At 45.2% G+C, this 72,089-nt stretch overlaps 1 protein-coding gene across 3 annotated transcripts; it reads right to left on the bottom strand.

Moving 5' to 3' along the window:
- Window positions 1–30,788: 30,788 nt before the first annotated feature.
- On the bottom strand, window positions 30,789–62,085 carry LITAF (lipopolysaccharide induced TNF factor). 3 transcript variants are annotated; one of them, XM_040439346.1, is made up of 5 exons: window positions 61,992–62,085; window positions 35,879–36,020; window positions 35,750–35,836; window positions 32,653–32,809; window positions 30,789–31,700 (listed from the first exon to the last, which is right to left on the bottom strand). In XM_040439346.1, exons 2-5 carry the CDS (start codon window positions 36,012–36,014, stop codon window positions 31,592–31,594), a joined length of 489 nt encoding a protein of 162 aa, XP_040295280.1. In that variant the 5' UTR covers window positions 36,015–36,020; window positions 61,992–62,085; the 3' UTR covers window positions 30,789–31,591. The 3 variants fall into 3 exon arrangements, with proteins under 3 accessions (XP_040295280.1, XP_040295278.1, XP_040295279.1); XM_040439344.1 differs by having other exon boundaries at window positions 35,750–36,020; XM_040439345.1 differs by lacking the exon at window positions 61,992–62,085 and adding an exon at window positions 54,092–54,096 and having other exon boundaries at window positions 35,750–36,018.
- Window positions 62,086–72,089: the final 10,004 nt, after the last annotated feature.

Below are 72,089 nucleotides of genomic sequence, written 5' to 3'. Positions count from 1 at the left end.
TTTTTTTCACAGGCACAGGAAAAAAGTAAACTATTTTTACAGACTGTCCTGAAATTTGTGGACGTTTCGCAACACTGGTAAGGAAACTGTATTAAGCAGAACATCTGTCCTCTCCTGCATAACATAAACCGGACGGATCCGTTATGCAGGCCATAGACTTCTATTATGACGGAATGAATAACGGAATGCCTCTAAAGGCATTCCGTTATGCATTCCGTCATGGAATTGCGTTATGGTCCGTGGTAACAAAATCCATAACGCAATTCACATTATACCACAACCGGAACCGAAAACAAATTTCAAAATATGAAATTAGCTCATCCCTAATTATAATATTGAAAAAATAATAATCCTGAGTGTTACTGTATATACAGTATAATGAACGGTGTATGTGGACGGTGGATGCAGTTAGGCCTCTTTCACACGGGCGTTGCGGGAAAATGTGCGGGTGCGTTGCGGGAACACCCGCGATTTTTTCTGCGCGAGTGCAAAACATTGAAATGCGTTTTGCACTCGTGTGAGAAAAATCACGCATGTTTGGTACCCAAACCCGAACTTCTTCACAGAAGTTCGGGTTTGGGTTAGGTGTTCTGTAGATTTTATTATTTTCCCTTATAACATGGTTATAAGGGAAAATAATAGCATTCTGAATACAGAATGCTTAGTAGGTGATCAATTGAGGGTTAAAAAAAAATAAAAAAACTAACTCACCTTCTCCTCTTGATCGCGTAGTTCCCGGTCTCTTCTTTACTTCTTTAATGATGAGCTGTGGGCTAAAGGACCTTTGGTGACGTCAGATCACATGCTCCAATCACATGGTCCATCACCGTGGTGATGGACGATGTGATTGGAGCATGTGATCTGACGTCACCACAGGTCCTAGCCGATAGTTCATCTTTTGAGAAGTAAAGAAGAGCCCGGGAACTACGCGATCAAGAGGAGAAGGTGAGTTAATTTTTTTATTTTTTTTAACCCTCAATTGATCACCTACTAAGCATTCTGTATTCAGAATGCTATTATTTTCCCTTATAACCATGTTATAAGGGAAAATAATACAGTGAATAGACTGTCACCTAGCAACCATGCGTGAAAATCGCACCGCATCCGCACTTGCTAGCGGATGCTTGCGATTTTCACGCAACCCCATTCACTTCTATGGGGCCTGCGTTGCGTGAAAAACGCAGAATATAGAGCATGCTGCGATTTTCAAGCAACGCACAAGTGATGCGTGAAAATCACCGCTCATGTGAACAGCCCCATAGAAATGAATGGGTCGGTATTCAGTGCGGGTGCAATGCGTTCACCTCACGCATCGCATCCGCGTGGAATACTCGCCCGTGTGAAAGGGGCCTTAAGGGTACATTCAGAACTGCGGTTGAGGCTCCGTTTGTGGCCTCCGTCACAGATTTGATCAAAAACAGCAGTTGAGAAAAGTTCTGCGTGCTGGACTTTTTTCTCTGCTAAAAAGGGTATTCTCCCATTTGGAAACCGAACAGGTCCCATTAGAGTCTGCATTTCTGTCAGTCATGTGCTGGATCTGGCACTTCCATTATTTTCATCATTCTGCTCCTATAATGGAGCAGAACAACGGAAATAAAGAACGCTGATGTGAAGGAGGCCTTAGTGCATCCACATTCCTGCTGGATGAGCTCAGCATATCCTGATGATAATAACGTCTCTCTTCTCTTCATTGATTCCCAGATGTTCAGGATGAAGGATGAACACGATCTGCAACATGGAGACTGATCAATGTATTTTTTCTGCATAATGGCATTTGGTTGTGTCACCATTCATGGCCCCTAGTGGTCTCACTTCCACCTAATTTGCAGTCCACTGCCTGTTGTCAGGCGAGATCTGCCCCAGTCACAAAAACACAGAAGACATCTGTCTGAGAGGAAGTGGGGGCATGTCAGAGCTAGCTGCGATTGTGAGCCTGATAAAAGAACTGCTTCTACACATCTTTTGAATATTATAATATAATTATTATATTTTATTTTATATTTTGACCCCTGAAATTCCCCTTTTTCTTTTCTTAACATAGTGTACCCATTTTTAACGGCCGTTAGAAGGGTGCACTCATGTCTAGATGGCCGTCTGACCGTGAAAATTGACAAAATTAGGATATGTCTAATTTTTTGACAGCTGCCCCATAGACTGCAATGGTTTTAAAAATAACAGTGTGACAGCCATTAAAAAAAATAAAATAAAAAGTTTGTCACGCGGCTATTACACCACTCAAACTAGACTAAGTGGCCTATAGTGTAAGTGATGCAGACTCCGATTATGTAATTTCTATCTTCATACTCACTGTGCTCCCACCAACCTGCAGTAATATGCATTGAGAGGACTCCTCCATTATGTGCGCGAGCTCAGGAGTCCTCTCAGTGCATTTTACTGCAGGTTTGTGGGAGCACAGTGTCAGAATGCAAGTGAGTATGAAGATATTAATTACATAATCTGACTCATCATCACTTACACTATACACCTCTTACTCTACTTTGAGGGGTGTTTTGGAGATGACCGATTCCCATTAATCACTGTCTTGTGAAATAGCCCAAGAGGTGGCCCGTGGATCCATGCGACCTTTGTGCTGCCATTACCCATTTTCATATCAGAAAATGGAAACCAAGTTTCTTTCCAAGTATCTGCTTTGAGAAATGCTGTAGTAAGAATTAAAAAACTACATTGGGGGGTGGAGCCTGGCCGTAGTGTGTGATGGCCGCTTCTCTGTGATCTCCGGCATACTTCTGATCCCCCCTCTCCACAGCGACTGATGCAGCGGCACAGCAGCATCGCAATTGATCCCACCACCCTTTCCTGACTAGGGGGCCATGATTAAAAGGAAAGGAAGAATCGGGGGACCAAAGAAACTCACGGATTTCATCCCCTTGTTTCAGCTGGAGCCTGTACAAGATGGCGCCCGCCGCTCAGTAACACGAGGTACACCAAGTGCACCACACAGCCCTGATCCTCCCGACAGCCCGATATCGGCAGAAACTCTTCACCCCCTGCTTCCGTGGCGGGTTTGAGTGAGTTACATGAATGGGCTATTACAGAGGGCCCCACATTCTCTCCTTCCCCTCATGGCCCGGATCATAAGAAGGCTGTAACATCTCACGGCCGCCATGATCCTAGTTTCGAAGCAGAAGTACAAGAGTTAAGCTCCTTATCATGGTCTGATGAGCTAGTTACTAATTCTTCATTAAAAGGTATGCTCCTATCATTGCACAAGTCTATCAAGGGAGATGTAAAGATAGCAGTGACACTGATCAGACAGCCATTGAGCAACTGGGAGGCCGCACAGCTGTCACTCCTGTGACAGATCTTAGAAGGTCTGAAAGATTATCTGCACATTAGTGATCTGACAGCCTCTTTTGGTTTCACTTTGTCTGTGTGTTGCTGGTATGTCCACACCTCCTGTTTAGGTGTGGATCATGTGACCTTTACCCATCCCTATTTAGACTGACTTTACCCATCACTCCTTGCTCTGGATAGCTTCATTTGGTTTTGGAACAGCTGGAGTGTGGTTCGTGTTGAAGTCCTGTTGATCCATCATCCTCAGAAGTTAAGTGTCCAGCTTGTTGTGTTTTGTATTCCCCCTCCCCCTGGTTGTTTACTAGGCCTCAGCGAGACGTTAGTTCCTTCACCAGGGAAGGAACGGGTTGTCTCTGCCCTGTCATTACCTTTAGGGCATCCGAGGGTCACCAGGGTTTTATAGGTTCCTGTGTTTGGGCATCTCTACCATCGAGAGGTGCCCATACGGATAGGAGTTAGGGCCAGGAGCAGGGTTTTATAGGTGGTGACCCTTTTCCTTCCCTAGCGGTGAGACCCTTCCTTCTTGTTGTCTTTTGGTGTTCTCCCCTATTACATCCGTGACATTATCCAGAGCCAATACCGCCATTTTTGTTCTGATCTTTGCAGCTATGGATACTATGTCTGCACTGGTCGAACAGCTGCAGAATCTGACTTTGGAGGTAGCAGATCTCTGCGCGACGGTCTTGCAGATTCAGAGTCCACAGGCTGCTGGTTCCGGTGGTGGGTCCCAGGCCTGCCCTGAACCGAAGGTGGCTCTCCCGGACAGGTTTTCCTGGGGTTGTGACAATTTCATCCGGTTCAGGGAGTCATGTAAATTATACTTTAGGCTGCGTCCATACTCTTCTGGGGATGAGTGTGAACGTGTGGGTATGATTATTTCATTGCTTAAAGAGGACGCCCAATCTTGAACTTTTTCTCTGCCGACCGGATCACCGTCCCTCCGGTCGATAGATGAATTTTTTAGAGCTTTGGGTCTTATCTACGATGACCCGGATCGGATCTTTCAGGCCAAGACCAAGTTATGGGGTTTGCGGCAGGGAGAAAGTTCCGCGGATACCTATTGCTCTGAATTTAGAAGATGGGCTACAGATCCAGAGTGGACCGATCCTGCTCTCCGTAGCCAATTCTGTCAGGGTCTCTCTGAGAGACTGCAGGATGCATTGGCTTTTCATGAAAATCCTGAGTCATTGGAAGCAGCTATGTCCCTTGCTGTACGTCTTGATAGACGCCTGAGGGAGAGATCTAGGGGTCCTCAACCTTCAGGAAGTACTGTTCAATAAGGGTACTGCTTCCTTTGACACTTATGGTGAAGAGACACTGGTGGTTGCGCCTTGCGAGGAGCCTATGCAGTTAGTAGGAGCTACTCCTGGAACTTCTGGCAAAAGTTTTGGTCATGTGAAAGGAGTCTGCTTTTGTTGTGGCAAGAATGGACATTTTGTGAATATTTGTCCGTACTTGCAGCATCAAGGTGTAAACAAAAAGGAAAAAACTTGTAATCCCCAAATTACTATTGGTGGTGTGGGTGGGGAGCAAGAAAACCTACTTTTGTTATTTACTGGTAGTACCCGTTTTCTCCTGTCTGCCGAGGTGGCGCTAGAGTCCAAAACTGTGAAAATCAAAGCATTTATCGACAGTGGGGCAGGAGTTAACTTGATTGATGGACAGTTTGTACGTATTCACGGGTTGACTACTAATGCATTAGAGAAAAGTATTTCTGTCTTTGCAATTGACTCAGCACCTCTCACCCAAAAATGCCTGTCGCAGGTAGTGAATGACATTCATTTAAGAGTGGGTGATTTGCATCAGGAATCTATCTCCTGTTATGTGTTGGAGGGTCTGCCTGCTCCGTTGGTGTTGGGTTTACCATGGTTAAGCAAACATAACCCTAACATCGACTGGCAAGCGAGACAGATTCTCTATTGGAGTGATTTTTGCATGGACAACTGTCTTAATGCATCGTTCTCTATGGTTACCACTAAAACTGTACCCTCGTTCATTTCTGAATTTTCTGATGTGTTCTCTGAGATTGGTAATCAGGAGTTGCCTCCGCACCGGGAGTATGACTGTCCCGTCAAACTTATTCCCGGAGCTAAATTGACCAAATCTCGGTTGTATAATCTTTCGGAACCCGAAAGAAAGGCCATGCGAGAGTATATTACCGAGAGTTTGGCAAAGGGACATATTAGACCATCCAAGTCCCCAGTGGCTGCTGAATTTTTCTTTGTAAAGAAAAAGGATGGTACCCTGAGACCATGCCTGGACTTCCGTGCGCTCAATCGTATTACCGTCTGTGATCCTTACCCCCTTTGATTCCGGATTTGTTTAGTCAGATTGTCGGTGCCAAGGTGTTCTCTAAGTTGGATCTGAGGGGGGCATATAATCTGGTAAGGATCAAGGAGGGGGATGAGTGGAAGACCGCATTTAATACCCCTGAGGGTCATTTTGAAAACCTGGTCATGCCCTTTAGGTTAACCAATGCTTCTGCGGTTTTTCAACACTTTGTCAATGACATCTTTCATCATCTGGTGGGGAGGTTTGTCGTTGTATACCTTGATGACATACTAATTTATTCGCCTAATATGGAGACTTATCAGGATCATGTGAGACAGGTGTTACAGATCCTAAGAGAGAATAAGTTGTATGCTAAGATGGAAAAGTGTGTATTTGCTGTACAGGAAGTGCAATTTCTGGGGTACCTGCTCTCATCCTCAGGTTTTCGTATGGATCCCAAGAAGGTCCGTGCCATGTTGGACTGGGATCGACCCGAAAATCTGAAAGCGCTTATGCGGTTTTTAGGGTTAACTAACTACTACCGTAATTTTATCTTGAACTATTCATCGGTGGTTAAACCTTTAACAGACATGACTAGGAAGGGTCAGAATAAATCCCAGCAGGCGTATCGATTTTTTTCTTCAATGCTTTATTGATCCATACACAGATTGATCCATACACAGGACGCGTTTCGGCCCGTCCAGCCTTCCTCAACTGCATCACGAGCCGAAACGCGTCCTGTGTATGGATCAATAAAGCATTGAAGAAAAAATCGATACGCCTGCTGGGATTTATTCTGATTTTATAGTGGGAGAGATCCCTTCCCGTGCAAGCGAATTTACAAGGTGGTGAGCTGTCTTTCTTCTATATCAAATGACTAGGAAGGGTGCTGATATTTCTATCTGGTCTGATGCGGCATTACAGGCCTTTTCTGCTATGAAAGAATGTTTTGCTTCGGCCCCTATTCTGGTGCAACCGGACATGTCGCCATTTATTGTTGAGGTTGACGCGTCCGAGATAGGGGTAGGAGCAATCTTGTCGCAGGGTCCTTTACCCAGTAAATGGCGCCCATGTGCATTTTTCTCTAAAAAACTCTCTACTGCTGAAAGGAATTATGATGTGGGGAATAGGGAATTGCTGGCCATTAAGTTGGCGTTCAAGAAATGGCGGCATTGGTTGGAAGGAGCAATTCATCCTATTACGGTAATTACGAATCACAAGAATCTGGCCTACCTGGAGTGGGCTAAGCCACTGAACCCAATGCAGGCCAGATTGTCATTGTTTTTCACCAGATTTAACTTCATCGTCACTTACCGCCCTGGGGTTAAGAACGTCAAGGCGGATGCTTTGTCGCGTAGCTTTCCTGGGGGGGTGAGTCTAATGACCCTAGTCCCATTTTATCTGAAGGGGGAGTCATATCCGCTCTTTATCCTGATCTCGAGGCCAAGGTGTTGGAGGCACAGGAGGATGCTCCGGACTCTTGTCCTCCGGGGAAATTGTTTGTTCCCTCCGAATTGCGTCACAAGGTGTTCGAGGAATATCACTGTACGGTGCTTGCTGGGCACCCTGGGAGCAGATCGACTGTCGATCTCATCTCTAGCAGATTCTGGTGGCCGGGGTTGAGTAAGTGTGTTGAGGACTATGTGTCAGCCTGTGGTACCTGTGCACGTGCTAAGGTGACACATACTCGGCCTTCTGGATCTCTGCTTCCATTGCCCATCCCGTCCAGACCTTGGACCCATTTGTCCATGGATTTTAAAAACGTGATTCTGGTGGTAGCTGATCGTTTTAGTAAAATGGCACACTTTATTGCATTACCTAGTCTACCTAATGCTAAAACTCTTGCACAGGTGTGTGTCGACAACATCGTGAAACTACATGGCATTCCCTCTGATGTGGTGTCCTATAGAGGGACTCAGCTTTTTTCCAGATTCTGGAAAGCGTTCTGTACTCGTCTGGGTGTACAATTGTCCTTCTCTTTGGCTTTTCATCCTCAGTCGAACGGACAGACGGAGCGCACTAATCAGAATCTGGAGACTTACTTAAGATGTTTTGTTTCAGAGTATCAGGAAGAATGGTCTTCATTTTTGTCGTTAGCTGAGTTTGCTATAAATAACCGTAGACAGGAATCCACTGATAAGTCGCCATTTTTTAGGGCATATGGGTTCCATCCACAGTTTGGTACATTTTCTGGTGCTCAAAATTCCAGAATTCCTGAGAAGGAACGATTTTCCTCTTCTTTGTCTTCTATTTGGCGGAAAATCCAAAATAACCTGAAAAAGATGGGCAACAGGTATAAGCGTGCTGCTGACAGGAGACGTATGAGTGTTCCGGACCTGAGAGTGGGTGATTCTGTGTGGTTGTCTACAAGAAATATTAAACTTAAGGTACCTTCTTGGAAATTGGGCCCAAGATTTATTGGTCCATATAAGATCACTGCCATTGTTAACCCTGTAGCCTTCCGTCTTGAACTTCCTCAGGCATTGAAAATCCATAACATATTTCATAAATCGTTGTTAAAGAAATGTGTCAAACCTGTTGAGCCGTCCTCCTTACCTCCCGCTCCTGTCATGGTGGACGGCAATTTAGAATTTCAGATCAGCAGGATTGTGGACTCCCGAGTTCTCCGGAGATCCCTCCAGTATCTCGTACATTGGAGAGGGTACAGGCCAGAGGAGAGAATGTTGGTTCCAGCGACTGATGTTAATGCTAGTCGTCTGGTGAGAGCATTCCACAGAGCTCATCCTGATAAGGTTGGTCCTAGGTGCCGGGAGGTCACCCGTAGAAGGGTGGGTACTGTCACTCCTGTGACAGGTCTTAGAAGGTCTGAAAGATTATCTGCACATTAGTGATCTGACAACCTCTTTTAGTTTCACTTTGTCTGTGTGTTGCTGGTATGTCCACACCTCCTGTTCAGGTGTGGATCATGTGACCTTTACCCATCCCTATTTAGTCTGACTTTACCCATCACTCCTTGCTCTGGATAGCTTCATTTGGTATTGGAAGAGCTGGAGTGTGGTTTGTGTTGAAGTCCTGTTCATCCATCATCCTCAGAAGTTGTGTTTTGTATTCCCCCCCCCCCCCCCTGGTTGTTTACTAGGCCTCAGCGAGACGCTCGTTCCTTCACCAGGGAAGGAACGGGTTTTCTCTGCCCTGTCATTACCTTTAGGGCATCCGAGGGTTACCAGGGTTTTATAGGTTCCTGTGTATGGGCATCTCTACCATCAAGAGGTGCCCATACGGATAGGAGTTAGGGCCAGGAGCAGGGTTTTATAGGTGGTGACCCTTTTCCTTCCCTAGCGGTGAGGCCTAGTGTCTTTACCCTTCCTTCTTGTTGTCTTTTGGTGTTCTCCCCTATTACATCCGTGACAACAGCGCACATTGAAACAAAAATGGTGGAATATGCTTGTGGGCATAATGACTTAGTGAATTCACACATTGCTTTAGAAGAGGTGCAGTCACTGCGTACCAAAGTTACAGACCGGGAGGACAGGTCAAGACAGAATAATATTAAATTCCGGGGGATTCCACAGGATGTGACCACTATGGATCTGGTCTTTTATCTGCAGGATCTTTGCAAGTCATTGGTACCTTCCCTGTCTGACCAGGACATAGTGAATGACCGCGCTCACAAACTGCCAAATCTGAAGTTGATCCTAGAGTCTGTGCCACGGCATGTTTTGGCCAGGATTCATTAACATATGAATGAACAGGTTATGGACGCTGCCCGGAAGATTCGTCCACTACCCGCTCCTTATGATTCTGTCTCTTCATACATTAAGTTATCTGCGGCCATGCTACAGCTCAGTTTTTGGGTATCGCCAAGGCTCTTTGTAATCACAGGCTTCCCCACTAAATTATGTCATGATTACTCTACGCATGTACTTGCATTGTCTGAGGCGGGAATAAATTGGCTTCTTTTAATCACAACATGTCCTTACCAGAGGATTCTACCGTAACTTATAACCACTCATCCGTTTCTTTGTCCCAAGCACCGAACTAGGTTCCTGTGGATATAGCTTCTGGATGGGGCTCCTGGAGATCCCTAGTGGATTATTGCTGCTTGGTCCTGATTCTTGAGCTCACTATTCTGTCTGGGGGATCAGGGAAATGTTCTTCACTATAGTATTCATTTGAGTATTTGTTTTGGTTCTGTTTTTTGTTGTTTTTTCAGTTTTTGTTCGTAACCTAGCCTTCCTTAGGTCACTATAGTCTAGATTAGAGATGCTTAACCTGGAGCCCTCCAGCTGTTGCAAAAGTACAACTCCCACCATGCCCTAATAGCTGTAGGCTGTTCAGGTATGCTGGGAGTTGTATTTTTGCAACCGCTGGAGGGCTACAGGTTGAGCATCCTTGGTCTAGATCTGCAGGGAGGATGACTGGCATGCTTCTTTTCCATGTATACTGTGAAATGGTTGAGGATGGCGTGAAGGCACAGATAATATGTTACTATTACTATGGCTCTTAATTTGATTTTTTTAAATGTTAAAGGTTTGAATAGCCCCTTTAAACGGAGTATGATGTGGCGGGAAGCATTGCAGCATAAATGTGATGTATTTTTTGCCCAGGAAACACACTTTACTGCACTAAAATGCCAACTTGTTGTGGCATTCCCTCATGTTTATGTAGAATGTGCCACCCAGAAGGAAAAAAAAAAAGGGTGCTTATTGCAGTACACGACACTGTAGATTTTAAGCTGTGCTCGGTTGTATCCAACCCAGGAGGACGGTACCTTCTATTAAGATGCCTCATAGAGAATGTGGTCTATTTCCTTAATGTTTACTTCCCTCATAGAAGGCACCTTGCTTGTCTAAAGAAAGCTCTATATCAAAAAAATCCTAAAGGGCCTAAAAGAGAAGTGGATATCCCAATAATTCTTCTTAATACCGTACTTGGCCCACAAGGAATTCCACAGGTGCCTACAAAGGCTATATATAAATTTGTGATAAAAGATGAACATTTTACAAAAAAAGCTCATTTGCTAAATTGGGAAAGGGATCTCAAACTCTCTTTTCCTCTGGCTAAATGGCAGATTGCGATTAAAACTACGCATAAAGCCACAAGGAGCTCTAACCTGATAGAAGGGTACTTAAAACTTTTAACACGTTGGTACTTCACTCCAGTCAAGCTAGCCAGATTCTATCCTAACATGGAAAATACCTGTTGGAGGTGCCAGGGGAGGCCTGGTAATTTGATTCACATATTCTGGGATTGTGATAGACTCAGTCCCTTCTGGGTAGAAATTAATAATTTAATAGGAAATGTCCTAGGACTAAATGTGATATTATCCCCAGCTTTGGCACTTCTATCATTAGATATCGACACAATCCATCCCAAATTTAGACCCTTAATGTGTCATATTTTACTAACGGCCAAATTATTGATTGCTAAGCATTGGAAATCATCTGAGAGCCCTTCCATGAAGGAACTAACAGGACGAATCTCCACAAATGTCATATTTGAACATTTATGGGCCCAAAGAACGAACAGATTAAAATTTTTCTATACTTCATGGTCTCCTTGGCTGGCTAAATTTCCTATGCCTCAGTAATCAATTTCCTTTACTAGCCTCTTGACAATTTTACTGGTGTAGCTTGACTTGGCTTAACTTACGTAGGAAATTAAAGGTCTTTAGATGTTTTTCTTCATCACCATCTTCTCATTTTCTTTTTTTTTTTTTTTTCCCTTTTCCTCCCCCCATGACTTACCTTATTGGTAACTTACTGAACTAATGTTTTGATTCCCTTAGTGTTGTTACCTGAAGTTCTATGTTGGCAGCACCCGTGCGGGTGCCATAGGACTTACTACGTTAATGAAATTTTTTTGTCAATCTACCAAAGGGGTGGCTGCGTCCACCAAATTTCAAGCTTATATGTTTTGAGAACTTTAAGTGGCTGCGTCCACAATATGTTTACTGTCATTTACCATTCATTTTTGACAATAAAAATTCCTTGAGAAAAAAAAAAAAAAAAAAATCCATATGGCACCTTGATTTTGGGGTGGGGGATGGGGACTTCAATACGATTCTGGGCTGGATACCACTAGCACAGCTAGTCTGCATTAAATGCTCCCTCTGTATCGGAACCCTGTATATTGTGGAATTCTTATAAGGCATTCATGAGAGGCCTCTTTTTAAAATATGGGGCATAGAACAGAAAGGCAGACGGGCCAAGATTGATGATTTGATGCAGCAGATTAGACTAGTGGATACACAGAATAAAGCTTCCCCTTCTGTACATAGAACGCAGCCACTAAGGGAGCTCATGCATAATTTGCAAAACATTGAGAGACAGCAGGGTCTCTGTTAGCGCCCAAGCATAAGGGACTCCGAGCCAAGTCCCAGATTGCGTTTATCAGAGATACTGATACTGGCCGAAATACTCCACAACCTACATCAGAGCAGATTAGAGGGTTCATAGAGGCCCTTCCCTTCCAGCTGTGTTGCCGGAACAACTGGTCAAAATATCTGTGGAGTTTACGATATCACAAGTGTTACAGGATGTCAAAACCCCGAAGCCTCATAAATGGCCTGGGCCAGGTGGGTTCTCTAATGCTTATTTTAAGACATTCCCACGACTATTTTCTTCTCATTTGGTTGCTGTGTTCAACTTAGCTGCACAGAAGGGGAGCTTTCCAGAAGAGATGTGGGCTACCATTATTGCTTTGCCTAAGGATCCAACAGTTCCTGAAAACTTTCACCCGATATCCCTTCTAAATAGTGATATAAAATTATATACCAAGATTTTAGCCACTAGGCTGGTAAACGTTCTCCCCTCTATCTAATATATAAATCTGAGTGTATGTGTGTGTGTATGTCCGCTAAAGGAATCCGCACTGTCGCATTTACAATCACGAAATTTGGCACACAGGTACATCAGGTGTCCGGGAAGGTTTTAGAGCCTGGAACGGTACGTTCCTGAGATATTCCCAAAAAATGCATTAGCCAATTAGCCAATAGAAGCTCGCAGGTCCTCCAGTCTCCACATAAAAAGTTTTGCTCCAGGTTTCCATAACAACATTTATCTTCACTGCTGTAGGAGAGCTTTAAAGGAAATCTGTCACCATGAAAATCGCTATTGAAGTAAAGCCATGGCCTAATAGCACTCAGTACCTTATTTCCAGATGTGCCTTTGTTCCAGTGTTAAGGGAAATATTAATTATTGATATTTTAGATAATCTCAATAATTAATATTCATAAATAGGCGTGAGTCGTCTAGTCATGACTCCGCCTATTTATGCCTAAAATAAGAACTAATTAAGTTAGTTAATTGACTAACTACCTCTGATTGCTATAGACTCCACTGAACTAAGCTACGTGTGACTTACTACTATACTACGGCGGCGACTACTAAAAGCACTATACGCTGTATTATGAACAATAAAGAATATTTATTACACAATACAATTATACAAGTCTAATAATACGCTACACACCGCAGTATAGTAACAGTACTACAATAAACACAATACAAACCTAACTACACTACACAATTCCCATTCCACCCCACACACACTATCTATACATTACACTTACATACATTCATACGTATATATCAGCAACCCAACCGCCTGGCTACTCACTATCCCTACGGGGTACAAGGTATTAACGCAATAGTGACACTGCAAGGGTTAATACTTGCAGGCCAGGGATATAGACAGGGATGTAGCCGAGGGTTACAGGTTAGTGTAATACAGGGGTTAATCTGCTGCTGGGTACTGCAGCAGGGGTTCTGGAAAGCAGCAGTGAAGGAGTTACTGCTGTAATACAGGGTTCATAAAGCCCAGCAAGGGAATGCTGGGGCTGCACACAGGGAGCATGGGACTGGGGGCAGGGGTAACCCAGGAAAGGGTTAACAATGTTTGTAGGCAGGGGTAAGGAAGGGTTAACACAGCCCAGCAAGGGAATGCTGGGTCTGCACACAGGGAATGCAGGAGAACTGGGGTGCAGGGAATTGCAGGGGCTAAGGCTCTGCAGGGCAGGACTGGGGTATAGGGACTCTGCAGGACAGGGCTCTGCTAGGCAGGATCAGTCCAGAAAGGGGTTAACTGCAGGGAAAGGGTTAACCCAATGCAGGCCAGGGGTGAATAGGGGTAAATCAGGGCAGGGGTATTAGGGGTACTGCAATGCTGGAGGGAAAGGGTTACTCAGCCATCTCCAGGGGCAGGTGGGGCTCTGCCTCTCTTCATGGGCTCTCTTCCTTCAGGGAGCTGTTCGGTCCATCTTCCTTCATGGAGCTGCTCCCATGTGTCTCTGTTTGAGGCCGTCCCAAGAGAGAGAGCCTTTGTCCTGGCTTGGGCTAATATAAGCCCAAAAGCAGCCCACCCTTCAACAGGAGGGTGATCATATCATCTTGGGCGTGTGACGGAATGCTTGAACTGCCAGTTGGCCCTCTGAGGCTAGCTCAGGATCTGTACAGACAAAGGAATCAAAGGAATTCCTGCCCAAGGTGTAAATGAGAGCATCCCCCCAGATACATTATGACTTCACACACGCCCACGTCATAACAGAACTAGGCTGATAATATATATATATTCAAATATCACCCTTCCCTCTACATCCAGCAATAGCTGTTTTTATCCTCTTAAAATCCAGTTTATTTGGTATGCAAATGAGACAGCAAGGTTCCCAGTTGGGCGTCACTCTTGCAGGAAGGCGCCCAGACACGCCCCCTGCTACAATGTGTCCACCCTCAAAAGACAACTTAAAAACCTGCCCCCAGGTCCCACTAAGCCACGCCCCTGATCTGGTTCAGCAACGCCCCCTCCCACCCCTGAGCCGACTGGGATTGGCAAAATGAAGGTAAAAATCACTTCTGTCAGCTGCAGGGGTGGGAAGGAGGGTGACTCTCCCTGCAGCTCACACTCAGACAGCACAGTGCTGCTGTCTTAGAGTGAGCTGTTCAAAAGGACACATCCCCAATCCGGTTAGACCACCCCCTCAGCTGACTGAGATTGAAAAAATGAAGTTAAAAATCAACTTTTAAGTCCCGCTAAGCCACGCCCCGATCTGGTTAGACCACGCCCCCTCTGCTCCTCAGCCGACAGGGATTAAAAAAATGAAGGTAAAAATCAACTTCTGCCAGCTGCAGGGGTGGGAGGGAGGGAGGGTGACTCTCCCTGCAGCTCACACTCAGACAGCACAGTGCTGCTGTCTTAGAGGCCACTGTTAAGGGGGCGTGCCCCTGTGGAGGTCACTGTCAAGGGGGTGGTATGCTGTAAAAGTCACTGTTAAAGGGGAAGGCTGCTGTAAAGGTCAAAGTTAAGGGGGTGGGCTGCTGTGGAGGTCCAATTTTAAGGGACGGGGCACTGTGGGGGGGTCAGTGTTAAGGGGTGGGGATGCTGTGGAGGTCACTATTTGGGGGGTGGGGTGCCGTATAGGTCACTGTTATAGTGGATAGTGTTGATATCTTTTAACGACACACACAAACATTAAATGAAATAGATTAAATATACCCGAGCGAAGCCGGGGCCTTCAGCTAGTTATTAATATAGATCAGGTCGGGATCATCTCTGGTCGTCAGGTATTTGGTGGCACTCGTAGGTTCCTTGAGCTAAAACAGTGGGTGGGCCGCTGTCAAACGCTTTCTCTGCTTCTGGCTTTGGATGCAGAGAAGGCATTTGACAGGGTCCATTGGGGGATATTTAGCTGCGGTGTTAGATAAATTTGGCATTTCTGTTTTTTTAAAGTCAGCTATCTTGGTGCTATATTCCTCCCCTTCAGCATCTGTGTTTCTCCCTGGGTATCTCTCTACTAGCTTTTCTATTAGTAATGGGACTCGGCAAGGATGTCCTCTATCTCCTATGATATTCACCATGCTTATGGAGCCTTCGGCTGGAAAGATCCGCAGGTAGAGAACGGTGCATGCTTTACAGATAGGCTCCCAGGAGCATAAAATTAGCCTATATACAGACAATGTGATTTTGGCAATAACCTGTCCTGTAGATTCTCTCCCTAACACCCAGGATATACTTGCTGATTTTGGAGGAGTCTCCTACTAGAAGGTAAATGCTAACAAATCCCAGATTATTAATTTGTCCATGTCAACCCAAACCCAATTTTCAACCCGTCTTCAACATATGTTTCCATATCAATGGGCCAAGGACAGTGTGAAATATCCTGGTATTAAAAACTACCGGCAAAACATGTAAATCTCTTCCGATTTAATTATGAACCCTTTGTAGCATAGATAAACTGCTTTCTTCCTTCCATAAGTTTCCAGTTTCATGGATGGGCAAGGTTGCTACTGTCAAAAAGTTTGTTTTGCCCATTATATTATATGCTTCATACGGTTATCTTCCCTCTTTCTGATTGTTAAAGGGTTTCTACCACCAGAAATACTGTTATGTAGCTGACTGATATAGCGATGCGCTAATGTCTGCACTACATAACAGTATGTTTCTAACATTAGTCCCTGCAGCCATTTTTGTTACAAAAGCACTTTTATTATATGCTAATGAGCCTCTAGGTGCTATGTGGGCGTAAAATCAGCACCTAGAGGCTCCGTCCACTCACGCTTTATCCCGCCCAGGTCCAGTGTTCTGCCCGCCCAGCTCCTCTTGATTGATGCCACTGTTCCCTGCATCGTTGGCAGAATCCCGCGCCTGCGCCGTTCACTGCTGTCTTCGGCGCAGTGAGTGAAGGCCGCTCTCCTGATGCCGGCTTCCTCACTTTGACATAGTCGGCGCAGGCGCAGTGAGGAATCCGGCACCAGGATCGCATCATTCACTCACTGCGCCTGCGCCGAAGACAGAAGTGAACGGCGCAGGCGCGGGATTTCGCCAACGATGCAGGGAACAGTGGCATCAATCAAGAGGAGCTGGGCGGGCAGAACACTGGACCTGGGCGGGATAAAGCGTGAGTGGACGGAGCCTCTAGGTGCTGATTTTACGCCCACATAGCACCTACAGGCTCATTAGCATATAATGAAATGCTTTTGTAACAAAAACGGCTGCAGGGACTAATATTAGAAACATACTGCTATGTAGTGCTGACATTAGTGCATCGCTATATCAGTCAGCTACATCACAGTATTTCTGGTGGTAGAAGCCCTTTAACTTAGATGCTAGTAAGCTTTAATCAATATTTTTATATGGCCTTTGGAAAACCAAGGGTGCGCTTCCAAGTTATGGCTCATCCATGGCAATAAGGAGGGCTGGGGGTATCTGGTCTTAAACACTATCGGGTGACAATTCTTCCCAAAATTAAGGCGGTAATATCTCCCCTAAGGGAAAGAGCGCCTTAATCAGCGTGAGAAGACTTATAGGCCATACAGGCTCCTCTGGAATTCTGGGAGGAAAGGGATACAATTGAGCTCTTAACAATCTCTGCCTCTGATGCCACCAGATGTAAGACAGCTATCCTATAAGTCAGTGTTCAGCTCTTTAGCTACACCTTGAGACATAACTTGGATATTAAATAAGCCAGCACCTCATCTGCAGACAGCTGTTTTGGGGTGGTTGCCCCTCATCAGTGCAGTGCAGAGAGTACTGGCTTGACTGGGTGAGAGGCCTGTCAGGGTTAGGGGGGTACTATGCTCTGCACTGATGAGGGACAATCACCCCGAAACAGCTGTCTGCAGATGAGGTGCTGGCTTATTTAATATTTAAGTCATTAGAGGGAGGGGGGGGGGGGAAGCTACTACTACCATTGTTAGAGTCCCATTCATTATGGAACACTAGACTATGAAGGGGGCTGTCTGATATGTACGTTCTCATGGAGTGGTAAGGCCTTGTTGATATTATTGTTATTTTTCTAATATTTCTAGGGGCGTAGCTATAGGAGAAGCAGGGGAAGTGCCTGCTTTGGGGCCTGAACTCAGAAGGGGCCAACCCAGGAGGAGGACTAAAAGATTTTATTGTCCGGGCCCCCTCAACAGTATATACAATGACATTATTTACAGTGACACTGTAGGAAACAGGTGGCGCAGAGGGTAGCATAAAATAGTGACAGAAATGCTGATGTCAGCGATGTGTCACTCAAGAGCTAAATGTAAGTGGTTGCCGAGAACCAGCATCATAATCATTGCAGCAAAGGCCTGGAAAACAGTCAAATCTTCCTGAGAAGAGTCCTGGTTATTCATAATCTCCATCCCTCTCACCCATCTGCTGATGATTGGCAGTTCTCTCCTAGACAGAAAGGGAGAAAACTAGGTAGAAGACTGTCAGTCATCAGCAGGTGGGCAGGAGAGCAGGAATTCATGAGTAACCAGGACTCTTCTCAGGTGGCCGGGACTCTTTTCCAGGCCCAGTCTTCGATGATTGTGATGACAGACCGCTGAAATTACCTCACCTGTCTCTACTTTATGCTGCCATCAGTACGGGGAGCATAAAGTTGATGACAGGTTCCCTTTAAGTTATAGTGAGTTACCTTGTGAATAGAGATGAGCGAATTTCATATTTTGAAATTCGTTCACACTTCGTGTGGGGCATTCCGTTATTCATTCCATCATAATAGAAGTCTATGGGCTGCATAACTGATCCGTCCCGTTTCCGTTATGCAGGAGAGTCCTCTAAAGGCATTCCGTTATAGTCCATGGTAACGGAATCCATAACGCAATTCACCTTTAACCAACAAACGAAGTGTGAATGAATTTCATAAGCGGAAATTCGCTCATCTCTACTTGTGAATAATGATTCAGAAGAAGTGAGAACACAGCGTACACTGGCGCCTGAACTGAACGAGCAGCTTCCACCACTGGTTTCTCTCATTCCGATCCCGCCAATATCACTTTAAGCAATAAAAAAAAAATAAGACTGTAAAATCTCAGAGCAAATCTCTCATCAGAGATCAGAAGTCGTCTGGAGGAGCTATTCTGAGAAGCCTTGGAAGGGAGCTGCATTTTCAGGCTAAAGTAAACCAGCCTCACATTTTATTCCCAGTATGGAGATTCTGAAATAAACGTTTCCCGCTTCTGGAAAGCATTTTGCATCTGTAATGGGAGAAAATAAATTTATATAAATGACCTTTAGCACGATAGCCATGTGTAACCGATGTGCTACCCGTCTTCCAGGAAAAGACACTGGGGAAGATTTATCATGGGAGGATTTTGTTTGCAGGAGTCTTCTTTCCTGTAATGTTCACCAAATTGATCCAATGTCTCAGGGTGTCCTCCAAGGGCGTAGCTATAGGGGGTGCAGAGGTAGCAGTCGCTACCAGGCCCAGGAGCCTGAGGGGGCCCTAAGACCCTTGTGCCACATAAGAAAACACCAGTATTATAGAATGTGCATGCTGGTCAAGTTACACCTCTGGTTGGAGGGAAGGGGTTAGGTCACAAATTTGGCAAGGTGATGGGGACAGGGTTGCCGTTTGAATTTTTGCCTCAGTCAGCAGGAAGGCTGTGTGCTCCCCTGGCCACAAAGGGAGGGCCCAAGCTGAACTCTTGCACCAGGACCCCAGAGCCTTTAGCTCCGCCCCTGGTGTCAGCTCTTAGGCCCTATACTGAGCTGCCATGGTGTTATACGCAGTAAGATACCTCCCAACTTTGTACGAGGCTAAGGAGGGAAATTATCAGCGGTGTCCGTAGCGTACCACAGCAATTTATTTTACACAAAGCCACGCCTCCTTCTCCGCCAAGTACCTACCTATCACACGCGTAGACCACCACGACACAAGCACTAATATAACCCATAATACTGCCACACAGTGACCACATACTGACCGGAGACAATCTAGGCAGGGAATGATCACACTGCACGCAGGCAGAATGCATAACAGTTAGTGGTGCTCTCACCTCTCCTGACATGTCCGTTTCAGCAAACACAGGTTCTACCCATGAAATAACAATCCTGGGGCATCGCTCCTGCATTGTATTGTTCCCTCTGCTATTCCTCCTGGACATGTAAGAATACATTGACAACATGGATGTTACCATTCTCCTGCTAAATAAAGGCGTTCCATACACACAAGTGACGTCTCCTCTGATTGCAGACACTTCTCCTTCCTTTTCTTCTCCATGACTGCAGAGACATCTTTGGCTTCTTGCTTCTGCAGCCATTTCCGGCCTCCTTAGGCCGGGTTCACATCACCGTTTAGTTTTCAGTTTTTCTGATCCGTCAGAAGAGCAGAAAAATTAAAAAGAATGGATCCAGTGAGGCCGTACTGGGGACGCAGTTGAGGGGAGGCCGACATGATGTACTTTAAGCATCCATTAGAAAAGGATGAAAGGGATTAGCAGAGAATTCCTGTGACAATCTTTTACTCTGGGCCATTCGTTGGCGATATCTATGCCAGAAAATAGTCTGCAGATAATTGATACAATGTTTGCAGTTCCTGAAAGGTACAGAATCTCCCCTCCTTTTGGTTCCAGATGTGTAACGTCACTTATTCCCCTCTCTGACCGCTTTCCATGCAGCTACTGTATCTCGCAGCAGTATACTGCGCTTTATCGGGCTAGGCAAGGCTGTGTATTAGGAATGCAGGATAGCATTTAAACTCCAGGGCCGAGCCAGTTCTTCTTCAATGTATAATACTGAATAGTGTGAAGAGTTATTCATCCAGTCCAGACCATGTCTCAGTAAGCTAGCCAGGGTATAGCTTCTGATATCTAGTAGTCCTATTCCACCTCTGTTTCTGTGTCTGGTCAATTTAGCTAGAGATATTCTGCATCGACTGGACTGCCGAATAAATGACCGAAAAGCCTTTAGGAGTAGCTGAATTCAGCATGTTTCAATAGGATTGGCAAGGTTTGCATGGGATACAAGAGTTTACTGAAACCCATCATTTTCAGTAAGTGACATCTTCCCAGGAAGGGAACAGGGAGGTTAGACCAGGATCTAAGGTCTGAGAGTATTTTCTTGAACAGTGGAGGGTATTTCAGTGCAAATTGAGATTTTGGAGTCTTTCCCACTCAAATTCCCAGGTATTTGATACATTGAGTTGCTATGGTTACCGGCGTGTCATGTAATTTTCTTTTGTGTATGGATTGAGATGTCAACAGGTCTAGTAGTTCGCATTTGGTCATATTTACTTTATAACCTGACATTAAGCCAAATTGGGAGAAAAGCTCAAATAAAGCTGGGAGGTCCCTGTGAGCCTGTGGTAGGTGACCTGGAGGGGAGATCCTAGCTAAAGGGGAAGAATAGAGAGATGTGAGATATGTCCTAAATTGGCCCATGATGTCCAATACCTCGTTCAGCCATCCCCAGCTCACACCGTCGGACGCTGTTTCTGCATCTATGGTAAGGAGAGCTGGAGATGGGTGGTGGAGGGGGCACAGCTTAATCTGGTCAAGTACAGCCAACACTTTGCTGCCCTACCTTGTATAAAAGCCAACATGGTGGGGAGTTACACGTTTAGGGAAGGGAGCGGATAGTCTGTCCGCTAATATTTTTGAGCGGTATTTAAGATCATTATCTATGAGGGAAACTGGACAGAAAGATGAGGCCATAGTGCGGTCCTTGCCCGGCTTTGGGAGTACTTTGATCTATGCTGTGTTCATGCCTGGTGGTCGTGGTTGGCCTTGCAGTATTTGGTTGTATAGAGATGTAAGGACTGGCGAGATTTTGGGGGCCAACATTATATAGAACTCAGTAATAATGTACAGGGCTCAATTGCTTCAATAGCGCTCTTTTACCGCAGCAGAACCGCAATAACTGCTGCGCTAAATAAGTGTATTAAATGCAATGCAAATGATACCGCGTTCTGAGGGGAGGGGATAATCGCAAGTTCCCCTGTTACACTATGTGTTTTTATTATTTATTTTACCTTATGGTTGGCGCTGCTCTGTTGAGGTAGGTCCCTTCCTGTATCGAGTCCAGGGTCCCACACTGTAACGGGTTAACTTTTTTGATGTACAGCTTACGCCCCGGCCGGTGGCGTGATGCTGTAAAGATAGGCGTTCACAGTTTGCGCTTTCACGGAGCGACTAGTGACATCACTCCTACAGCTAAGGGTTGCTACAGGTACCAAAAAGCCTCCAACGCTTTTCGGACAGACGCAGTCCTTTCTCAGGGAGTCTTACAGGGCTCTTCTAGTGCTTCCTATTTACGCGCTCACTTTCAGATGTTAATGCTTGTTAAAGCTTGGGCAAATGATGGACCAAGCTTCCCAATGCAGAGCTCCAGTAAGCGTGACCGCTAATGCTGGCACCGGAACTCACCTTTTTTTTTTTTAAACTCCTCGTGTAGTCAAGCTTGTGACTCCCCTATGCTCTACACTGCCTCAGTTTCCACACCAACATTTCGATGACCAGCCATTTATCAATGGTGCTTCCATCCTGTTGAAACCTCACATACTGGATCACACGTTTGGATCCTACTGCACATACATTAACTATCAGAAAGCTGAGTAATGTGTTACTCTAAAGGTTGACATTCTGGTCTGATTCAGCATGTTTTCTTCACCAGATGAAGGGAAATAATTTGATTTCCAAGATGTTAAGAATCAGTGCCCATTATGTCCCAGCCCATAAAAGGGAATGTATCAGAAAATTACCTGTTTAAATCACTTTTTATGTTAAACATATTTTCAAATAATTTCTCATGTTATTTTTCATTTTCCATGTTATAAAATCCTGCAGTTTCCACACTGGCCACTAAGCCTAATAATAGGCACAACGTTTTGGTCTGTACAGATCCCTTTACTGCAGTTACCTGCTTATCTGTCATGCTAATCCTGCCTGTAATGATATCACCTCTGTGTATAGATAAGACAGGATCCACAATTCACAATAGATTATTGTCACAGCCTATCCATTCTTTCCTTGTACAATGACCTCTGCACAGGTCACAGAGCGGTCTGGAAAACTCTCCTATAGAAGTCAATGAGGTCTCCTTCTGATCATCTGTTTATAACAGCTCAGGCAAGATGGCAGTCCCCATAATCATTTTCAGGTAAAAAAAATAAAATTCTACAATAAACAAATAAAAACAGATTCGGAAAAAAAGGAGGAGTGTCACTATCTGGTTTTAACTGCCAGATAAAAAAAATAATTGGTGACACATTTCCTTTAAAATGCCAAATTATACATTGCTGGTTTTACTAAGATATACAGAACTCTAGAGATCACCAAGTCTTAGCAGCTGGTTGTGTAATTTTATATCGTGGAATGTCGAAGAACTATATACTGGCTAGCATTAAAGGGGTTATTCTGTTTCAGGAGGAAACTGGACGGGACATGCGATCTGCCTGCAGTAAAGGAGAGATTGTTACTTACCCAACAGATCTTGTGCCACCGCTCTGGTTCTACTGGAAGTTTAACCGGCTGCAGCAGTGATGTCCGAGTCTCACTTCCTTCTGGGATTCGCGTCCCCACCTATTCCTTGAACTTGAAGGACTTATGTCTTTTTTTTCCCCCAACCATATCAACTATGTAACCACTGAAGCCAATCACTGGCCTCTTCTGTGTACTGCAGCGGTCACATGATGTGGACATGCTGCAGCTGTCACGGTCACTGCTGCAGTTAGGTAAACAGAACCCTACTGGGGGAAGCAAAGTGGCAGCATGGGAGCTGTCAGGTAATGATGTATACTTTATTGCAGGTGAATCAGGTGTTGTTCATTTTCCTCCTGTAACAAGACAACCCCTCTAAGGCTGCATTCCCACATCCGTGCTGTATTGCGGGTCCGCAACACACCAGCCCGTCACCCCCATAGAAATGCCTATTCTTGTCCGCAAGCTGCGGACAAGAATAGGACATGCTCTATCTTTTTGCGGTGTTGCGGACCCAAAATCGGGGCCACGCTCCGCAATTGCGGCTGCAGACAGCACACTGTGTGCCGTCCGCATCCATTCCGTCCCCATAGAGAATGAACGGGTCCGCACCCATTCCGCAAAATTGCGGAAAGGATGCGGACCCATTTTGCGGACGTGTGAATGGAGCCCAAGTCTTGTCCATACTTATGTCTTACAGATCCATACTAAAGGGGTTCTCTGTTTTTGCTATAGTGATGACCTATCCATTCCCGACTACTCACCCCATATTCTTCCTCGTCTGTTTGTCCTCCCTTGGTGGACCAGCGGGGTCACCTCCTCAGCCACTGGCACCGAAGTGGCAGGAGGCCGGAAGGGAGGGTCTGCCGGATCCAGGTCACCGCCTAGCTGGCGGGAAGCTGGGCTGCCCTGGTCCTCTTTGTCTTCCTGGGGGAGCTGGGCAGGGAGGGAAACCGACCCTGGCCATGCTCCCCAGGGAACAGGGAGGCTAGGTGACCCTTTTCCCCCTGTAGAGCAAAGAGAGAGAGACAGAGAGAGAGGAAAAAAAAAAAGCTAATAAAACAGGTCTGCCTTCTACGACACTAATCTAAGGGTACTTTCACTCTAGCGGCAGGACGGATCCGACAGGCTGTTCACCCTGTCGGATCCGTCCTGCCGCTATTTCGCCATGCCGCCGGACTGCTGCTCCGTCCCGCCGCTATTTCGCCATGCCGCCGGACTGCTGCTCCGTCCCCATTGACTAGAATGGGGACGGGCGCGGAGCTCTGCTCCCGCCCCTATTATAGTTGATGGGGACGGAGCGGCGGCAAGGCAAAATGGAGGCAGGACGGGTCCGACAGGGTGAACAGCGAGAAAGTACCCTAAAAACTGATATGCTCTCTCCAGGCTGGAGGGGGTATAGCCATCAGGAGGAGCTAACACTTTTTAGCCTAGTGTCGCCTGCTAGTGGCAGAAGCAGCTATACCCACAGTCCTGTGTCCCCTAATGATACAAGCAAGAAATTCACATGTTTTTGTGAGCTGTACATGGCTGTCTCCGGAACTCCTATACAAGTCAATGGAGTGGCCCTGCACATCCCCCGACCTACTGCTGCGTTCATTCTGAGAGGATTCCTGTTCTCATGATCATTGGGGTCCCAGGAGTACAATTCCCACCATTCCCTATTGTAGGCTGATAGCTGTACGCTTGTCTGAGCATGCTGGGAGTTGTAGTTTTGCAACAGCTGGAGGCCTGCAGGTTGGGCATCCCTGCTCTAGATACTTCTCTCTGCATCCTCAGAAGTAAACAGAGGAAGTGGTAACCACTAACGGTCAATCCGAATATCTGCACGAAGCAGCTACACCGCAAATATCACTGAGCATCTGATTTACAAGCAGCAGGATGACTGTCATGTATGGTGTCATTACAAAAGTGATAACTCAAAACAGAATAATATAAATTTTTTAATATAGAAAAAATAACCTTTAGGCCACTTTCACATGTTTAGTATTTAGGCCAAAACCAGTAGTAGAGCCTACAGAGAAAATAATGGAAAGGCGAGCGCCTCTTCCATGTTCTAGAACCACTCCTGGTTATGGCTTACAAACACTGATGCAAAATACGGACCAAATACTGACCATGGGAAACGGTACTGTCAGAGTTCAATAAAAACGTGCGCATCCCCTGTAAATGTGATAAAATCTCAATACTTACCCCTTTCCACCCCTGAAGTTACCTTCCTGGCTGCAGCAGTCACTGGCCTTGGCAGTATACGGCATGTCACCGCTGCAGCCAAGAAAATAAACAGCAGCCGGGAGGACTGGAGCTCAGCGCAGAAAGAAGCAAACGGTAAGTACCGATTCTTTTGTCATTTTAGATGATTTACAAGGGCTGTCTGGGTTTTTAGTGAACAGACAGCCCCTCAAACTTGCTTCCCAGAGGGGGTAACTATAGGCAGGGCTGAGGTGTCTGAGATGTAAATTTATAAAGTTTCTCGAACCATTTATATGTGAAAGTTTACACAAAACCAAAGCTCTTCACTCAAAAGATGGGAGTCCAGAGTGGTGGACCTCCTCTCTAACACACCCTTATGCCCTATTGGGGCATATGGAAAGGGGTTGTCGAGATCAACCATTTCAACATAAAGTGGGGTACAAAACAAAAGAACAGTGGAGGAGCTTTTAGTAGCAACTGATCTTTATCCTTTCATTTTCAAAAGGGACCTCTGAAAAATAATAGCAGGAATCTGATGGTCACAATTTTTTTCTAGCACACGTTTTAATAAACTCCCTAAGGGCCCATTCAGACGGCCGTAGTGCTTTGTGGATCCACAAAACACGGATACCGGCCGTGTGCGTTCCACAATTTGCAACCATAATAGAAAATGCCTATTCTTGTCCGCAATTGTGGACACAAATAGGACATGTTCTATCTTTTCCGCTGAGCCGTGTGCTGTCCGCATCTTTTGCGGCCCCATTGAAATGAATGGGTCCGCACCCGTTCCGCAAAACTGCGGAACAGATGCGGCCTCATTCATACGGCCGTCTAAATGAGCCCTAAGTGTATTCTAGCTGGCACAGTTAAACTCCTATCCAGAAGTCATACCATGCCACAAGCAGCAGCTTCGCCATGTAATTAAAGCTTTATTTTATAACATTTATAATCATAAGTCATCACTCATACAGAACAAATCCAGCAGGAAAACAACAAACAGGTATACATGTGAAATGACACCTAAAAGGAATATCTGCATATTACAACGTGCCTTTTTTTTTCTCTCGAAATACACAGGACACACAGAAGTTTGTGAATTATAATCTTTGTAAAATAATAAAAATCTGTAAACATTTTCTAATATATTTTTCTCATAAACATCTTTTGGTCCATTCAGAGTCTGACAACTTCAACTTTCACATTTTTACAAACGTCTTCAATAAGGTATAAACCAGGCGATGGCTAACCATTCTGATTTTGCCTGGAATTTGCACCCCATTTCTCAAAGTTGAATTCACCTTAAAACCATTCCATCACCCCTGCAGTAAAAGCCACACTTAGGGCTCATTCACACGACCGTATGAATGAGTCCACATATGTTCCGTAATTTTGCGGAAAGGATGTGGACCCATTCATTTCAATGGGCCGCAAAAGATGTGGACAGCACACCGTGTGCTGTCCGCATTCATTGTTCCGTTCCGAAAAAAATATATATAGAGCAGGTCCCATTCTTGTCCTCAATCGCAGACAAGAATAGGAATTTCTTTAATGAGCCGCCCGTTCTGTAAATTGCGGACCACAAAACACGTAGCGGTCGTGTGAATGCACCCTTAGGGAAGGTTCACACCTCAGTCTAACTGATCCAGCAGTGGACAGCCTGCTGGCAGAGGACATGAACCGGCTGCTTTCCGGAAGAATGCCAGCGAAAGCCGGCACTTATCCCAGAAAGTGGCCAGATCCCATTATGGTCAACTGCGGTCAGAACAGCCTGCTGGAAGTGTTAAATGGAGGTGGTCCTCCAGAACGTTAAGCATAAGACCACTTTCACACATCAGTGACACCAGGGAATTATGCCCTATTTTTGTCCGTGATCATAAATCCCTCATGCACATTACAGCCTACTGGTCCGTGAAAACCACAGACACGACAGGGATGCTATCCATATTTGGTTTCTGGTCTTCACGAACCATTGTGTAGGAGAAGCTCTGGAAATTAATTTTCAGTGTAGCAGCGTCTGTGAAATACGGATGACACAGAGAGCAAAAAACAGATACACAAAGCAAACATGGATGTACCACTGACCATCTTGTCAGGGATGTGTGAAAGAGGCCTAAGGCTGCTGCATGCAGCCAACACTAACCATCATCTACGCGATTCTGAAGGACATACCTCAGTTTACCTGCTAAATTGTGCATCCTTTGGCCGCTGCAGGATCTCAGCACCATGCTGCAGCCACTTTGTTTAAACCCAGTCTAAGATAAGAAGATTATAAGGGCTGTAAATTGAGCAAAAACCTTGTCAGCTTTTGCTTAGAATTACCCTTCAAAGGAGTTCTCCGTTTTTCTTACATTGATGACTTATCATCAGAATCAGATCACCGGGGGCCCGAATGCCAGCATCCCTGCTGATCCGCTGTATGAAGAGACAGCAGTGGAGGAGCCGTAATTACTCCGGCAGGTAAAGAGAAGGGAACACAGCGCTCGTACGAGCTCTGCCTCCTCGTCATACAGCTGATCAGTGGAGGTGCCAGCAGTTGGGCCCCCCACCAATCTGAGGATAGGTCATCAATATGAGAAAAGCGGAAAACGCCTTCAATAACCAAACAGATGAGTTGTCAAAAGTTTCAAAAATATATACAATATGATAATTAACATTCAAACATCTATGAGATTGAAAAACAGTCCGCAGAACAAAGCACAGCGTCCATGAAAAAAAATGTATCATGGGCAACGGAGAGTGGTCTAGAAAACGCAGGTGTGCACACAGCTCAGCGATGATGCATCTGTAGAGCTGGTCATACACATCGGCTACATGTAGCCTGAACCTACCAAATTCAGCAGGGGCTTCCAACTCTTCCCAAATGGCAGGTTTGGGTAGGTCCAATCGCTCTGCTGGAGATAAGCCACGGCCATAAGGACTGGGCGTGCATGTATATGGTTGTCGCCAACTGCTATCTAATGTGTATGGCCAGCCTCACTATCTAGCTATACACTGGGTCATATTAACGGCAACATTTTAAATTATACACTGCATACAAAAATATCACTGGCGCTTTCTGTACACATTACTACAAAGCAATTGTCATGTACATTTCTTACAAAGAATGTAGACTGGGGCGGACTGAACATGGAGAGCCCCTGGGGATATCTAGGAATCCACCGGACATCAGCACCTATACCAATCACACAAACACCTACAATAATGGGTACTAAACACTTTCTTACTCTCCATCATATCAATACAATGCCCTCTCCAGTACCTATGCCCTATGGGTGTCAATTTTACAAAAATTTCAAGATGGCAAAACAGACCGATCAGTTCAGACATACAATAGCAAAGGCAGATTTTTCCCGCTGGACCACATGGATTATTACAGTCAGTATACTCCTAAACATACACGTACAGCACACAGTTTCTACATTACCCTGGAACTGTACAGACACAGGATGAGTAAGAGTAACGGCCCCTACCGCTGGCAATCACAATGGTGGACAATCACTAGAGTGGGCTATAGACCTATTTGACATTAGAGGCAGCCATTTTTATGACAGCTAGAGCAAAAAATACCAACTATAAAGCAGCCCGTATATTGCCATAAAAAATGTACACCAATCGCCGTAAATCACGTACATGTGCTGCTCGTATCCATTGATTTTAATGCGTTTATTCACATATCCTTGCTCGTGAAAAAGACACTTGCACTATTTTGCACCCTGCTGCACACCAAACATGTCCACTGAAGTCTATGGGTTCATGAATACTACTCACTAGGGATCGACCGATATTGATTTTTTAGGACCGATACCGATAATGATAATTTGTGAACTTTCAGGCCGATAGCCGATAATTTATACCGATATTCTGGGAATTTTCATTTTTGAGAAATCTGCTGAAAATTAATATGTTTATTGTTAATGTGTATTTTTTTTGTTTATTGTTAATGTGTATTTTTTTTTTATAAATCTTTTTCATTTATACTTAATATTTTTGTGTTTTTTTTTTTACTAACTTTTAACCCCCTTAGGGACTAGAACCCTTGTCCTATTCCCCCTGATAGATCTCTATCAGGGTGAATAGGATCTCACACTGTCCCTGCTGCTCTGTGCATAGTGCACACAGCAGCATGGAGCTGAACATGGCAGCCAGGGCTTCAATAGCGTCCTGGCTGCCATGGCAACCGATCGGAGCCCCAGGCTTACACAGCTGGGGCTCCGATCGGAGGAGCAGGGGAGAGGGGATCCTGTGGCCACTGCCACCAATGATTAATACTGGGTGGGGGGGGGGGGGGGGGGGGGGGGGGGCGCACTGCGCCACCAATGATTAATACTGGGGGGCTTGGGGGGGCGCACTGCGCCACCAATGAAGATAAGTCTATCGATCATTCATATACAGGAGGCGGGAGCTGGCTGCAGAATCACATAGCCGGCTCCCGACCTCTATCAGCGGTAGCTGCGATCCGCGGCACCTGAGGAGTTAACTACCGCGGACCGCAGCTATTGCTCATAGAGGTCGGGAGCCGGCTATGTGATTCTGCAGCCAGCTCCCGCCTCCTGTATATGAATGAATGAAAGGCTTATCTTCATTGGTGGCGCAGCGGCCACAGCCCCTCCCCTCCTCTTATGTTCTATCCCCTCATTGGCTGCAGCAGCAGCGGCGGCAGCACAGGGGGAGGAGACACTGCTTCCTTCTCCCCTGTGCTGCGGAGGGAACACAGAGAGCGCTGTCAGCAGCGCGTTCTGTGTTCCCCATACGTTATCGGTATATCGGCAAAATAGATGCCGATACCGATAACGTTCAAAATCCTCAATATCGGCCGATAATATCGGCCAAACCGATAATCGGTCGATCCCTACTACTCACCGTACACGGATCACATCCGTGCGCTGTTGGTGGTTTTCACAACCATTTGCAGGTGACGGTCTGGTAATCCCTTTTCCAACCTAGCACGTGGAATATGGATGAGACACAGAGGGCAAAAAAAAGACACATGGACGGATCTTTAACAGACACGTTCACAGATGAAGCACTGACCGCCCTGCCTCATCATCACGGACACAGAGGTGTGAAACAGGCCCAGGTCTGGGTTCACAAAATGTGTAAGAAATCTGCACATCGTTCTGCATGAATTAAAACTTTGGAAATCCACAGCATAATCTGCAACGGACAGCGCATGGTGTGGACGCCCAAAGCGCTCCATAAAGTCAGTGAAAAAAACCTCCTTCCCAGTCTGGTGCTGAATCTTTGCAGCATGTGCATGTGCTCTTAGAAGTGTGGAAGAGCAGGGACGGAGATATCATTCAGCGCTCACAAGCAGCTCCCGACCTGGAATGCGACAAACCAGCAGATGAAGAACAGACTCCTTATTGTACTTAAACCTGTTGAACTGGCAGTTAAATATACATTTTTTTTCTATATTTAATATTACATTAAAGGGGCTGACCACTTTATGGCTACTTGTGCCTAATGTGTTTGTGAGATGATTATATGGCACTTACTAATATAGTCTTTGTAGAAATGATGCACCATTTTCTATATTTCATAAGGTATTCTCCCTTGTTTGTCAAGTCTTTTGTGCTGTCCATAAGATGGCCGCTGATGGAGGGTCATGTGACCAGACAAATCACCTCCATGTGATGTCTTCTCCATTCAAATACACTGCACTTACACTAAACTCTCAACAGAACAAGTGCAGATGGCAGGTGCAGTGCATTTGAACAGAAGAGACATCACATGGAGGTGATTTGTCTGGTCACATGACCCTCCATCAGCGGCCATCTTATGGACAGGACCTCTGTGTGGATAGCCCAAAAGACTTGGCAAACAAGGGAGGATACCTTATGAAATATAGAAAATGGTGCATAATTTCAACAAAGACTATATCAGTAAGTGGCATATAATAATCATACAAAACACATTGGTCAACAATAACCAGAAGGTGGCCAACCCCTTTAATGTCATACTGAGGGTCACCTAGACTATTTCAATGAGGGCAATATTGCCAATATTCTTACATTGACCTGGACGGTGTATAGCTGAAGCCTGACAGTATAAACTGATGTGGGGGAGATAACCACCATGAACTGCCACAATGAAGAAACCATGCTAGAACAGAGTGGTTATGTGCTTTGTCAGTGGTAGAACAGGACATACATTTGGTGTAATAATGTATATTCCACAGTACAACAAACGTTACAGCTGAATACGTGATACAGCTGTCGATGAGTAAAAGTTCCATAATAAAGTATCCCATGAAGCGAGTGTATGCTGTGGTCCTGATCTCCGCTATGGCAGCACTTGGCTCTTCAGCAGCCGTAGTCAGGGTGCTCTTCTGACTTCTTGTATCTTCTAAGGCCTGTGCAGTTTAAGTACTTCAGTATCTAAAACAAGGTCTAGGTCCTCTTGGAGGACACCTGGTGGTGTGTAAGACTATGAAGGATAAAGAAAAGGTTTTCCATAGTATGAGAAAGCTGAATATAGTCACCTGCCATATACAGACCCAGGGCAGCTCCCATGAGTTCCAGATGTTGGGTCCAAACAACACATATAGTTCCAAATAAAATAAACAGAAGGTATGTCAACGTGTGCGTCACTATATACAGGCTAAAACCTGCATAGTTCTAGATATAAAAATGTAAAATAGGCAATCTTCTAAGAAGTCTTGCTCAAATCCGTTTGTAGGAGCCGATTAAAGCCTGGCAGTTGGAGCAGTAATGATCCACATCTTTCAAAGAATCAATACAGAAAGGGATGAGGCAGCAACCAAATCCACACCTGTAAAAATAATGGAAAATGCACACATATCAGTGAAAAGGCAAAGATAAATGACTGTCAAATGAGCAAACGCGATGTAAAGTGATGTTCTGGCACTCTTGTGGAGATGTAATCCAGATCAATCTGATCAGTGGGGTATGACATCTGGGACATCTAAGATACCCAAGGTAATGGGGGGGGGGGGATGTGGATACTGCGGGGGGACCGGCTCATACATGAATACCTTTCTGATATTTAAAATAAAAAGGCTACATTGACACGAATGTCGTTTTTGTCCGCCTCCGAGCTGCATTTTTTTTGCGGCTTGGATGCTGACCAGTTCACTTCAATAAGGCTGCAAAAGATACGGACACAACTCTGTGCTGTCCGTTCCGTGGCCCGCAAAAAAAAAAAAAAAAGAGAATACAACATGTCCTGTTCTTCTCCGATTTGCAGACAAGAATAGGCATTTCTATAATGGGCCGCCCATTCCGTTTAGCAAATTGCAGAACGCACACAGGCGGCATCCGTGTTTTGCGGGTCCGCAATTTGTGGCACGGGCGTGTGAATGTAGCCTAACAAGCACTTTTTACCTTACGTGTCACCCCTATTCCCAGTGTTACAGTCTGTCACTAGGTCATGTCTCATTTTATCTGTTTATTCCTATAAAGGTTAGTCTCACAGAACAAGCAGAATTATCATTTTAATGTATTCATCGTTAAAAAGATTATGTAAATGGGGTAAAGCTAAAAATTCCTGCCAACATGCACAGCATATTACAAGGCTGAATTAATAAGCAAGTGTCTAACAATTTAACCCTTTCAGCCCCGGGGCGATTTTCCGTTTTTTACTCCCATAACATTTATTTTTTTCATTCACATAGCGGTGAGGGGAGGTGCAGTTTCTGGAAGAAAGCAGCCAGGTTTTTCTAACCCTACATTTCATAACGCATCAAGAAATCGACTGAACTCACCCGAGAATACACAATCCGCCACAAGATAACCAAGCCAAAGCTCCAGACGTATGGTCAATGCGCGTGGTCGTTAAGGTGTTACAGCGTGGACAGCAAATTTGGACGGGACGATCATGGAATCTGACCGGCTGCTGAACGTACACAGTCTGAACTGTAACTGAAATACATAGAGATACGTTAGATACAAGCCTACAGTCACAAATCATGAATTAGCAGTATATTTTGTCCGCTGCAGTTTTTGCAATGAAAATTTTTGCAGCGCATTTCACCCTTTATGGATTTCTCTGTGAATATTTAGGCCATGGAAAGAACTACTACACGAGGACCCCCAGTTCAATGGAAATCATACTTGTATAGGAAGTCTACTATGATAAGGAGTCTGACCTCATCATATATAGGTAAAAGCACAGACTGCAGAAAATCCAGTTTGATAATACACAGAAACCAGTGAGATGTGAAAATCAATATATTACTTACTACAAGCAAATCAGCGCCTGCACCTTGGACAGAACATGAGCAGTAGGTGTACAATACTAAAGACTTTATTGTCTCACACTGTCACCTTTTGGGGTTTTCGGAGAACCCTTCTTCAGGCAGATTGATCCAAAACCCTTCTGCACAAGGGACAAAACTGACTCAAGCAGAGACTTGGCCAAACCAGAGGGACCCATCCGGGAATGGCACTGTTGTAAGGGCAGAGCAGGTCCTGGTTGGCTGTGATGGAGTGATATAATGAATTCCAGTGCGCAAACTACCTATGCCAGGGGTACTCAAGTACTTTTTGTAAAAGGTCCATATACCTGGGTCTGCCTCTGGGTGAAGGTCCGAGGTGCAAAAACATTTTTTTTAAGGAGGGACAACATTGGTGTGTACTGCTCTACGGCTATTTTTTTCCCCTGAAAGATAGCAATACCTTTAATCCCATCCAATGCTCCTAGGGCCCCAACACAATAGGAATATACTTTTAGTGCCACTAATGATGCCCCCTTATACAATATGATGCCTTTTAGCATCCCCCACAGAGTATGATGCCTCCTCGCAGAATATGATGTCCTCTTAGTACCTCCCTTCACAGTATGATGCCCCCTTTAGTGCATGCTCTCACAATACGATACCCCCTTAGTACCTACCCTAACAATATAATGCCCCTTTTAGTGCCTCCTCTCACAGCATGATGCCTTCTTAGTGCCCCCATTATGTATGATGCCCCCTTAGTGCCTCCTCTCAATACAATGCTCCCTTAGTGCCTCCTCTCAATACGATGCCCCCTTAGTGCCTCCTCTCAATACGATGCCTTGCTAAGGCTGCTTTCACACTAGCGGCAGGACGGATCCGACAGGCTGTTCACCCTGACGGATCCGTCCTGCCGCTAGTGTGAAAGTACCCTTAAAAGGGAACCGGTCATCAACTTTATGCTACCCATACTAACAGCAGCATAAAGTAGAGACAGGTGAGGCGATTTCAGCGGTCGGTCATTTAAAAGTTAGAAATAAGTGGTTGCTGAGAACAAACATGACAATCATTGCAGACTGGGCCTGGAAAAGAGTCCTGGCCACCTGAGAAGAGTCCTGGTTATTCATGACTTCCTGCTCTCCTGCCCACCTGCTGATGACTGACAGTCTTCTACCTCGTTTTCTCCCTTTCTATCTAGCAGAGAACTGCCAATCATCAGCAGATGGGTGAAAGAGCAGGAGATTATGAATAGCCGACTCTTAGAAAAAAGTGGCCTAAATGGGTGAAAATGATTCAAACCCAGACACTGTCGTGTCTATAACCGGGTGAGCAATTCCTCCGCATGCGGTCCGCAGACGACAATCCCCAGCAAAAATTGCGTAAAATGGAGGATGCCGGCGCGGACTGCAAGCACCACAAGAACATCTTACACAAAATAATACATTGTGCAGATGAGAAAATATACATACACAATTCACTGCAAAAAATGCACCAAAATGACACTGACACAACTGACAATACTAGCCAATTCCTCAGGCCGATGTTAAAAGCTGAGAACTTTGCCAATATCTTCCAGTCAGGAACATATCGGAGCCCCTCATGCACCACGTCACGGTGTCTCAGCACGCATGGGGTCCTACCACTCAACTGCCCGTGGTGTGTGAACAGGGTATGAACAGTGCAATTAACTCACAGCCAGGCTCTCACATGCCTCCATAGTGGTATCACCAATGCACTGTGAGGTGCACCCACATCAGACCATGTGACACACAAGCTGCCAGGTGCAAGAGAATGGAGGGTGTGCAGTATGATGCCCCCTTAGTGACTCTCCATAATATGATGCCCCCTTAGTGCCTCCTCTGCTGCTCCGATCAGAGGAGTGCCGGAGCTAAGCCTAGACTAGAATGAAGTCACGTTCATCGGTCACGTGGCCTAAGCCCGGCTCAGTCCCATTCAAATGAATGCGGCTGAGCTACACTACCAATTACAGCCGCTGTACAATGTAAGCAGCGTGGTGAGCTGTGAGGAGGTCACGGAGCTCTGGTGAACACCACAGCTTCCTCAAACAGCTGATCTGCGGGGGCCCAGGTGTCAGACCCGCATCGATCGGATACTGAAGACCAATCCTGAGGATAGGTCATTAGTTAACAAAAAATTTTTGAAAAATAAATGTAAAACACTGGCATATTAGAAAGTTGTACATGGCTATGTTGACATCTGCGTCAGGTTCAGTCAGGAGCTTCTGCCGCAGATTCCACCGCTTAGGACAGGAAAAGTTACACTGTATTCAGCTCTATTTTCTTGTCAAATTAGGAGACACCACAGCAGTACCTAATAAACACCATTATAAGTCAATGGGGTCCACCAGTCACTAGTGCCTGTTGTATGAGGGATCCAGCGATGCAGACTGACACCATGGGGCATGTGTGAACATTATTTCTTATTACACACTGATTGCATGTTGTTTGCAGGAGACCTCTTGAAATTGTGAACAAACAACCCCCTCGCACACTGAAACCCCAGAGACTGCATTTTAGCACAGTGTACCATTAACAACATTGACTACATTCCAGAAAACCCAAACTTCTGATACACAAATATAATGGCGGAAAAGAAGATCTATAACCAAATATTGAAAGGGTACCTGGAGCTTGCATAGGCATTGGCATTGGCTGGACCACATAAGGAGGTACAGGGTTAAGAGGTTTGGCTTCCATCCCTGGCTGAGGAGCTGGAGGATACGGCTGAGGAGGATACGGCTGAGGAGGTGGAGGATACGGCTGAGGAGGTGGAGGATACGGCTGAGGAGGATACGGCTGATGGCCATACGTGGCCTCTGCATATGAAGGCGGTGCAGATGGAACCACATATTCACCTGGAATTGGCTGGTAATTCCCTGCCGACTGCATTGTGCTCTGCAACACATGGAAGAAAAAACATTTCATTCATGAAGGAAAACATAAGGCAGAATTGCTTCAGATTTATTCTACATTTCTACAGCATAAAATTAATAAAAAATTCACACTGGATGTTCTACTGATTAATTAGATCATTTTAACTCAATGAAACATATATTTTTTATTTTTTTTTACTCGTTTTATTGAAGTTTAACAAGAGGCATGAATCATGACATCAAGAAGCCGTTACAGCCCACGCAGGGGAGTCACAGGCCTCCTATTACACTATCCAAGAGCATGACAAAAAGAGACGATATCTCACATAAGAAACAATCACATCAAAATCGACAGAGAATTGTGTTCCATTACATACTATACAGACACTTATTACGTCCTTACAGAGTATTGCAATCAGGGCTCCCCCTGCACAGAGTACATATGTGTAGAATGCAAGGTCTGAGAAGATGAGCACCACTCTCCCCACACCTTCTGAAATTTCTGCGGGCACTTTCTATGGGCATAAACTACTTTCTCCATAGAGATAGCATGATTTACTAATGCTTTCCACTGAGTGACTGTAGGGGGTCTGTCTGCCATCCATCTCAACGCTACAGGGCCTCCCCTAGAAACACTCTGATGATGCGTCCACAATGCCTCATCTAACACTCCTAGGATGCATATTTTAGGACAGACTGCTATCGGGGCAGGGACCAATACCGACAGGACATTTACAACTCTTTCCCAAAAAGCCTGTAGATGACTACAGCCCCAAATCAAATGCCAGAAATGGGCTCTTTCCTCCTGACATCTGTGGCACCTGCTGCTAGACGATCTCCCCATTCTGTACATGCTAGACGATCTCCCCATTCTGTACAATCTGAGGGGGGATAAATAGCTTCTATGCAGTATGAACAGCTGAGTCTATTATTCACCGATGGAGAGACCTTGGCGGGCACTAACAGAGCTTCTTCCCATTCCTCAGCATCAAGCGTGGGGATGGAAGCTTTCCACTTCGCCTCTACCTCCAGGGGTTGGAGTAGCATGCGGTAAACATATATCTTTAAAGGCTATCACCTGACCCTGGGGACCCACTGATCAGTAGTACAAAGGCGGTCCGAGCTGTGGTCCCCACAGTGATCACACATTGACCACCAATCATGTGGATAGGAGATAACTGCTTATTGCGTGATAACTAGGGATGAGCGAATCAACTTCGGATGAAACATCTGAAGTCGATTCGCAGGAGCTTCGTACAATATTAGAATGTATTGGCTCCGATGAGCCAAAGTTATTGCTTTGCTAAGTCTTGCGAGACTTCGCGCAATAACTTCATAAATGAATTTGTACTGTAAAAAACCATATCCGGAACTCTGGTTCGGTTCCAAGGTACAACTTTGAACCGAACCAGAGTTCGGGAAATGTTTTTTTACAGTACAAATTCATTTATGAAGTTATTGCGCGAAGTCTCGCAAGACTTAGCAAAGCAATAACTTTGGCTCATCGGAGCCAATACATTCTAATATTGTACGGAGCTCCTGCTCTATACAGCATAAGGGTCCATTCACACGTCCGTAGTGTATTGCGGATCCGCAATGCACCCGGTCAGCACCCACATAGAACTGCCTATTCTTGTCCGCTATTGCGGACAAGAATAGGAAAGGTTTTTATTTTTTTCCGGAGCCACGGACCGGACTGTGCGCTGTCCACATCCATTCCTGCCCCATAGAGAATGAATGGGTCCGCACCAGTTCCGGATAATTGCGGAACAGGTGTGGACACATTCTGCGGACATCTGAATGGAGCCTTAGAACGAAGTTTTATGCGAACTGACTTCGGATGTTTCATCCAAAGTCGATTCGCTCATCTCTAGTGATAACACCTTTAAAGAGAAAAAGATCAGGAACCAAAATTAAGCAACTGTACAGATCAAACCTTCAAAAGAAAGTACTCCGGGATTTTTTCTTTGCCTATATAGTGCAGTATAGGCATTATTAAAGATAATATAGAGGCTCTTGTGTATGCCGTGTAAACCGGTTTTATTTGATGTGTAATTTGTGCGTTGGCAGCCATCTTGATTCCTTCTTCCCCTTAGAAATGGTTTTCCTAATGAATCCTACATTTCCCGTCATGCCTTGCTTTACAGAGCGGAGTCCCACCACATCGGATTGCTCTTTGTCCTCATGACTGATCAGTGACCCATAGCTGCTGTCCCATCACACTGCAGGGTCTCCATGTTTTCCTATGTGATGCAGCCTAAGCCTGGCTCTGCCCTGTCATCTCTTACATGCAGGGAGACCATTGTGAAGCTACATCCCATAGAACTACACTGGAGAGTCAGCACACACAGATGGCCTGTGCTTGGTATTGCAGCTCAGCCCCATTCACTTCTATGGGGCAGAGCAGCAACTAGGCCATGTGACTATGTACGGTGACGTCACATGGCCTAGGAAGTAGCCAGGGAGCTCACGGAGCACCCGAAATCTTCTAACAGATGATCAGCGGGGGTCCCTGAGGATAGGTCACCAATATAATTTACCAGATAACCCCTTTAACAGTTTAAAAGGTTATCAGATGATTACTTTTTACCAGGAAAACAAGATGCTCTGCAAAGTAGTATGGCAGACCACAAAAATCTCAGGGGAGCAGAAAGCTGTGTAAAAGGGTTCACTTAATGCAGACTGCCCTAAAACAGGACTATCTTTATCGATCGCCGCCGAGTGTGCATGTTATGTCATACCTAGTCTAAGAGTACCCTGTGCTCGGCTTTTCTGCTGAATACATTATAGATAAAGTCCTGACACTGCGATTGCTGGGGGTGCCCTATGTGCACCCCACAGATGGCAAAGAAACAGGTACAAGGGTCCAGTGTAATAGTTTGGTTTTAAATGCATGGTCTCTCTCCACAGAAGACACGGAAACAGACGAGTGCGCTTACCCATCTGTTTCTATATTTCTCATTCACTTCTATGAAGAGTAATACGGGCAGCAGTTACATCGCTAAGAAGGTTGGAAAGACACGTGCAACAGGATTGATCTGGAGGAAGACAGAACCCCCTCAGATGGATGCCAATTGCCCAATATTAACCTAAAATTGGGAAAACTGTCCCAAAAATGTCACTTTTATTGTAGAGTTTTAAAGGGGTTATCCCATCTTAGACAAAGGGGGCTTATCACTAGGATATGCCCCCATTGTCTGATAGGTGCGGGCCCCACCTCTGGGACCCGCACCTACAAGGAGAGAAGATCCGGGGAGAGTTGTGGCTGGAGGACCCCGTAGCGATATGCCCCCATTGTCTAAGATGGGATAATCCCTTTAATGGGTCTCTGCAGCAAATCTTGTTGGCGCACAACTCAGCTGACACTATTGCATTTTAACCCCTTAGTGACATTAATTTTAGCCTTAACCCCTTCCCGCATCCTCACGTGCATGTACGTGATGGGATCGGGCGGCTGCAGGAGCTGCACCCGCCCGATCCGCAGAACGGGCACAGCTGTTACTGATTTTTGCAAAGTTTTCAAAATTTGTGGTACATTTGCCATTTTTTTTTATAAATAAAAATGAATTTTTTTTTACTCAATTTTACTACTGTCATGAAGTACAATATGTGACGAGAAAACAATCTCAGAATGGCCTGGATAAGTAAAAGCGTTTTAAAGTTATTACCACAAAGTGACATGTCTGATTTGCTAGAAATGGCCTGGTCCTTAAGGTAAAAACTAGCTTGGTCTTGAAGGGGTTAAGGACCAATAATATTTCCCCCCTCTGTGTTCTAGCAGTCATAACTTTTCATTTTTTTTATTTTAAAATGTTTTTTTTTATTTTGCTGGATTAGTTGTAGGTTTTTTAAGAACCATTTTGGAATACGGAGATTATATATTATATATATTGTATTAAATAATGTATTTTATTTTTTAGAGGGAAAGATAAAATAAAACAAAAATTTTTACATTATTTTGTGAAATGTTTGGATGGCGTTTACTGTGTGGTAAAAAAAGAATATAAATTTTATTATCTGGGTCACTACAATGATGATAGTCACATTTCTATATACTTTTACTGTTTTTTCTCTTCACCTGCAGCCTGTCAGCTCTGTAACTGCTCTCTTTCCTCCTCTACACTGAGGGGAGGTTGGGCCTGCTTTATCTGCTCATATTTCTGGTTTTGTACCAGCTAGAGCTTTGTATTGTTTGAAAGCTGACATTCCAAGCTTTCAGACAATACCAGTATGACAGCAATATGTTCAGTACAGGGGAAGATATCACTGATAGAAATCGGGATGCAGTGAATGCAGCTGAAAGTGAAAGTAAAAGCAGGTTTTACCTGGGATTATTCCCGACTCAATTTCTAACAGTTATTTCTCCTCTGTTGCTTGGACTTTAGCCGTCAATCTGGTAAGCTTTCAAACAAGACCAGTTGCATGTTTCTAGCTGGTACCATTCGGGAGAAAGCAGCATCTAAAGCAGGCCCCCCCCTCCAATTTCTGCCCGTGAACAGTTAACTACTTTTCCCACTGCCCGAGCTGGACTCGGGCAAAAAGTTAGGTGGTTAAAGGAGAGAAACATTCCTTCCCCGACTCCAAATCAGAATAAATCCCTGTATCCCATCTCCAAAAATCTAGTACCCATAACCTGCAGCAACCAGACCCAGAGCAGAAACTGGTCAGGAATGGGGAAGTTCATTCCTGATGGCAGCAGTGATCTGTGATGTATAGGGATGAATACAATCGGTCATCCCTATACAGTACAGTACATCCCGGTTTACACAGGGCGATGTGTGCCAACTAATGAGGCTTTCTGGTGCTGTATGAGAGAAGCGCCCATCTGTCAGGTGGCTACACCTTTGCAGAGGCCAATAATCAGAATACCTATTTCTTCCCAATGACCGTCCCAATCTTTGGTCCATCTACATGGGCCCTGGTTCACATCTATTGATAGTGGGTGTGAAAATTCAGCTAGAAAACAGGGACCCCTTTTTCACATTAGTGGGGGTCCCAACAGGACTCCTGATATGCTATAGAACAAATCCAGTCAAAAGCTATTTGCAGACCGCACATGGCCGGCACTATATAGAAAATGCCTATGCTTGTACGCAATTGTGGAAAAGAATAGGAAACACTATTTTTGCGAGGCCGTGGAACAGGACTACGGGTGTGGACAGCACACATTGAAATTAATGAGTCTGCACCTGTTCCACAAAATTGCGAAACGGATGCGGACCCATTCATGCGGTGGTGTAAATGTAGCCTTATTCTGCTGTAGAACAGCTTCCAAGTTCCCAAAACACAGTGGTACCTTGGAACCGAACCAGAGTTCAGGAAATGTTTTTTTACAGTAGAAATCAATTTATGAAGTTATTACCTGAAGTCTCGCAAGACTTCGCAAAGTAATAACTTTGGCTCATCGGAGCCAATACATTCTAATACTGTACAGAGCGCTCGCTCCGTACAGTATTGAAACAAATGTTATGCAAATCTACACTGCTCAAAAAAATAAAGGGAACACTTAAACAACACAATGTAACTCCAAGTCAATCACACTTTCAAATCAAACTGTCCACTTAGGAAGCAACACTGAGTGACAATCAATTTCACATGCTGTTGTGCAAATGGGATAGACAACAGGTGGAAATTATAGGCAATTAGCAAGACACCCCCAATAAAGGAGTGGTTCTGCAGGTGGTGACCTGACCACTTCTCAGTTCCTATGCTTCCTGGCTGATGTTTTGGTCACTTTTGAATGCTGGCAGTGCTTTCACTCTAGTGGTAGCATGAGACGGAGTCTACAACCCACACAAGTGGCTCAGGTAGTGCAGCTTATCCAGGATGGCACATCAATGCGAGCTGTGGCAAGAAGGTTTGCTGTGTCTGTCACCGTAGTGTCTAGAGCATAGAGGCGCTACCAGGAGACAGGCCAGTACATCAGTAGACGTGGAGGAGGCCGTAGGAGGGCAACAACCCAGCAGCAGGACCGCTACCTCCGCCTTTGTGCAAGGAGGAACAGGAGGAGCACTGCCAGAGTGCTGCAAAATGACCTCCAGCAGGCCACAAATGTGCATGTGTCTGCTCAAACGGTCAGAAACAGACTCCATGAGGGTGATATGAGGGCCCGACATCCACAGGTGGGGGTTGTGCTTACAGCCCAACGCCGTGCAGGACGTTTGGCATTTGCCAGAGAACACCAAGATTGGCAAATTCGCCACTGGCGCCCTGTCTCTTCACAGATGAAAGCAGGTTCACACTGAGCACGTGACAGACGTGACAGTCTGGAGACGCCGTGGAGAACGTTCTGCTGCAACATCCTCCAGCATGACCGGTTTGGCATTGGGTCAGTAATGGTGTGGGGTGGCATTTCTTTGGAGGGCCGCAGAGCCCTCCATGTGCTCGCCAGAGGTAGCCTGACTGCCATTAGGTACCGAGATGAGATCCTCAGACCCCTTGTGAGACCATATGCTGGTGCGGTTGGCCCTGGGTTCCTCTTAATGCAAGACAATGCTAGACCTCATATGGCTGGAGTGTGTCAGCAGTTCCTGCAAGACGAAGGCATTGATGCTATGGACTGGCCCGCTCATTCCCCAGACCTGAATCCAATTGAGCACATCTGGAACATCATGTCTCGCTCTATCCACAAACGTCACGTTGCACCACAGACTGTCCAGGAGTAGGCAGATGCGTTGTAGGGAGGTCATACAGGCACGTGGAGGCCACACACACTACTGAGCATCAAAGTTGGATCAGCCTGTAGTGTGTTTTTCCACTTTAATTTTAAATGTGACTCCAAATCCAGACCTCCATGGGTTGAAAAATTTGATTTCCTTTTTTTATTTTTATGTGATTTTGTTGTCAGCACATTCAACTATGTAAAGAACAAAGTATTTCAGAACAATATTTAATTAATTCAGATCTAGGATGTGTTATTTTTGTGTTCCCTTTATTTTTTTGAGCAGTGTACTTCGGATGTTTCATCCGAAGTAGATTCGCTCATCCCTAGTCATCAGTATCTGATCGGGGAGGACCCCTGCTGATCAGCTCTTTGAGAAGGCACTGAGCGCCGCAGCATTGTCTCAGCTCACCAAGCACAGCGCCGTACATTGTATAGTGGCTGTGCTTGGTATTGTAGCTCAGCCACATTCACTTCTACGGGGCTGAGCTGAAACTAGGCCACGTGACCAATGTACATGATGCCACATGTCCTAGGGAAAGCTGAGACAAGGCTGCGGCACTACTGTTAGCCCCAGTGCCTTCTCAAACAGCTGATTAGCGGGGTCCTGGCTGTCAGACCCCCACTGATCAGATACTGATGACCTATCTGGAGGATGGGTCATCAGTATTAAAGTCTTGGAAAAACCCTTTCCTGACATGGCGATTTTCTGTTTTTGTGCTTCTCTCTCCCTGCCTTTTTGGAGCCATTTTTTCATTCAAATATTCATATGAGGGCTTGTTTTTTGTTATTTTAGCAGGACAAGTTGTACTTTCTAATGGCACCATCTTATATTGCATACAATGTGGTAGAAAGCTGGGGGGAAAAAAATTCTAAATGATGTGGAATAGGAAAAAAAAGACAGTTTTATAGGTTTCGTTTTTACAGTTTCCGGTGATAAAACTGACTTGTCCTCTTCATTCTCTGGGTCATTACAGTGATGCCACATTTGTACAGTTTTGCTTGTGTTTTAAAACTGAATAAAAACTTTTGAAAAATATTCATATTCTGACCCCATAACTTGTTTTTCTAGTTATGTCTACAGAGCTGCATGAGGGCTCATTTTTGTGTGGCACTTTAGGAGTGTCTACCACTTTTTGATCACTTCTTAATCAAATGTATTTTGGAAGGTGAAGCAACAAAAAAAAAAGGTGAACTGGCCACTGATTTTTTTTTCCCTGTTACGGCACTATCCTTACGGGATAAATATGTTTATATTTTAATAGTTCAGGAATTTTGGACGTGGCAATGCCCATGATGTTTACGTTTTTGTTTATTTTTATTCTGGGGAAAAGGGGCGATTTGAACACACACTAATATATATATATATATATATATATATATATATATATATATATTATTTTTTTCATCTTTTTTAAAACTTTTATTTTTAGGCCCCCAAGGGTACCTTTAACATGCCATCATTTCTATAGAGTAATGGGATTTCATGGATTACTGAATAGAAAATGTAGTATATTCTATCATGTACCTTTCTAATAACATTTTTGTGGGTGACCATGAGGAGACATGAATTAGGAGAGCTCCACTGTTGTAGTGCCTAGGTCTGAACAGCTTCCCAGAAAGCAGAGCGTCAGACAAATGTTAATCTCCAGCAGACAAGACGCAGAGCTGTTTGCTTCCCATTTGTCCTCCCCATTAGAAATGATTTCGGACAGGACACAACAGGGGGGCTGCTTTGCTTACAAGGCAGATGTTTACACTGGCAACTAAAAGAGAAACATTTGCAGCATCTGGAACGGACATTAGCTGCCGAAATTTCTTGTAAATGCTGCGTATGACAAGTCAGGGGAAAAAGTTCAACTGTGCTGACAATCTTTCATCCCGGGAGTAACCTCAGAGCGGTACATCCTGCCAAGATAACAACCATCTGCTTATGCGTCACAGTCATACATCCAGGCCTGGAGCGACAGTGAACTAAGGCCTCCTTCACATCAGCGTTCTTTATTTCCGTTGTTCTGCTCCATTATTGGACGTGCCGGATTCGGCGCGTTACTGACAGGAACGGAGCCCACTTACTAGAATAGGATCTGTTTGATTTACGTTTAGGAGGAAAAAGGTTCTGCATACAGGACTTTTCATTATTCTTGATAAAATCTGTGATGGAGGCCACAAACTCAGATGTGCATGTACCCTGTGGACCTGTATTACACATATGGATGATCTGGCAGATTATTGGGAACAAAGCCAACACTTAGCGATCGCTGATTAGACAGCAAGATCTGATAAATAGGAACAATGATTTGCGGGGCCTGGAGAACAGCGCTCGCTTGTTCATTGGGTGACTGCAGGCCCCTTTTGGGGTGCAGCTACTCAGGAGTGGATCATAAAAGGAGATAAAATATACAGAACAGATACAACTTCTCCGTATTTGAATTCATTCCTGGTTTCGGCTTCAAAACCACAGGCAGAAACCTGGCAATGTGGCTGTAGTCTTACAGGACCAAGCGTTTATACAAAAGCTCATCCCTGATTATTTGTCTGATAAGAAATACGTGTAAAAGGATATTAAGGGAACATGCACACGCTCAGGACTCATGTGCGGAGAAACCGCACTGCAATCTGCAGGTGTTCGCAGGTCAATCCGCATCAATTGGTGCAGATTTTACTAAGTGAATGGAGAAAATCTGATCAGGAAAAAAAAAAATAATAATTAAAGAGGACCTTTCACCGATTATTACACTATGAACTAACTATACAGACATGTGGAGCAACGCCCGGGGATCTCACTGCACTTACTATTATCCCCGGGCGCCGCTCCGTTCTCCTGCTATGCCCTCCGGTATCTCCGCTCACTAAGTTATAGTAGGCGGAGTCTGCCCTTGTTCTGCTCTAGCGCTGGCCAATCGCAGCGCAGAGCTCACAGCCTGGGAGGTTATTTTCTCCCAGGCTGTGAGCTCTGCAATGCGATTGGCCAGCACTACAGAAGAACAAGGGCAGACTCTGCCTACCATAACTTAGTGAGCGGAGATACCGGAGGACATAGCAGGAGAACAGAGCGGCGCCCGGGGATAATAGTAAGTGCAGTGAGATCCCCGGGCGTTGCTCCACATATCTGTATAGTTAGTTCATAGTGTAATAATCGGTGAAAGGTCCTCTTTAACATGCTGCGGATTTCAAAATCTGCGCAGAAAGAATCCTCAGAGTGTGCATTGATAATTCTCATAGAATACATTGTACATGACCTACGGTGCTGATTTTCCGCACGCAATCCTGATCGTGTGCATTTAGACTAAAATGGTTTTCCTGGATTTTTCTTTTACTGATGACCTATCCTCTGGTGGAGTCCGAAACCCGGGACCCCCCGCCATTCAGCTCTGCTGCCTTCTCACAGCGCTGTACATTGTATAGTGGCTGTGCTTGGTATTGCACTCTGCCCCATGGTTATGATCACACTGTAATCCAGCAGCGGTGGCCGTGCTTGCACACTATAGGAGAAAGTGCGGGCCTATGAGCACTCCCATGGTCCTGGCCACCAGAGAGGCACTTTTTCCTATAGTGTGCAAGCCGGACCACTGTTGAATTTCAGGGTGGTCGTAACCATGTAAACGAGCAGTCTATAATGTGAAGGAAAAATTAATCAAGCCAGCAAAGGAAGCAATAAAGATAAATCACAATACATTAGTAAGTGCCTTGTATTAACTTTCTCTACAAGATAAATGCCACTTGCTAAAGTGAAAGAACCCCTTTAAAAGAGGACCTTTTACCCCTCCTGACACGTCTGTTTTAATAGCTTCATATATTTCCCCATGTAATAACAATTCTGGAACATCTGTTCTTATGTCTCTATGTTGTCCCATTCCTTTACTATTTCTACTAGAAGTTATGAATGAATTGCTAGCAGTCTGCAGTAAAAGGTACAGAGGGAGGTAACAAGTTGGGGGGGGGGGGGTGAACCTCCAGTGTCTGAAAATGGCAGCACTGATTGGATGCAGTGAGACTGTGCAGGTACACCCCCCCAACTGGTTACCACCCTCTGTACCCTTACTGAAGGCTAATCGCAATTCATTCATAACTTCTAGTAGAAATAATAAAGGAATGGGACAACATACAGACATAAGAACAGATGCTCCAGAATTGTTAGTACATGGGGAATGTATGAAGCTATTAAAACAGACGTGTCAGGAGAGGGGACAGGTCCTCTTTAAAGACTAGAAAAGCAAATATGGAGTGAATAGAGCTTCGGATCATAAATCCGAAATTGATGTGTTAAAAACTTTTGGGGTCAATTCTCAAACTGGTGTAAAGTAGAACTGGCTTAGTTGCCCATAGAAATCAAGCAGATGCCTTCTTTCATTTTCCAAAGGAGCTATAAAAAAAATGAAAGGTGGAATCTGATTGGTTGCTATGGGCAATTAAGCCAGTTCTACTTTACACCAGTTTGATAAAGGACCCCAATTTGTTGATTTTGCCATTTCCGTACAGCATTAAAATGTATGGGCTCCATGTAGCAAAACTTCATCTCAGCCAAAGTTGCTCGAAGCTTCAGTGAATGACTTCGGTATTCCCATCAGCGTATTTAAAAACATTTTAAAATAGGAATCCAAAGTCGGCTTTGGTACTGGCTGGTTCCTTGGTACCAAAGCCGACTTTGGATTCCTATTTTAAAATGTTTTTAAATACGCTGATAGGAATACCGAAGTAATACGGAAATCCGTCCGCGACTAAGTTTTGCAACACGGAGCCCATACATTTTAATGCTGTACAGAAACTGCATTACAAAAAAAGTTGTTTAACCAGTCAACTTCATATATATGATCCGAAGCTCGATCCGCTCAAGCCTACTACTGGCGGTGTCTGCAAAAAGACTGCTCAGCCATCTTCCACTGAACGTGTACGGACACCTGAGGTTGACTACCATAGATGGATTAAATCTGTCTCACTGTTTGCAGCTTCAGGTAGAGACAGAGCAACGAAGAACACAAAGTCCACTTCTACCATCAATTTGTGCTTTTCTTGATAAACACGCTGTAGAGGCTACTGAACGTTAAAAGCAGCAGAACACACAAGACACGTCCTAAAGGTGGACACATTTATGGCCTAATGATAAAAGCTTGGAAACAAATGACACCCTGTGGAGTGTTATCTTGCTGCCTCCATCCAGTAATATGGAGTAACCAGGCTGCGGCGGCACCGCCCCAGGGAGACGGCCGACGGCACCGCCCCAGGGAGACGGCCGACGGCACCGCCCCAGGGAGACGGCCGACGGCACCGCCCCAGGGAGACGGCCGACGGCACCGCCCCAGGGAGACGGCCGACGGCACCGCCCCAGGGAGACGGCCGACGGCACCGCCCCAGGGAGGCGGCCGACGGCACCGCCCCAGGGAGACGGCCGACGGCACCGCCCCAGGGAGACGGCCGACGGCACCGCCCCAGGGAGACGGCCGACGGCACCGCCCCAGTGAGACGGCCGACGGCACCGCCCCAGGGAGACAACGCTGCAATGTGTGCTGGCAGTGTCAGACTTTTAGGAACAGACCCCATTAATAAGAGGAATGGCAACACCCAGTTGTCAATAAATTCAAACATTTCCAGGAATAATAACAGAGGAACGTCACAACACCGAGTTCTATGAAAAAACACTCCATAGTTTATTTCTACAAGCGATCCCTGACATGTCTGTGTTAGTAGAGTCCATGTAGTGTCCCTCCATAGGAAGCCCTCCCAGCTGGTCAGCATGGTGGAGAAGGGTCACTCTCAGGACAGGAGTCCCGGAGGAAGAAGCCCTGTGTCCTCTCTGCAACGCTGACTCACTTCTGGAGAAAACATTTGCAATTATTCAATACTAAATGCAGATTTTCACACACAAAGAGTGAAAAGAAACACACGACTAAACACGTTGTGCAACATTTTTCCACGAATTTTGTTTCTGGGAGAAAGATGTCATCATGCGAGAAATATTCATCAGTTTACAGAAGAGGCCTCTTCCATTATATACTCAGCAGTGCAGAAAAAAACTCAATACACAACACATAGAAGACCGGCCACGCCTCCTCATGACTCACCCTGAGAGCTCAGTCATTGCATGCTCGTTCATGTGGAGGAGTCATCCTTCTGGCAGCCTGCAGAGTATGTAAAGCCCATCCCCCTGCTTATGGGGTGGGGGGTGGGGCATCTGTGGATGGCACTTATGGGGTGGGGGGTGGGGCATCTGTGGATGGCACTTATGGGGGGTGGGGCATCTGTGGATGGCACTTATGGGGGGAGGGGGGCATCTGTGGATGGCACTTATGGGGGGAGGGGGGCATCTGTGGATTGCCACCTGGACTCCTTCTGGGCACCAGAGAGCACGGCATCCTCGGTTGCTATGACGCCGTGCGCTCCCTCCTGCTGCTGGAAAACAGTAATACACTGCTATGATCTAAGAGTGTATCACTGTATTCCGGCAGCAGGAGGGAGCGCACAGCGTCATAGCAACCGAGGACGCCGTGCTCTCTGGTGCCCAGAAGGAGTCGGCCCGGGACTAATAGGGGAGGATATCAATCACTAAACTCTGCCACTGTGGTCTTCCAGGGCCCTCCTTCCTCCTCTAGCATCTGCAGGACAGCAGCGTGGCAGGCAGACAGTGTCAGGGAGAGAAACTATCTCCAGCATGCAGGGTCAGACACGGCTGTTTTACAAGTGATCTCTTTGGGCATGCGTGCGCGTTCTCGAGCGGCCGGCTGGGGAGAAGGTAGGACATTGTGCGCAGGTGCGGCACATACAATCAAGTATGTGGCCGTAACCAGAGGATACAGGTAGACAACACAGGCGCAGATGAAGGGATTTTTCAGGAGAACGGTGCAAGTTAGGAAATAGAAGTTGTTTAGAAGATTATTCAAGGACACTTGGGGAAACTGATTAACAGCAATTAATGAAATGGGAATACCACTTTAAGGACTTGGCCATTTTTTGCAAATCTGACCAGTGTCACTTTAAGTGCTGATAACTTTAAAACGCTTTGACTTATCCAGGCCATTCTGAGACTGTTTTTTCGTCACATATTGTACTTCATGACACTGGTAAAAAGTAAAAAAAAAAAACATTTTTATTTATAAAAAAAAAAATACCAAATTGACCCAAAATTAGTAAAAAATTGCAAATTTCCAAGTTTCAATTTCTCTACTTCTATAATACATAGTAATACCTAAAAAAAATTGTTATTACTTTACATTCCCCATATGTCTACTTCATGTTTGGATCATTTTGGGAATGATATTTTATTTTTTGGGGATGTTACAAGGCTTAGAAGTTTAGAAGCAAATCTTGAAATTTTTCAGAAATTTTCAAAAACCCAATTTTTTGTGACCAGTTCAGGTCTGAAGTCACTTTGTGAGGCTTACATAATAGAAACCACCCCATTCTATAAACTACACCCCTCAAGGTATTCAAAACTGATTTTACAAACTTTGTTAACCCTTTAGGTGTTCCACAAGAGTTAATGGCAAATGGTGTTAAAATGTCAAAATTTAGATTTGGCAAATTTTCCATTTTAATCATTTTTTTTCCAATAACAAAGCAAGGGTTAACAGCCAAACAAAATGCTAAACTTATTGCCCCGATTCTGTAGTTTGCAGAAACACCCCATATGTGGCCGTTAACTACTGTACGGGCACACAGCGGGGCGTAGAGGGAAAGGTGCGCCGTATGGTTTTTAGAAGGCAGATTTTGCTGGACTGTTTTTTTTTTGACACCATGTCCCATTTGAAGCCCACCTGATGCACCCCTAGAGTAGAAACTCCATAAAAGTGACCCCATCTAAGAAACTACACCCCTCAAGGTATTCAAAACTGATTTTACAAACTTTGTTAACCCTTTAGGTGTTGCACAAGATTTAATGGAAAATAGAGATACAATTTCAAAATTTCACTTTTTTGGCAGATTTTTATTTTAGACATTTTAATATTTTTTTTCCAGTTACAAAGCAAGGGTTAACAGCCAAACAAAACTCATTATTTATGGCCCTGATTCTGTAGTTTACAGAAACACCCCATATGTGGTCGTAAACTGCTGTACGGGCACACGGCAGGGCGCAGAAGGAAAGGAATGCCATACGGTTTTTGGAAGGCAGATTTTGCTGGACTGGTTTATTTACACCATGTCCCATTTGAAGTCCCCCTGATGCACCCCTAGAGTAGAAACCCTTAAAAAAGTGACCCCATTTTAGAAACTACGGGATAGGGTGGCAGTTTTGTTGGTACTAGTTTAGAGTACATATGATTTTTGGTTGCTCTATATTACACTTTTTGTGAGGCAAGATAACAAGAAATAGCTTTTTTGGCATCGTTTTTTTTGTTATTTACAGCATTCATCTGACAGGTTAGATCATGTGGTATTTTTATAGAGCAGGTTGTCACGGACACGGCGATACCTAATATGTATACAATTTTTTAATTTATGTAAGTTTTACACAATAATTTCATTTTTGAAACAAAAAAAAACATGTTTTAGTGTTTCCATAGTCTGAGAGCCATAGTTTTTTCAGTTTTTGGGCGATCATCTTGGTAGGGTCTCATTTTTTGTGGGATGAGATGACGGTTTGATTGGCAGTATTTTGTGGTGCATATGACTTTTTGATCGCTTGCTATTACACTTTTTGTGACATAAGATGGCAAAAAAAATTTTTTTTTACACCGTTTTTATTTTTTCTTTTTTTTACGGTGGTCATCTGAGGGGTTAGATCATGTGATATTTTTATAGAGCCGGTCGATACGGACGCGGCGATACATAAATAAAAATATATTGGGTATCGCCGCGTACGTATCGACCGGCTCTATAAAAATATCACATGATCTAACCCCTCAGATGACCACCGTAAAAAAATAAAAATGGTGTAAAAAAAAGAATTTTTTTTGGTCATCTAATGGTCACAAAAAGTGTAATAGCAAGCGATCAAAAAGTCATATGCACCACAAAATACTGCCAATCAAACCGTCATCTCATTCCACAAAAAATGAGACCCTACCAAGATGATCGCCCAAAAACTGAAAAAACTATGGCTCTCAGACTATGGAAACACTAAAACATGATTTTTTTTTGTTTCAAAAATGAAATCATTGTGTAAAACTTGCATAAATAAAAATAAAGTATACATATTGGGTAAGTTTTACACAATGATTTCATTTTTGAAACAAAAAAAATCATGTTTTAGTGTTTCCATAGTCTAAGAGCCATAGTTTTTTCAGCTTTTGGGCGGGTATCTTTGGTAGGGTATGATTTTTGCGGGATGAGATGACGGTTTGATTGGTACTATTTTGGCGTACATGCGACTTATTTGATTACTTTTATTACCTTTTTTGGGAAGGTGGGCAAAATTTCAATTTTCTCATTGTAGTGTATTTTATTTTTTTCATTTTTATTCAGTGATAAATGTTTTTTTTTTTAATCTTTACTTTTTTCACTTTTTTTTTTACAATTTTTTGACCCAGACCCACTTGGTTCATGAAGATCCAGTGGGTCTGATGTCTGTATAATACAGTACAGTACACTATATAGTGTATTATACTGTATTTTACTTACACTTTGTCTGAACAGATCTATGCCTTTAGCACAGATCTGTTCAGCATCATGGACAACAGGATGCCTGAGAAGGCGTCCTGTTGCCATGGGAACCTTCCCCGTTTGCTCAGTTGTGGCCACAACTGTGCAGACGGGGAAGGGTAAGGAGGGGGGGGGCTCCCTCCCTCTGTCACCCCATCCTGTCGGGGGGCTAGGAGCTCCCTATCTGCTATTCCATACCGCGGTCCGTACGGACCGCGGTATGGAAAGGGTTAAACGGCTGACATCGCATCACAGATGTCAGCCGTTTATACCAGAGAGTGTCAGCAATGTGCTGACACTCTGGTATAACCACTGACCACCAACGAATTTTCAAGAGGAGGCGGGCGGCCGCACCGCCCGCCTCCCGCACAACCCCCTCCCCTGCAAAAAATCATGCAGGGGTGGTGAAAAAAATCTATATTTTGGGCATTTTAAAGTTTCCGCGGGGATCAGAAACTGCAGAAAGCGCAGCAAACCGCAGGTCTGAATTGACCTGCGGTTTGCGGCAATCGCCGATACGGGGGGGGGGGGTCCCCTGGCGTTGTGACAGGATGCCGGGTGAATAATTTCAGCCAGCATCCTATTCGGATTAACCCCCGCAAACGCGATTTAAACTTAGAGCGTACCGGTACGCCCTGAGTTTTACCCTAAGTCCTTAAGGGGTTAATATAAGTTATACATACACACGCCAAAATGGTGTCACTAAAAATACAATTCGTCCCGCAAAAAACAATCCCTCATATGGCTACAATGACAAACAAATAAAAAAAATTATAGTTTGGCCAGAAAGACAACAGCAACACACAGCACCATATTCTGTACAACTACTGGTACTTGGCTAAAAATATCCCTCAAAAAGTTCTACCACTGACTGCACGCCATCTGAGGGGCAGGAGAAGCATTTTTCGGTAGGCAGTTATCTGAAGTTATCAAAGAGCTGCAGAGATTGTGCATGTGGAAAGTTTCAGGGTGGATTTGATTTAAATCAAACCGATTTAAATCACTAGTCAGTAAGGCTTGATTTAAATCATAGTTTTTTACATAAATATTCATATTTGGACAATTTTTCTGTTGTACTTAGGAAGGAGAAAAATAATCATTACCTTAATAATAACAATTTAAATAGGATTTATTCAACTGAAACAATAACATTACAGCATGTTATTTGCTTAAACATCCATGTTTGTTAACGAATTTGGCTAAAGAAAATATATATAAATTCTGTATTTATAGGTTTGTAGAAGTTAGGATTAAAGAGTTAAAGAGGACCTTTCACCGATTATTACACTATGAACTAACTATACAGACATGTAGAGAGGCGCCCGGGGATCTCCCTGCACTTACTATTATCCCCGGGCGCCGCTCCGTTCTCCCGCTATGTCCTCCGGTATCTCCGCTCACTAAGTTATGGTAGGCGGAGTCTGCCCTTGTTCTTCTGTATCGCTGGCCAATCGCATTGCAGAGCTCACAGCCTGGGAGAAAATAACCTCCCAGGCTGTGAGCTCTGCGCTGCGATTGGCCAGCGCTAGAGCAGAACAAGGGCAGACTCCGCCTACCATAACTTAGTGACTGGAATCTCCGCCTACTATAACTTAGTGAGCGGAGATACCGGAGGGCATAACGGGAGAATGGAGCGGTGCCCGGGGATAATAGTAAGTGCAGTGAGATCCCCGGGCGCCTCTCTACATGTCTGTATAGTTAGTTCATAGTGTAATAATCGGTGAAAGGTCCTCTTTAAGATCTTTTTCTCAACTCTTTTCATGTTATAAATTCAGTTTTGAAAACTCCAAAATTAAACCAAGCATCTGTGATAATATCTTGTAGGCAGAGAAACTACCCAGTAATCTTACAAAAACCTCTGGAAGAGCATAACATTGTGAATGGATTAATGGAATTTAACAAAAAATTTAACATATACAGCCTTATTCTACATAATTAAAAAAGTAATCTTTATTTCAGAATGAAATAACCTTTGGATGGTAATATATTTTCCTCAAAAAGCATTTTATATAAAAAAATCCCATTTAAATAAAAAAAAAAAATCAGATTTTTTAGATTTTTTTTAAAAAAAATCATAGATTTTTATCCACCCTGGAAAGTTCACCCCTGAGAGAAGAGACCTCCTTCCATGATGTCGGCATGAATGGGGCATTTACCAGGGGTTAGCCCTTTATGAACAGAATAAGTGGTTTAGGGGGGAAAAAAATGCTACCAAAACATACATAAAAGTTATGGTTAACACTATATAGTTTTGAGGTTAAACCAAGCGAGTGGGCGCTACTCAGACAGGATGTGCACGCCTGGAATATCTGAAAACCACAGAGTCTTCACACACAGCGCCTGGTACAGACATCCGGGCATTGCACCAGCGCCATATGGGTCCACTCATCTACTGTATGCCAAAGAGCAAACAAGAAAGAATTGGAAATGTGCTCCCTTCTCTGGGACACAGTGCTGTCTATGGCTAGAAACAGATCTGTGTTATATACTTCAGGAACCAAGACCAAATGATGGTGGAGGGCAATCAGGTACAATATGCATACAAACACTAATACAACCAGGAACCTTGTAGAACATACTTCAATGGCAGGTCCTCTGGACACTAGAAGTCTAGGCAAGTTTTCAGCAAGCACTATGATCAGCCTGACTGGTCTGTACCCGGGAGCGGATGATAAACTGTTCTGAATAAATGGGTTAAGTAACAATATCTTTACTCTTCTCACCTTGCCCGATAACTCTAGTGTGGATAATTTGTTAGCAGAAGTCCAGCGAGGATCTGTATTCCATAGGCTGGGGCCGGTGGCAGGCTAGGTATTCCATAGGCTGGGGCCGGTGGCAGGCTAGGTATTCCATAGGCTGGGGCCGGTGGCAGGCTAGGTATTCCATAGGCTGGGGCCGGTGGCAGGCTAGGTATTCCATAGGCTGGGGCCGGTGGCAGGCTAGGTATTCCATAGGCTGGGGCCGGTGGCAGGCTAGGTATTCCATAGGCTGGGGCCGGTGGCAGGCTAGGTATTCCATAGGCTGGGGCCGGTGGCAGGCTAGGTATTCCATAGGCTGGGGCCGGTGGCAGGCTAGGTATTCCATAGGCTGGGGCCGGTGGCAGGCTAGGTATTCCATAGGCTGGGGCCGGTGGCAGGCTAGGTATTCCATAGGCTGGGGCCGGTGGCAGGCTAGGTATTCCATAGGCTGGGGCCGGTGGCAGGCTAGGTATTCCATAGGCTGGGGCCGGTGGCAGGCTAGGTATTCCATAGGCTGGGGCCGGTGGCAGGCTAGGTATTCCATAGGCTGGGGCCGGTGGCAGGCTAGGTATTCCATAGGCTGGGGCCGGTGGCAGGCTAGGTATTCCATAGGCTGGGGCCGGTGGCAGGCTAGGTATTCCATAGGCTGGGGCCGGTGGCAGGCTAGGTATTCCATAGCCACTGCCACCAATGACTTTAATACTGGGTGCACTGCGCCACCAATGATAATTAACCTTTACTACAGATACAGGAGGTGGGTACAGCCGACACCCACCTCCTGTATTTGTATTAAAATTACCATTACTGGCACAGCATCCAGGCAGAACACTCAGGAGGAGGAGGCTGCTGCCGTTTGCCGAGCACACCAGCTGAGACGGAGCAGAGGTAAACCCTCCCCTCTCCCTCCTCCTGCTTGAATATTAGCCACACATTAATTGGTGGCAGTGGTGCGGGCAGCTTCAGAGCCCGCTCATTTTACTGGGCTCTGCGGCGGCCGTGTCATAGGAGGGAGGGATTCTACTGACTCTGGCCACTGAAAACGGCGGCGCGCGCTAAGCAAGGTTAGATGCCGATAACTTTGAAAATCATGAATATCGGCCGATAATATCGGTAAATCCTATAAATCGGTCGATTCCTAGTTGTAATGGCATGTTTTGTGTGGGGAGCAATCATTAGAAGAAATAAAATGGCCTGGAAGGTAGATAAGAGATACGCGGCACTCACCAGGGTCGAATCTTCAAATGAGCTTTATTGCTTACTAGCAGGATAGCATCAGCTGCACAGGCTGGAGAGCGGGACGGCGCAGGTGTGGATAGGCGGTGACGGCCGTTTCGCGCTGGATCGCGCTTCCTCGGACCGCGAGGTGTGTCAAGATATTAAGTAGCGGTCCGAGGGGGGGGGGGGTCTCCTGTAGTCTGACACTGGCTGCACTGATGGGATAACATCAGACTGTGCAGTGACACATCCCCAACCGGTAACACTCATCTGGACCTTTATTGCAAACTGCTAGAAATTTGTTCGTAAACTTTTAGTAGGAATAATAAAGGAATGGCAAAACAGTCAAAGGAATAGCGTCTCCAGAATTGTTATTACATGGGGGATGCAAGTAGTCACCAAATCATATGTAAGGAGGGGTGACAGGTCCTCTTCAAGAGATTAAACTCAAAAAGAGTTTGCAAAAGAAACAAAGAGGTCTGATAAGTTTAGTAATAGCAGAGCAACTCCAGAAAACTCGACAGCCCCTGGAATTCCTGGGAAAATGTCTCAAATCTGTCTCGACCAGAGGTGACACAATCCTGCACATTACAGGGGCCGGTGACACCAGCCCAAGAGCCGGGCTGATATCAGAGACCCTCTGCAGACATCAAGTGGCAAATCACTCCGATTGTGCGCAGTCTGCCTGGGAATCGGCCGGCCTAAGAGGAACGACTTGTGACATCCACTAACCATCGGCCATTACACAGAAGTATTTTGTAACTTTCTTAAGTAGAGATTTCAGATGTTGGCTGCAGGAAGGAAATGTCACAATTCTGTCCAAAATTGACCACACGTTTCAGTATCCCCAAACCCCCCCCCCAACTGTGACCAGGTAGGAAGTCACTTCTCAGTGGGGAACGTGGACTAGTCATCCCTGTCCTCAGGGTCTCGGCAGATGGACCCCGACAGACCATTCTGGTATATCCAGTGGATACATCATCATGAAGGGATGAATTTAGACAGAAAGTGCTCCGACTGCCTCGCTCGCTCTGGCCTCATACATACGACTGCAGGTTTAATCTGTGTGTTCGCTGTATTTTTTGCAGATCGCACACAATCATTTCTATGGGGCCATTCACACCTCCATAGTTTTTGCGGATCCATGCGGCCATCCTGCACATTACAGGGCACGTCTTCTTGTCTGTACCGCGGATCAACCTTCTATTGATGGGAGGAGGAAAACTGCGGCGTGCAGAGAGGGGGGGGGCGGTATTTTGTGGATCGGTTGTTTGCAGGCTGATCTAAGGGCGTGGGCCCAAAGCCCTTCTCTCTTTCCCCCTTGAATCTTCCAAACTGAATGACACAAAATCCGGATCCGCAGAAACAGAATTTTAAAACAATTTGGAAAAATTTCATAACCTTAGAATTGATTCGCTCATCGATAGCTACACACTTTATTTTAATGGGGTTGTCCAAGTGTTTAAACCTCTTAAGGACCCGGGGATTTTCTATTTTTGCTTTTCACTCCCCGCCTTCCCATAGTCCTAACTTTTTATTTTTCCATTCACATAGCCTTATAAGGGCTTATTTTTTGCAGGACAAGTTGTACTTTCTAGTAGCACCATTTACAGTTGCATACCATGTAGTAAGGAGCAATAAAAAAAATTCCAAATGGGGTAGAATTGGGAAAAACCGCAAATCTGATAAGTTTATATTTTTCTTACACTGTACACTTTACGGTAAAATTGACCTGTTATCTTCATTCTCCAGGTCAGTACGGTTCCAACGATACCACGCTTGTATCTTCATAACCATATTCTGACCCCTATAACTTTTTTGTAGCTATGTGTACGGGGCTGTGTGAGGGCACATTTTTTGCGGGACGATCTGTTCTTTTCAGTGATACCGATTTTAAGTGTGTGCGACTTTTTGATTACTTTTTATAAAAAAATTATTGGGTAGCTGAAGTGACAAAAAAAAAATGGCAAATTGGCTGTTTTTGATTTTTTTTCCCGCTATGCCATTTGCGATTAATATTGTTATATTTTAATAGTATGGGCATTTTCGCACGTGGCGATGCTCATGATGTTTATTTTTTTTATCGGTTAAGTATTTTTATTTTAAGGAAAGGGGGAGAGTAATTTGAACTTTAGTTTTTTTTTTTTAAAACTTTATTTTTTACTTTTTTTAAGTCACTCTTGGTGACAATAACTGGCAATCATTCGATTGCCCAAAGTATTCAGTGATGGCTAAATAGCCATCATTGAACGCTTTATTTGCACTATATCAATACAAGGCTGCCACCTAGTGGCCTGTATTGATATACACATCTAATTGACTGAAGCCTGCTTGAGGCTTCGGTCAATTAGCGCAAGGTAACAGGTTCCCCGATCTCAGCCGGGGAAAGCTGTTACCGGACCGGAAGCACGCGACTTCCGGTTCCGGTCTGCACAGATGCCGTGATCACACTTGACCAGGGCATCTGCAGGGTAAGAAGTATGCGATCAGCCCTATTTTAAATATCAGAAACACTGCGGCTAAGGCACCCACTGCACGTGCGAGCTGGCGCCATGTTTAGGGATCGGACCCATGATGTACAGCTACGTCATGGGTCCTTAAAGGGTTAACCCCTTAGTGACCAGCCGGTTTTGGGCCTTACTGACCAAGCGTTTTTCTTCCTTTTTTCATCGTCACGTTCCAAGAGCTCTAACTTTTTTATTTTTCCGTCAATATAGCTTTATTAAGGCTTGTTTTTTGTAGGACAAGTTGTCGTTTTTAATGGCGCCATTTTGGGGTACACAAAACTTTCTGATTAACTTTTATTAACTCTTTCTGGGAGGGAGATGGGAAAAACAGCAATACTGCCACTGCGTTTTTACGTTATAAATTTTACGGTGTTTATTTTTATGTATAAATAACGTAATATCTGTGCCATCACCCCCCCCCCCCCCCGATGGCAGGCATCAGGACCCTGTGCCATCACCCTCCCCCCGATGCCATCAGTCCCCAGTGCCAGTACTTACTGAAAGGAATCCATGTTCTTTATTATGTCAAAACCAATTGTGCCTTTTGCTGAAGTTTCGTTTCTCTGTTAGGAACTAACTCTGATTGCTTTGGAAATAATTGTTGTAAGGTTTCTATTCTCTGTAACCCTGGATTTTATCTCTTTGGCACTACTCCCGGACAATATTCCTAATATGGAAGTTCCGTTTTTGTTTCTATTTCTCTGACTGTAGAATGAAACGTGTTAATATGATAGGTTAAATACATAACTTACGATGATATGCTAATAAAGGGGGTAAAGCCCCCTCTATATAACCTGTGTGCATTAAAAATAAACCTCAGAGTGTTCATTCAGTACATCATTGTTGTGTCTATCATTCCCTACTGAGTGAAGCGCTCTCCTGACGTCAGAACAAGACTGAAACCAAGCCGATACTAGAAGTTTGGTGCCAGGGGTACCAAGTGGGACGTTGAGATTCCTATCACTTACCTCTCCTGTGGGGGCGCTGCCGACATTCCACAGCTCTTGAGCATCTTCTTCTCTGCGCGCTGAATGTCAGACAGTGTCAGGTCATAGTGCACGTAAGCGCGCACTATGCCCTGACGACGTGTCAGGATCCAGTGAAGAGCGGTGCGGGTCAGCGGGTGACCATGGAGCATCAGTAATAGCAAGCGCTTCACTCACGCTCCATGGTCACATGACACAAACGAATCCTCGATGCAAAAAATTTGTATCAAAGATCTTTTTGTGTTGAGTTACTCAATTTAATCGAGTAATCGTTGAAGCCCTAAATGGGACTGCCCTGCGCCTAGGTCATGTGACCAGTGAAGGTGATGTCACTGCCAAGGAATTGATGATCGATGGGGGTGCCAGGAGTCGGGCCCTTGTGTGTGCTGTCCTCATCCGCACGTCCGCTCCACCATCCCACAAACAAAAAGATAGAACAGGCCCTATTCTTGTCCGTTTTGCGAATATAGGCATTTTAACACAGGGCGAGACAAGGGGACCGGGAAAATGCAGGACACACAGCTGATATCCTTGTTATCTGGCGGCCAAGTGGGTACAGTCGTGCGCCATCTGCAAATCACGGATCCACAAAATGCAAATGCAGTCCGTGGGGCATTGACTATAATGGGTCGGTGGTCTGCATTCTGCAGACAAATACAATCCTTTTGTGAAACAGACATCGGCAAGTGCATCCTGCAGATGGACAGAACGTGTCCGGTACTTGTAGTCCGCTCACCTGGCGTCTTGTCGGCCTCGGGGCGCACGGAAAATAGCTGGAAAGCTTCAAACACGAAGAAAGGGACGTCCAGCCCTCTGGTGAGTGGTGTACCCATGCTCCGAGGAGTGCGGCATATCCCTTTCTTCACGTCCTATACTTGGCCATAAAATGCGCACCAAGGAACCCACAGAAGTCAACAGGTCCGCAAAAAACGTAGATGTAACACAGGCAGTGTCTGTATTTCACAGATCAGACGGCAAAATACATACGGCCGGAGGATGGGTCAGTGTCAGTCTCCGGACAACCCCTTTAATTATTCACATTTCCATCACATACACAGAAGTTATGTAAAGACTGACATGTGCTACACAGCCGGCACCGACCGCCCCACCTGTGTATCTATACCATTCCGAGGCACCGATTGTCCCACAGCCGGCACCGACCGCCACACCTTTGTATCTATACCATCCATTCCGAGGCACCGACCGCCCCATCTTTGTATCTATACCATTCATTCCGAGGCACCAACCGCCCCACAGCCGGCACCAACCGCCCCACAGCCGGCACCGACCGCCCCACAGCCGGAACACCTTTGTATCTATACCATCCATTCCGAGGCACAGACCGCCCCACAGACGGCACCGACCGCCCCACCTGCGTATCTATACCATCCATTCCGAGGCACCGACCGCCCCACAGCCGGCACCGACCGTCACACCTTTGTATCTATACCATCCATTCCGAGGCACCGACCGCCCCACAGACGGCACCGACCGCCCCACCTGCGTATCTATACCATCCATTCCGAGGCACCGACCGCCCCACAGCCGGCACCGACCGTCACACCTTTGTATCTATACCATCCATTCCGAGGCACCGACCGCCCCGCAGCCGGCACCGACCGCCCCGCAGCCGGCACCGACCGCCCCGCAGCCGGCACCGACCGCCCCGCAGCCGGCACCGACCGCCCCGCAGCCGGCACCGACCGTCACACCTGTGTATCTATACCACTCCGAGGCTTACAGTAGTAATACACCACACTATATGGCGGTCCTATGGCCCACAGACCTATGAGGTGTCATACTCTGGAGGTAGATGTCGGAAGTACTTCTCGGTGACGGAAGGTAACGCTGTGAACACATGTCCAGGATGTTCAGGCTCTGTTCACACTGGCATCACGTCTTCCATTTATGACACTGACTTACAATGGCTTCCATTATCGCCCTGTCCTTGCTGCCAGCACTGACGGACACATGTGAACAGGACCAGCCCCCAGATAACGCAAGGAGCACATTTTCAGCCGTGTGAATTAGGTCTCTGAATGCCAAAAAACGCCCATACTTCCCTCCACAGCGCCAGACAGTTTATGTTTCGCTGAGACACATTTGCGTCGTTTTCCCAAACTTGTCGCCCAGAGAACAAATCCGTAGAGCTCCAGTCTCACTCCAGGACACATATGGCCGTCCTCGGGGTCTCCCCCATACACGGGACCCCCCGAGTCTCTTCCCCCATTACTTATCTCACTAGTCTGTGACAAGTTCTAGCGCCGACTCTACAGACCGCACCGTGTAAACTTCGCCATAAAAACTTACTTGGAAGAGACGACGTCCTTCTCCCTGACTGAGCCTCCTGTACAGCGGGCGGTTACACTGAGGAAGGACGGCGCCCGGGAGCGAGCAGCGCGCCCCCGACCACACCCAGCGCCTACGTCACTGCGGGGGCGGGGCGGGAAAGCGTGGAGGGCTGTGACAGGAAAGTCCACAGCGTCTCACTGCGAGTCCGTGCGGCCCCGGGGCTGAGGAGTCCGTGCTCCCCCCACTGTCAGTACTTGCCCTCAGCTTCCCACAGTTACTGAATGATAACTGGACCTGGTGTGAACAGTGCAGGACTTTCAGTGAGGGCTCCAAATTCTTCATTTTGTGGGGAAAAACAGTATTTTACTGGTAAATGCCAGAACATGCGCAAGTGTCTTGATGCTTTGTGTTTTTTCTGTTGTTTTTTTATTTTTCACACACAGTTGGGGAGATTTCTCACCTCTTTTATGCCTCTTGTCCAGTATAAGGCTGCTTTCACATCTGCAAATTTGCTGTCCGGCTTTGAGATCCGGAAAGGCAATCTCTAAACCACAGCAAAACGCTTCCGTTATAATAACACGACCGCTACCTCCCAACTTTTCAAAATCGCAAAAAGGGACAAATTGGGCAAAATGCCGGGATATCTGGGGGTGTGCGCCTCCGCGCAAGCGCAGTACCAGGGCGTGGGTAAGGTAAAATTACAGTGCGCGTTGACTCATGGACCCGCGCACGGACACCGCAGCGCGCTGTGTAGTGAGGGTAAGGAGATTTAACAAGACAAAAGACCGTCAGATCTCCTTACCCCTGAGAGCGCACGCGCGGTGTCCATGAGTCAACGCTCACTGTAATTTTACCTTACCCATGCCGTGGTACTGCGCTTGCGCGGAGGCACACACTCCCGGAAGTCACATGGGGTAAGGGAATCTGACGAGGTAAGGTTTTCTGCATTGAAGCAGTTTTTTTTATAATAGGCCACGCCTCTAACTCCGCCCTAAGGATAATTACTGGCCCAGTCACAATTGCAGCAGCCGGGGATCGGTTAGGGGGGTGTAAGTTCCTTTACTTTTTTTACAGCATGTGAAGCCTCTGGGACAAATTTTTTCTTGCTTTTCAATATCTATTTAAATATTAGCACATAAATTATCGGATTATTGATATTGTAAAGTCCATATTGCACCAAATAATGAAGTTATGGCCTAATATACAGGTAAAAACCATACAGACAGTTTAGTACATTTATTAAAGGGAATCTGTCACTGGGATTTTGTGTATAGAGCTGAGGACATAGGTTGCTAGATGGCCGCTAGCACATCCGCAATACCCAGTCCCCATAGCTCTGTGTGCTTTTATTGTGTAAAAAAACCGATTTGATATCTCAGGTTAATTTGCATATGTATCAAATCGGGTTTTTTACACAATAAAAGCACACAGAGCTATGGGGACTGGGTATTGCGGATGTGCTAGCGGCCATCTAGCAACCCATGTCCTCAGCTCTGTACACAAAATCCCGGTGACAGGTTCCCTTTAATGAACATTTAAGTATTAAAGGGGTTCTCCGGGCTTAACCTATTTTTAGCTAAAAAAAAAAAAAAAAACTGTGGAGGAAAGATTATTGATCAAATACTTACCTTCCAGAGTGCAGCTGTTCTTGAGAAATGCCTCCCGGTCACGTGGTCCCTCCAGATGGGTTTTTGGTGCTTCCGAGCAAAATCCGTCTTTTTATCTTCCGGTCTCCTCTTCCTGCCTTGAGCAGGAAATGGATCGTCACTAATGACGTCACCGCCTCCTGCAAGTTGAAGCGCCGGCCTCTGTCTTCTTCCTCCAATGCAGGCGCAGTATGCACAATTACAGTGCGCATGGGCCGGTCTCTCTGCTCCGGCTCCGTACAAATTTACACTGCGCATGCGCCGGTATATCGAGGGAGGGAAGCGTCAGAAACTGCTTCCTACAGTTTCATTTCATTTCAACTATGGATTGCAAAGGGGGCACATGAGGAGCAGTGTGGATGGCAAAGGGGGCACATGAGGAGCAGTGTGGATGGCAAAGGGGGCACATGAGGGGCATTGTCGATGGCAAAGGGGGCACTGAATGGCACACAATGGGCACTGTGAATGGCAAAGGGGGCACATGAGGGACACTGGATGGCATGGGGGCACTGTGTATGGCAAAGGGGGCACATGAGAGGCACTGTGTATGGCAATGGGGGCACATGAGGGGCGTTGTGGATGGCAAAGGGGGCATTGTGGATGGCAAAGGAGGCACTGGATGGCACACAAGGGGCACTGTGAATGGCAAAGGGGGCACTGGATGGCACACAAGGGGCACTGGATGGCACACAAGGAGCACTGGGGATGGCACACAAAGGGCACTGGATGGCACAGGAGCATGGCAATGGTGGCACTGGATAGCATAATAGGGGCATTGTGGTTGTCACTGTTATGGGGTCTCTTTGGAGGTCACTGTTATGGGAGCTCAGTATGTGATAGGGCTCATGCACAGAAGCATATGCGTTTTGCGGTCTGCAAGTCGCGAATCCACTAAATATGGTTACTGTCCGTGTGCAATTTTGAATTTTTTTTGCAGTCCTATTGAGTTCTATGGGTTTTAGATCTGCATTATGAGGACCAGAATAGGGCATGTTCTATATTTCGCAGAACTGACATAAGAAAGTGGAAAGCACAGGGACGTCACCAGTGTGTTTTTTACATCCGTATGTCAGTTCCACTAACGACAAAACATGTCCTATTCTGGTCTTCAAAATGAGGATTTCAAATTCATAGAACTCAATGGGACTGCAAAAAATGTGGATCACAAAATGGATACGGTAGTGTGCATAAGGGTTTAGATACACAGCTCAGCAGGTAGGATCATACACGATAGGCTTAGATACACAGCTCAGCTGGCTATATAATAGAAGATGGGATTAGATACACACTTCAGCAGCAGTATCACACACAACAGGCTCTGTATCAGGCACACATACATGTTAGGATTAGATACAGATGTGATTGGACCTGCTTGCCGATTCCAGCTGTTTATCGCACTCTGGAGATGGTGAGGGCAGAGCCCGTGGACGGTCAGTGATGAGTTTAGATACACAGTTCAGCAGGCTGTATCACACAGGATAGGATTAGATACAGATGTGTTTGGGTGTGCTGTTTATCGCACTCTGGAGATGGTGAGGGCAGAGCCTGTGGACGGTCAGTGATGGGATTTAGACACTGAGTGAGAAGTAGATTCATGTCTGTGTGTAAAAAGATGGACACAGGAGTTATAGATGGAGTAGCTGCTGCAGGCAGAGCAGAGCGGGGGGCGTGGCCAGCCTGTGACTCATCACTGTGCAGTGCAGCCAGGCTTGTGTATCAATAAAGTTATGTATTCAACAAAACAAGAAGGGGAGAAAGTAAACAGATCTGCCGGGATAATGTGATGTCTTCCAAGAGGGAAGGAAAGTTAGGACATGAAAAACAGGTATTGGGGGCATATGTATGCGTGGTGAGGGGTGTTAGGAGCACATAAAAATAATTTTGATTTTGGGACTGGACAACCTCTTTAACCACTTAAGGACCACAGGTTTATACCCCCCTAAAGACCAGGCCCTTTTTTACAAATCGGCACTACACTACTTTCACCGTTTATTGCTCGGTCATGCAACTTACCACCCAAATGAATTTTACCTCCTTTTCTTCTCACTAATAGAGCTTTCATTTGGTGGTATTTCATTGCTGCTGACATTTTTACTTTTTTTGTTATTAATCGAAATTTAACGATTTTTTTGCAAAAAAATGACATTTTTCACTTTCAGTTGTAAAATTTTGCAAAAAAAACGAGATCCATATAGAAATTTTGCTCTAAATTTATAGTTCTACATGTCTTTGATAAAAAAAAAATGTTTGGGTAAAAAAAAAATGGTTTGGGTAAAAGTTATAGCGTTTACAAACTATGGTACAAAAATGTGAATTTCCGCTTTTTGAAGCAGCTCTGACTTTCTGAGCACCTGTCATGTTTCCTGAGGTTCTACAATGCCCAGACAGTACAAACACCCCACAAATGACCCCATTTCGGAAAGTACACACCCTAAGGTATTCGCTGATGGGCATAGTGAGTTCATAGAACTTTTTATTTTTTGTCACAAGTTAGCGGAAAATGATGATTTTTTTTTATTTTATTTTTTTTCCTACAAAGTCTCATATTCCACTAACTTGTGACAAAAAATAAAAACTTCTATGAACTCACTATGCCCATCACAAAATACCTTGGGGTCTCTTCTTTCCAAAATGGGGTCACTTGTGGGGTAGTTATACTGCCCTGGCATTCTAGGGGCCCAAATGTGTGGTAAGGAGTTTGAAATCAAATTCTGTAAAAAATGACCAGTGAAATCCGAAAGGTGCTTTTGGAATGTGGGCCCCTTTGCCCACCTAGGCTGCAAAAAAGTGTCACACATCTGGTATCTCCGTACTCAGGAGAAGTTGGGCAATGTGTTTTGGGGTGTCTTTTTACATATACCCATGCTGGGTGAGATAAATATCTTGGTCAAATGCCAACTTTGTATAAAAAAATGGGAAAAGTTGTCTTTTGCCAAGATATTTCTCTCACCCAGCATGGGTATATGTAAAATGACACCCCAAAACACATTCCCCACCTTCTCCTGAGTACGGCAATACCAGATGTGTGACACTTTTTTGCAGCCTAGGTGGGCAAAGGGGCCCATATTCCAAAGAGCACCTTTCGGATTTCACAGGTCATTTTTTACAGAATTTGATTTCAAACTCCTTACCACACATTTGGGCCCCTAGAATGCCAGGGCAGTATAACTACCCCACAAGTGACCCCATTTTGGAAAGAAGAGACCCCAAGGTATTCGCTGATGGGCATAGTGAGTTCATGGAAGTTTTTATTTTTTGTCACAAGTTAGTGGAATATGAGACTTTGTATGAAAAAAAAAAAAAAAAAAAAATCAGCATTTTCCACTAACTTGTGACAAAAAATAAAAAATTCTAGGAACTTGCCATGCCCCTCACGGAATACCTTGGGGTGTCTTCTTTCCAAAATGGGGTCACTTGTGGGGTAGTTATACTGCCCTGGCATTTTCCAGGGGCCCTAATGTGTGGTAAGTAGGTAAATGACCTGTGAAATCCTAAAGGTGCTCTTTGGAATATGGGCCCCTTTGCCCACCTAGGCTGCAAAAAAGTGTCACACATGTGGTATCGCCGTATTCAGGAGAAGTTGGGGAATGTGTTTTGGGGTGTCATTTTACATATACCCTTGCTGGGTGAGAGAAATATCTTGGCAAAAGACAACTTTTACCATTTTTTTATACAAAGTTGGCATTTGACCAAGATATTTCTCTCACCCAGCATGGGTATATGTAAAATGACACTCCAAAACACATTCCCCAACTTCTCCTGAGTACGGCGATACCAGATGTGTGACACTTTATTGCAGCCTAGATGCGCAAAGGTGCCCAAATTCCTTTTAGGAGGGCATTTTTAGACATTTGGATACCAGACTTCTTCTCACGCTTTGGGGCCCCTAGAATGCCAGAGCAGTATAAATACCCCACATGTGACCCCATTTCGGAAAGAAGACACCCAAGGTCTTCAATGAGGGGCATGGCGAGTTCATAGAAATTTTTTTTTTTTGGCACAAGTTAGCGGAAATTGATATTTTTAATTTTTTTCTCACAAAGTCTCCCGTTCCGCTAACTTGGGACAAAAATTTCAATCTTTCATGGACTCAATATGCCCCTCACGGAATACCTGGGGGTGTCTTCTTTCCGAAATGGGGTCACATGTGGGGTATTTATACTGCCCTGGCATTCTAGGGGCCCTAAAGCGTGAGAAGAAGTCTGGAATATAAATGTCTAAAAAATTTTACGCATTTGGTTTCCGTGAGGGGTATGGTGAGTTCATGTGAGATTTAATTTTTTGACACAAGTTAGTGGAATATGAGACTTTGTAAGAAAAAAAAAATAATAATTCCGCTAACTTGGGCCAAAAAAATGTCTGAATGGAGCCTTACAGAGGGGTGATCAATGACAGGGGGGGTGATCAATGACAGGGGGGGTGATCAATGACAGGGGGGGTGATCAATGACAGGGGGGTGATCAGGGAGTCTATATGGGGTGATAACCACAGTCATTGATCACGCCCGTGTAAGGCTTCATTCAGACGTCCGTATGCGTTTTGCGGATCCGATCCATCTATCAGTGCATCCGTAAAAATCATGCGGACATCTGAATGGAGCTTTACAGGGGGGTAATCAATGACAGGGGGGTGATCAGGGAGTCTATATGGGGTGATCACCACAGTCATTGATCATGCCCCTGTAAGGCTTCATTCAGACGTCCGTATGCGTTTTGCGGATCCGATCCATCTATCAGTGCATCCGTAAAAATCATGCGGACATCTGAATGGAGCTTTACAGGGGGGTGATCAATGACAGGGGTGTAATCAATGACAGGGGGGTGATCAGGGAGTCTATATGGGGTGATCACCACAATCATTGATCATGCCCCTGTAAGGCTTCATTCAGACGTCCGGATGCGTTTTGCGGATCCGATCCATCTATCAGTGCATCCGTAAAAATCATGCGGACATCTGAATGGAGCTTTACAGGGGGGTGATCAGGGAGTCTATATGGGGTGATCACCACAGTCATTGATCATGCCCCTGTAAGGCTTCATTCAGACGTCCGGATGCGTTTTGCGGATCCGATCCATCTATCAGTGGATCCGTAAAAATCATGCGGACATCTGAATGGAGCTTTACAGGGGGGTGATCAATGACAGGGGGGTAATCAATGACAGGGGGGTGATCAGGGAGTCTATATGGGGTGATCACCACAGTCATTGATCACGCCCCTGTAAGGCTTCATTCAGACGTCCGGATGCGTTTTGCGGATCCGATCCATCTATCAGTGCATCCGTAAAAATCATGCGGACGTCTGAATGGAGCTTTACAGGGGGGTGATCAATGACAGGGGGGTGATCAGGGAGTCTATATGGGGTGATCAGGGGCTAATAAGGGGTTAATAAGTGACGGGGGGGGGGGGGGTGTAGTGTAGTGTAGTGGTGCTTGGTGCTACTTTACTGAGCTACCTGTGTCCTCTGGTGGTCGATCCAAACAAAGGGGACCACCAGAGGACCAGGTAGCAGGTATATTAGACGCTGTTATCAAAACAGCGTCTAATATACCTGTTAGGGGTTAAAAAAAACACATCTCCAGCCTGCCAGCGAACGATCGCCGCTGGCAGGCTGGAGATCAACTCTCTTACCTTCCGTTCCTGTGAGCGTGCGCGCCTGTGTGCGCGCGTTCACAGGAAATCTCGGCTCACGCGAGATGACGCCTATTGGCGTTAGCGTAGCCTGGGGGAGCCGCCGCAATGACGCCTTTCGGCGTTACAGTTGCGGGAAGTGGTTAATCACCTCAGCCCCCAGTGCTTAAACACCCTGAAAGACCAGGCCACTTTTTACACTTCTGACCTACACTACTTTCACCGTTTATTGCTCGGTCATGCAACTTACCACCCAAATGAATTTTACCTCCTTTTCTTCTCACTAATAGAGCTTTCATTTGGTGGTATTTCATTGCTGCTGACATTTTTACTTTTTTTGTTATTAATCGAAATTTAACGATTTTTTTGCAAAAAAATGACATTTTTCACTTTCAGTTGTCAAATTTTGCAGAAAAAACGAGATCCATATATAAATTTTGCTCTAAATTTATTGTTCTACATGTCTTTGATAAAAAAAAAATGTTTGGGTAAAAAAAAAATGGTTTGGGTAAAAGTTATAGCGTTTACAAACTATGGTACAAAAATGTGAATTTCCGCTTTTTGAAGCAGCTCTGACTTTCTGAGCACCTGTCATGTTTCCTGAGGTTCTACAATGGCCAGACAGTACAAACACCCCACAAATGACCCCATTTCGGAAAGTACACACCCTAAGGTATTCGCTGATGGGCATAGTGAGTTCATAGAACTTTTTATTTTTTGTCACAAGTTAGCGGAAAATGATTTTTTTTTTTTTTTTTCTTTTCTTACAAAGTCTCATATTCCACTAACTTGTGACAAAAAATAAAAAGTTCTATAAACTTACTATGCCCATCAGCGAATACCTTGGGGTCTCTTCTTTCCAAAATGGGGTCACTTGTGGGGTAGTTATACTGCCCTGGCATTCTAGGGGCCCAAATGTGTGGTAAGGAGTTTGAAATCAAATTCTGTAAAAAATGACCTGTGAAATCCGAAAGGTGCTCTTTGTAATATGGGCCCCTTTGCCCACCTAGGCTGCAAAAAAGTGTCACACATCTGGTATCTCCGTACTCAGGAGAAGGTGGGGAATGTGTTTTGGGGTGTCATTTTATATATACCCATGCTGGGTGAGAGAAATATCTTGGCAAAAGACAACTTTTCCCATTTTTTTATACAAAGTTGGCATTTGACCAAGATATTTATCTCACCCAGCATGGGTATATGTAAAAAGACACCCCAAAACACATTCCTCAACTTCTCCTGAATACAGAGATACCAGATGTGTGACACTTTTTTGCAGCCTAGGTGGGCAAAGGGGCCCATATTCCAAAGAGCACCTTTCGGATTTCACTGGTCATTTTTTACAGAATTTGATTTCAAACTCCTTACCACACATTTGGGCCCCTAGAATGCCAGGGCAGTATAACTACCCCACAAGTGACCCCATTTTGGAAAGAAGACACCCCAAGGTATTTCGTGAGGGGCATGGCGAGTTCCTAGAATTTTTTATTTTTTGTCACAAGTTAGTGGAAAATGATGATTTTTTTTTTTTTTTTTTTTTTCATACAAAGTCTCATATTCCACTAACTTGTGACAAAAAATAAAACCTTCCATGAACTCACTATGCCCATCAGCGAATACCTTGGGGTCTCTTCTTTCCAAAATGGGGTCACTTGTGGGGTAGTTATACTGCCCTGGCATTCTAGGGGCCCAAATGTGTGGTAAGGAGTTTGAAATCAAATTCAGTAAAAAATGACCTGTGAAATCCGAAAGGTGCTCTTTGGAATATGGGCCCCTTTGCCCACCTAGGCTGCAAAAAAGTGTCACACATCTGGTATCTCTGTATTCAGGAGAAGTTGAGGAATGTGTTTTGGGGTGTCTTTTTACATATACCCATGCTGGGTGAGATAAATATCTTGGTCAAATGCCAACTTTGTATAAAAAAATGGGAAAAGTTGTCTTTTGCCAAGATATTTCTCTCACCCAGCATGGGTATATATAAAATGACACCCCAAAACACATTCCCCACCTTCTCCTGAGTACGGAGATACCAGATGTGTGACACTTTTTTGCAGCCTAGGTGGGCAAAGGGGCCCATATTCCAAAGAGCACCTTTCGGATTTCACAGGTCATTTTTTACAGAATTTGATTTCAAACTCCTTACCACACATTTGGGCCCCTAGAATGCCAGGGCAGTATAACTACCCCACAAGTGACCCCATTTTGGAAAGAAGACACCCCAAGGTATTCCGTGAGGGGCATGGCGAGTTCCTAGAATTTTTTATTTTTTGTCACAAGTTAGTGGAATATGATGATTTTTTTTTTTTTTTTTCATACAAAGTCTCATATTCCACTAACTTGTGACAAAAAATAAAAACTTCCATGAACTCACTATGCCCATCAGCGAATACCTTGGGGTCTCTTCTTTCCGAAATGGGGTCACTTGTGGGGTAGTTATACTGCCCTGGCATTCTAGGGGCCCAAATGTGTGGTAAGGAGTTTGAAATCAAATTCAGTAAAAAATGACCTGTGAAATCCGAAAGGTGCTCTTTGGAATGTGGGCCCCTTTGCCCACCTAGGCTGCAAAAAAGTGTCACACATCTGGTATCTCCGTACTCAGGAGAAGTTGAGGAATGTGTTTTGGGGTGTCTTTTTACATATACCCATGCTGGGTGAGATAAATATCTTGGTCAAATGCCAACTTTGTATAAAAAAATGGGAAAAGTTGTCTTTTGCCAAGATATTTCTCTCACCCAGCATGGGTATATGTAAAATGACACCCCAAAACACATTCCCCACCTTCTCCTGAGTACGGAGATACCAGATGTGTGACACTTTTTTGCAGCCTAGGTGGGCAAAGGGGCC

This window comes from Bufo bufo, chromosome 7 (assembly GCF_905171765.1).
Source record: "Bufo bufo chromosome 7, aBufBuf1.1, whole genome shotgun sequence".
Taxonomy (NCBI): domain Eukaryota; kingdom Metazoa; phylum Chordata; class Amphibia; order Anura; family Bufonidae; genus Bufo; species Bufo bufo.
Note: the sequence above shows the minus strand (reverse complement) of the source record. Positions and strands in the feature narration are given on the sequence as shown.

Coding starts and splice junctions, on each gene's coding strand:
- LITAF (XM_040439344.1), bottom strand. CDS start 36,014: ATGCAGTCGGCAGGGAATTACCAGCCAATTCCAGGTGAATATGTGGTT. Junction 32,810..35,749: donor AATGCCTATGCAAGCTCCAG/GTACCCTTTCAA, acceptor TATGTATTTCAG/TTACAGTTCAGACTGTGTAC. Junction 31,701..32,652: donor GGCGGATTGTGTATTCTCGG/GTGAGTTCAGTC, acceptor TTATTTTTACAG/GTGTGGATTTGGTTGCTGCC.